General features: G+C 32.0%; 1 protein-coding gene across 1 annotated transcript; it reads left to right on the top strand.

Annotated features, from left to right (window-relative positions):
• Window positions 1-29,488: 29,488 nt before the first annotated feature.
• LOC143046938 (uncharacterized) lies at window positions 29,489-48,830 on the top strand. Its single transcript, XM_076219978.1, has 6 exons — window positions 29,489-29,546; window positions 34,027-34,152; window positions 34,728-34,865; window positions 44,510-44,647; window positions 46,824-46,943; window positions 48,109-48,830. Exons 1-6 carry the CDS (start codon window positions 29,510-29,512, stop codon window positions 48,189-48,191), a joined length of 642 nt encoding a protein of 213 aa, XP_076076093.1. The 5' UTR covers window positions 29,489-29,509; the 3' UTR covers window positions 48,192-48,830.
• The last annotated feature ends 23,259 nt before the right edge of the window (window positions 48,831-72,089 follow it).

Here is a 72,089-nt window from a genome sequence, read left to right as displayed (position 1 = left end):
AGTCTGTCTCATATATTGACCAAAAATAAACAAATAGGATCGGTTGAAAACAAAAATTTTCGACAAAAGGGAGGATTCCAGCTTACCAATTGTGACTTTTCTATTTCTATGTAGCAACATTGAAGCAGCGCCTGTATACAGAGGATATCTCTCCCAATTGATACGATATTCCCAGGCTTGTATTTCTTATCATATTCAATTGATAGTAGATTGATGCTCGCCAAGAAAATATAAAACCAAGAGTTCCTAATGGTGAAGTTGAAATTATCCCTTCGTAACTTTTAAGGAAGGCATCACGAGTTGGTTTACCGCTATTGAATAACCAGTTTTCAGATGATATCGGATATGTTCCTTATGTCGTATCTGCCTTCACCTTTCCTGTTCACGAATGTTATCTACCGAATCAGACTATTTACCGGACTTGTTATAACATAAGCAACACGACGATGGCCAAATTTTGAGCAGGATCTGCCCGCCCTATTGAAGCTTCCCAGTTTTTGACGGGGTTTGTTTTGCTTAGTCTTTAGTTTTCTATGGTGTGTAGTGTTTGCTATTATGTGTTTATTTATCTTTTTCTTATTTAGCGATGGAGTAGTCAGTTTCGATCTATGAGTTTGACTATATGTTGGTCCTCTTTTAAAATATTAAACACAAACTGGTTTTAATTGTTTGTTTCCTTTGTTAATAAAGGTTGAAATTGGAATGCAATGTGATTTTAAAGATACAACGATTAATTGATTAACTGGTTACACGCTAACACAAATGTTTACCTTTCCCTAAAATAAATATGTATGTATAAGCAAGATAACAACATTTTAAGTTAGAAGAATACTCGAAAACCCCTCTGTCATTGGAGTGTTTCCACTCTTCATATATATACAAGCCCTCTTACAAAAGTAACACACATACAAGTATAAATATATGTAAGAATAAAACACTAACCTAAGAATTGATGCACTATATACAGTTGAACCATTGTAGGTTAAATTTAGAAATCAAATATGAAATGCTCTAACGAGTGAGGCATCCACACCAAAATCCCAAGCAGAAATAAAATGACAACGTGTCAATCGAACTCATCTGACCACTGTTTAAAAATAGCCAAACTTGTCCGAAGAACTCGATTAACCACGATTTAAAAATAGTCAACAGGTGTGTAATTAGGCCAAGCCTAATCAGTGTGTGTCTAAACACAGGTGAACCAAACTTAGGCCAAACGTAAATATATACATAAAAGCGTATGTCAAAACTATGTATAAAATAAACTGTGAAAAAGAAGCATCCTGCGCAAAGACCGCAAGTGCCATTCTCTGATCATGACGACAATTTCACAAATCATGATCTATATGCAAGTTTGACTGTATAAATATGTGAATAACTCTATAAAATTCATCTGGATCGTGACACATATAACAACATGACCATATTTGGAAGGATATGTCTCATGTTTCCAAACTAAGGGATCAACAAAACATCAATAGAACCAAAACTGTACAATTATAATGGCTTCCTTTTATAATTATACCAGATCTAGAGCAAGAAGTTGTTTGACAAAACAGTCTGTAAGAATTGGTTAAATGAATTTATTCATTGATACAGCGTAAACTTCTTAAGGTGGTATGGGTGTCTTCCTCCATCTTGGATTGTAAAAAACAGAGAATCAAAGGTCCAGATTTTCCATCAAGTTAGCAAAATTTGATGCAAGAATGCAGATGTTTAATGTACATTTTCATTTAAAAGTACAAAGTTATAAGAATATAACTTCTAAATATTGATATTTTTGCAATGTTAATTATTTTTGGTTGTTTTTATATTTTTTTTTTTAATTGGCATTTTAAGGGGAGATAACTCTAAAAAGTGCATTTTCTGAAGCTTTCTGTATGGAATTTTCCTATTTTGTATTTTAGCCGGAAAAAAACGTACGGTGACCATATCTTTTCTTTTGATATTCTCAAAGCAGTTTCTGAAAGCTATCTTTTCCTGAAGTATTTTAAAACAATTCTATCATTTTGTTTAGTTTCTAATAACAAAATGGTGTTTTTTCCTGTATAATCCATACAAAATGTGTCATTTTGTCCCGTCCTGTAGCTTGAGAAAATGCGCGGTGACCTATCATTTTTATTGTATTTTTCAACATGTATCAATAGATACAACGTTTTGGCAAAGTATGAACAAATTCTATCATTTTTATTTTAGACTCCCATACCACCTTAAAGTGAACAACTGTGCAACTTTTCGACTTAAAGGGAAATCACACTATTTATACTACTAATAATAATTCATTGAAATTTTGCATGTAGACAGATCATACGTATTACGACATTTTAGGCGGAAAAAATTTTGGGGTCACCGATGTTGTTTTCGAGATATGACGTCATCAAAACTTAAAGAATCGCGTTATACAAAAATATAGAAATAGCGCTCTAAATTGCTTTAATATGGCAAAATTATTGAAAAACGATTTTAAACTGGAATATCAAATACAGTCAAATGTTATTTGTACCTTAAACACATTTAATTGTCTCTGTTTCCTTATTTTTGGAGGCCTTTGGCCATTTCCCGCCATTTTTAATTGCTATTTATTATAGATTTTTCTTGAAATAAAAAAAATCTACTAATGTTTTTCCCTTCAAACTTATGCAAAAGTTGCAGCTTCAGGGACGATTTTAAAAGCATAAATAAAAAAGGGGGGTCACCGATGTTTTAAATCCGTCAAAACGAAAATAATCTTATCATCGAATTTTGGCGGGAACTATACACTATTCTGTTAACGTTATCTATAGAACGACGTTGCTGGCATAACAGCATTTCTTGCAACGCTTGGGCTGAATTAAAATATAATAACTATATCATGATTGAACATTTTTTTTAGGTATTTTGATTATTCATTAATTGATATTTTTATCAATCTATCGAATCGTTAAATATAGATACAGTTACATTTTATTGTAAAGTAATTGTCAAAGTTGAAGTCATCTTTAGTATTTCTTAATTGCATTTGTTGTATGGGGAAAACGATTCAACTCGAAACGTTAATAAAAACTATTTTCGTAAGGAATTAAAAAATGGTTAACCTAACCGTAATTACACAACGCTTCATAAGTCAGTTATTCGAACTGTGGAAACCAATTTTTTGTCTGAGCTCTATCATCCTGCACCCATTTTTCATACATCGTTTCGTGTTCATTGTACATAATATGTTCAGTGTTCATCGCCATGGTATGAAAGCTTTATGTATTACTTATATATGATATTTCCGTTCGATTAATCGCGCAACCTTGGTACGTTATAAGATATACAATGCATCTGATAATTCAGTGCTAATACAGATTGACAATAAAAGACGCATCGTTATATTGATATCAGGAACATATAATGTTCCCAGTTGATATGTAATAAATAAATTTTTTATCTTATAATAAACGGAACTTGTTTTTTTTATTGTTCTGCTACATCTTTCCGTGTTTCTGTGGAAAAGTTGATATATTTTATCTTACTCTAGTTTTTATCAGATGACGAGTGAAGTGTTGATAACATTTGAAGACATTTTAATAAGATCGAGTATCATTTTGAGTTCGAATATTAACTCGAGGAAGAGTTCTAGATAAAGCTCGAGTTCCGCTTAGAACTTCCAAGTTATAGTATTACTGTGAGATAGTATGAGCAATTTTGGTAAGAGTTAAAATTTTGAGACCCGATATTATTGATGGTGAGATTTTAATAAATTAGTATTGTATTATTGTATATCCGATGAAATTAAGAGAAATATTGCAGTTTCTATTTTCTGTTGGTGCACCTCTTTTTCTTTGAATGTATATTCTTTTATCACATTTATGTTTCTTAACTGTTCTTAACTGTTTAACTGTTTTCAATATGGTATATATGTTACAGTGAATTTGTATAATCAGTGATTATGTAGAATCCCTGAAATTTTCAGGGATTATGTAGAATCACTGTCTAGTTTAGGGATTATGTATAACCACTAATATTTTCAGGGATTATGTATAATCACTAGAAAAAACGTTAGGGATTATGCATAATAACTGAATTGAAGAAATAGTTTTATTTATAAAAAAATGAATAAAAGTCAAATAATTTATTCTACAAAATCATATTAAAACATCATTATAAACATAAAATTGTAAAATGTTAAGCACAAAATATTAAAATGATAACCCTATTTTTAAAAATGTTAGGCACAATATTTTAAAATGTTAAACACAATATATTAAAATAATATGCTTCACATCTGTTTCTATCACAATATTCACATTTTAAAAAACGTTTTCCTTCACATATCGGATCAAATTTTTCGACACACCTAAGAAAAATAAAGTGTTCAGTAAAACCATTCAAGGTATCCCGAAAAAAAGGAAATAAGCAACCTCAAATCTGTTCGAGCAAAATACCATGTTAAGTGGCCAGGAAATATTCTTTTTCAGAATTTTTGTGAACAATTGCCAATGATTATGTTTTTTGGGTTTCCCTTTCCCTTTTTCCTGCGGATTTGTTATGAGAATATTACACCAAATGCCAGCTTCCTTAAACAAAATTATTTATCAATCCTTAGTTCTGCCTGTTTTATCATCATGACATTTAGATGCGTAAGTTCTCTCGGTTTGATTTTTCTTGTTCATTTGACCAAAAAAAAAAAAAAAAAAAGTTCCATTATCTTCTTTGCCACAAATAACAAGCTCTTTAGATTTACAAATAGAACTTGAATATCCATTTAACGCTGGCTTTTAAGCAAAAAGTTATCGCTATAAAGGGAAGGTTGATTATAATTAATTTTGAAGTCTTCAACTTTAATTCGAAATCCTGTGTTGGTTATATCTGTATGATTATCCTCTGTGTTTTAAAGCAAAATTATTTTATCTGGCAAGGAATATGAAAGAAAAAAATTATAATTTGTCTATATTATTTTTTTTTAACAAACAAAGGTTCCTTAAATTATTGATAATCCCTGAAATCATATTAAGGAATATGTAGAATAATTATTAAAATGTTCAGTGATTATGTAAAATAACTGGTCATTTTTAGGGATTATATATAATTACTAATGATTTCAGTGATTCTACATATTCCCTGAAAAATCAGGGATTCTACATAATCCCTGATTATACAAATTCACTCTAACATATATACTTTTGTTTCCCAATACGGATTAATAATAGATAATTTGAAAATAACTGATTAATTGTGTGTGCCATTTTCAGCACTCTGATATATCATTTTGGCCATTATTTTTAAAGAACCAAGGTATCAAGAGAAAATCAGCTGCCTTTGTATTAAAACAAAATCGTAAGGGTTCCGCGGAACCCAGTGTTTCGCCTTCATTTGCTGTTAATCCCTCAACAAAAATGAGGGGGGGGGAATGAATAAGAATATTCCGCTAGATACTATCTTTTCATTGTAAGAAAGAAGCTTCTGTCCAAAATTGGTAAAAATTAAGGATAGTTTATGAATCTAATAAATGTTTTAAAAACTTTAACTGTAGACCGTATGTAATATTAACTAGAAGAAAAACTAAGGTCATTTATAAGTAAAATATGGATAAACAGGTTCAAAATTTTAACAAAATTTCCTTATTACAGGAAATTCAGCACAAAAACATTTTTCTATATGAGTTGAATACTCTTTTATAGTGTTTGATATTCCCATATTGCTATGCCGTATGTTTTAATCTGCTGGTCGTACGGTTATATCTACGCCTTTACAAAGCATTAAATAAAGATTGGGTATGATTTATTTTATAATACGGTGCTAAATTTTCATTGATTTCGAAAGCAGGCAACCGATGTAAAATTTTGAATACTTCTTACAGTGATTTTTATATGGCGTTATTCTTAATAGCTTTTGATATTTCAACAAATATATGATTACTCTACAAATCACTCGTGTTCATGTATTTGTGCTCCACCTCCCCAAAAGATAAAGAAAGAGAGAGAGAGAAAGATAGACGTAAGATACCAAAGGAATGTTTGAGAAAGATGGATGACACTTGGATAATTTCTGTCGTCACATGTGAAATAAATAATATTTAAAACACTTCACACATTAACGGCCAGTGGCAAGTTAAATACATATTCAGAACTAGAACATATGGACTTATGAATTTTGACCCTGCTTTGTATAATCCGACCGGCTGAGCCGGATAAATACAAATGTGAAATTAAGTTTTGATGAATTGTTTAAACATGTAGTATGGAAGACTATACTATAGTCATGACGTTTCATGTGATATGAGAAAACTTACAGTCGACAGAAACTCCTTGTTCTTGTTTACGTCCCTATGCTGGACAGAAAACTACAAGTTCTGGAAGCTGTACGCTTACATGCTGTTTCTCTTGCTAATAATATATTGTAATTTTTTTCCAGAAAATATACGCTGAATCCCACATACCGCATCGCGACGATACGCTGCCAACAGCTGGGTTACACTAATGACAGGACGATTGCCCGGATTGTGACAGGATCTTCACGGAACTTTCTTGTTATTTGATCGATTATTTTAATATTTGACAAGACTATTTTTTATGAAAATCTAACAAAAATAGTTTACAAATTATTTTTGAGCAAAAACAATAACCGGACGGATTTCCCTTTATGTACGCTTTACATCGACAAAAAGTGTTAATGTCTCTTTTGATTTACAATATTGTTTTTCTTACCACTAAGAAATCTGCAAGATAATAGTTATCTTATATGAAAATTTAAACTTTATAGTAAGACCGGACGGATTTGATATTCGCCAATTTACGTGTTGATTATATTGAACTGATCGACAAAAAGTTTTAATATCTCTTTTGTTTTACAATAATTTTTCATACAACTAAGAAATCTGCGAGATCAATAAATATTTTATTTGAAATTATATAAACTTTACAGTAAACCTAAAGGTTTTTTTTATACAAAAATGAGTTGAGCGGACGGTAATTCATATCAAGACCACTATCGGCTATTTTTGTTGCCATACATTGTGATTGTATAAAAAAAAAAGAAGATGTGGTATGATTGCCAATGAGACAACTGTCCACAAGAGACCAAAATGACACAGACATTAACAACTATAGGTCACCGTACGGCCTTCCATTTCAAGTAGCATTTTCATTATTGCACTTAAATCAAAGCGTGGTTTGCTTTCTTCTGCTTTAGTGAAACGTCCCTTCGAGTGGGCCGCCATTTTAGAAATTAGCAACCACTGCGACGGAATCGAAAACGGCGACGTCGTAATACAGCCACGACACTATAGCGGCGCCGAGAGCAATGCGTATAAACAATAGTGTGTATTCAGAGACAAAGAAGATGTTAAATATCTGAATGAACACTCGAGTGAAAACTGTATCGAAACTTCGGTTCTCCAATACTGTTAACCACCATATACCTATTGACAAATTAAAAGCGTTTATAAGGAAATGAACCACAATGCTACTTTATAAATATACGGTTAGATATGCTACAAAAATATTTTTTTGGGATATAATTCTGTTATTTTGTTAACAATGAGCCTGTAAACAACACATGTAACTTCGATGAACAAATGATCACATTGACATTATTTCAATCAGGTTGTGGGAATTCCAAAGGGAACCAATTGTGCACCTTTTATGGCCGACATTGGAAAATTTTCATAAAATTTTGAGTTCCGTCAGACACTTCTTTAGAACAAGAAGATCAAAGAAACTAGATAACCCAGTTCTAAAGTCAGATGTATTGATGATTTTTGTCCGATTAACTGTCCATATTTTAATTGGGTCAAGAACGTCAAATGTCTCTGAGAAAAGGATTGGCGAATCAAGGTCTTAACAAAAACCGCTATACCAGATATATATTTATATAGCATGGGTTCGAATCCCGGCGAGGGAAGAACCAAAAATTTGCGAAAGCAAATTTACAGATCTAACATTGTTGGGTTTATGTTTAGACGAGTTGTATATACATTATGTATTCAGCCATGTATTACCATCATTGATGGCGATCCGATGGATACATCTGTTGTAGAGTTGTCACTGACTCAGACGTACTTATTAATATAATTATTTTCTGTGACTGTATATTACATTAATTTGTAGGATCCTTTACTATAGATAATTTAGCTGATCTGTAACAATAACATCTTCATGCCTTTTATATCATGTACTGCAGTACGCCGCTAGATTAAAACTGACGAGGAAAGGTAACATACGGCCAGCGAAAGCTCTTTTTTTGAGAGCCCAGGTGGTCGTGTGGTCTAGCGGGACGGCTGCAGTGCAGGCGATTTGGTGTCACGATATCACAGTAGCATGGGTTCGAATCCTGGCGAGGGAAGAACCAAAAATTTGCGAAAGCAAATTTACAGATCTAACATTGTTGGGTTGATGTTTAGACGAGTTGTATATATATACAACAATGTTAGATCTGTAAATTTGCGAAACATCAACCCAACAATGTTAGATCTGTAAATTTGCTTTCGCAAATTTTTGGTTCTTCCCTCGCCAGGATTCGAACCCATGCTACTGTGATATCGTGACACCAAATCGCCTGCACTGCAGCCGTCCCGCTAGACCACACGACCACCTGGGCTCTCATGAAGATGTTATTACCTTCATGCCTTATATATATCATGTACTGCAGTACGCCGCTAGATTAAAACTGACGTGGAAAGGTAACACACGGCCAGCGAAAGCTCTTTTTTAAGAGCCCAGGTGGTCGTGTGGTCTAGCGGGACGGCTGCAGTGCAGGCGATTTGGTGTCACGATATCACAGTAGCATGGGTTCGAATCCTGGCGAGGGAAGAACCAAAAATTTGCGAAAGCAAATTTACAGATCTAACATTGTTTGGTTGATGTTTAGACGAGTTGTATATACATTATGTACACAGCCATGTATCACCATCATTGATCGCGATCCGATGGATACATGTACATCTGTTGTAGGGTTGTCACTGACTCAGACGTACTTATAAATATAATTATTTTCTGTGACTGTATCTTACATTAATTTGTAGGATCCTTTACTATAGATAATTTAGCTGATCTGTAAAAATAACATCTTCATGCCTTATATATATCATGTACTGCAGTACGCCGCTAGATTAAAACTGACGAGGAAAGGTAACACACGGCCAGCGAAAGCTCTTTTTCAAGAGCCCAGGTGGTCGTGTGGTCTAGCGGGACGGATGCAGTGCAGGCGATTTGGTGTCACGATATCACAGTAGCATGGGTTCGAATCCCGGCGAGGGAAGAACCAAAAATTTGCGATTTGCGAAAGCAAATTTACAGATCTAACATTGTTGGGTTGATGTTTAGACGAGTTGTATATACATTATGTACACAGCCATGTATCACCATCATTGATGGCGATCCGATGGATACATCTGTTGTAGGGTTGTCACTGACTCAGACGTACTTATGAATATAATTATTTTCTGTGACTGTATCTTACATTAATTTGTAGGATCCTTTACTATAGATAATTTAGCTGATCTGTAACAATAACATCTTCATGCCTTATATATCATGTACTGTAGTACGCCGCTAGATTAAAACTGACGTGGAAAGGTAACACATGCCCACCGAAAGCTCTTTTTTGAGAGCCCAGGTGGTAGTGTGGTCTAGCGGGACGGCTGCAGTGCAGGCGATTTGGTGTCACGATATCACAGTAGCATGGGTTCGAATCCCGGCGAGGGAAGAACCAAAAATTTGCGAAAGCAAATTTACAGATCTAACATTGTTGGGTTGATGTTTAGACGAGTTGTATATATATATATATATATATATATACAAGTCTAAAATGAAAACTACGTTCAAACCTATGATTGCGTTTGATAAAAACCGCAATTTTTATGAGTGTGCAGATAAAACAAATTTCGTTGTAGAAGGGTCTAAATACAGCACAAACAACATTTTCCAAAAGACCAAAAATGTGAAAAAGTATATTTAAACAAAACGCATTTGAATAACAAAGATATGAGCCCTGCTGACTGATATTGGCGATTGCCAAATAAAATTGATCACTAGATGTAACAAAATTGATCTTAATATAAATTTAATACTAAACAGAAAACAATAAACTTGTGGCCCAGATGTTATGCCATATATATATACAACTTGTCTAAACATCAACCCAACATATAAAAAGTCCTTGGTACAGAAAATGAAAAAAAGAAAACAAATCACATTATAAATCAAATATTGTTTCTGATGTTTCACCGCATATTCTACGGTCCATCAGACAAAATAGTTATCGTTCTTTATAGTAACGTCTTGTGTTAGTTTGTATATATTACGGAATCATATTTACGGACCAAATTTCTCTTCCTACTTAGAGTCGGCTTGTACAGTTGAATGAAATAGTATCCCTTGCCTTCATGCTGAATTTTATCGTCTGTTCACGTTTTAAAGAAGGAATGTATTTTAATATATATACATATATTGTTTTGCATTTGGCCTTCCCGGTGTGCAAATGTGTTTTTAAAAATGTTGTTTCGTTTGTTTGCCTCTGTTTTCACATCTTAATCAACATGAACTTTATCGACAAAGTATTTACTATATCATGTATATAGTTTTTGTAAAATTAAATACAACATGTGGTTCGCATCTTGGTTACATTTACTACTAATGTCAAAGAAATATTTGCTCATATCTTTGTTACATGTATTTTCATGTTTGTTGATTTTTATAATCAGTTGTATATCCATGATGTATGCTTGATTCGATTAATTTGTAACATGAACACATAAATTCTGTTTGGGGTATCCCCAAAAATTTGTCAATATAACGGAAAATAGACAAATGGGGAATTTTCTAGTTATATAACCAATCCATCCAACTATTTCGTCTAAACATGCCTGTTCCAAGTCAAAACATGACAGTTATTTTTATATTCGTTCATTAACAGTTGGTTGAAGAAGTCTATTATTTTTGTTTTTCATTTTTTATAGGCTTCTACTTTTTGAATTTACCTGAGAGTTCAGTATTTTTGATTATTTGTTTTTTACAGATATTTCCGTGAGAAGTCATTAGCAATAGTACATAAACTCATCGTTGATACCAGGTTAAAATCCTATACGCTAGACGCACGTAGAGTCTATATAGGACTCATCGGCGACTCTCAAATATGAAAGTATCATTTATCTTTTAATAGTAATTAAAAGCAAGAAAGCAACTAAAAAGAAATATGAATGGATACATCTCTTCCAATCAAAGTGTAAATGCAATGTTTTTTAAATGTTGCTTAATACATGTAAAAATAACGATTTATAAACTTCTATTCTTTTTTCGTAAACATGTTTAACTAATACTTTGAAATTTAAATCTGTTTCCTGTTTTACATTGCTAAGTAATAATAGATCTACTGCGACCATGGCTGTTGTTGAGATTTCAACTACAGATGGGTGCGTTTCTAACCTGAACAAAAGTTAACTTTGAGCAGACTTGTTGACTGAATTATAAGTTAACTTGAGAAGTTTTAAGCAGACAAGCAAGTAAACTTCGTCTTTGTCATACCAGACCTATGGTCTGCTTTTCTAGAACTGCTACAGACCTATTGATATGTCTGCTCCAGGCCAGACCTGTGGACAAGCCTGCTTTTGACCAGTCTTGAGGGCAGGTCTGCACCAGGCCATACCTGTGGACATGTCTGCTCCTGACCGTACCTGTGGACAGGTCTGCCATTGACCTGACCTGATGACAGGTCTGCATATGACAGATTAAGACTTTTCATATCAGAATGAAATTTTCGATATATTTAAACAATAAACTCATTGTTATTTTTTTTCTTCCAGTAGGCCTAAATTGCAAAATTGTAATTTGTTACACCCAATAGATATTATATTAACATTAAAAAAATCTTTTTTTCATATCATATATATATTCTTATATCATACATTAAACAATGGCTATAAAATCACATACAGCTATCATAAAAAAAATGAAAGTTTTTGTTTTGTTTTTTAATTAGAAGGCGGATAGAAAGGTTATCCAACGCATCGGAACAATATTATTATATCATGAGATTTGTCGACTTTGATTCTTTCCCCATTTTTTACAGTCTCTTCTTAATTTTTTTTTATGCATTTCATGGATATTTCATCGTAATTCACCTTATTTGCATTAGATTTACGATTCTGTTTTAACAAAATAGTCTAATGAAAATTGTACAGTGTCCGGGTTCATAAGGTGTTGTATAAATATGAACCATCTCGTTAATTTCGTCAGATTTGTATTTGCCGATTTTAATGACATAAACGATATATGAAACATCCGAAAAATATACTCGTTGTGCGCATGCATGATTTAACTAGTTGCCACTGGAAATGTATCAGCTATAAATAAAACCAATCAACTGACGTAATATATCAACAGAATACTATTCCCAGAAGAAACCTTATATTCTTTTTATTATCAATGAATGCAGACCTGTCAGTGTTTATACTTGGATGATGCAGTCAAAATACACGTAGTTTTGTTATACACACCATCTTGAACTTTCGAGAAGGTTCAATATTATGAATACAGAGTTGATATGCTGACCCTCTAAATTAAGGTGGGTAACATTTTGTCATTCATTGTTTCCAAATATTGCTTTCATTTGAATTATACAAATAAACTCATCAAAGATACCAGGAATACATTTTGTATTTACACCAGACGCACGGTTCGTCTACAAAAGACTCATGAGTGACGCTCGAATCCGAAAATCAATCCTGACATAGAAAAATTGATTATTTGCTATAATGTTATATAGATTTACATAATAAAGTACAAATATGGTCAGTTTGGTTTTATGAAGTAAAACAATTTTGTTATAGGAGTCAGCATAAGGTATTTAAACTACTGAAATTGTGTTACGTATCAATAATTTGAATAAAAGGAAGACATGCTGGCACCTTTAATCTATGCAGACAAAATGTTGTAGTGATTGTGTGTTCTAATATTGCTGCCATTTGTATCATATCTTTAATTGTGTTATATGTGCCAATATTGGTGTCATTTGTATTGTGTTCCAAGATTGCTTTCATTTGTACGTGTATTATACATTAATCCTGACCTAAAAATATTGCTGATTTGCTATACGGCTATATAGAATTAAAAAATAGTGCAAATTGATGTATGGTCAGTTCTCAAATTTTCAAATTTTAGTGTTATAGAAGTCAGCCTGAGGTTTCACAACTACTGAAATTTTGTTACTTATCAATATATGGAATAAAAGGAGGACATGCTGGCACCCTAAATTTATGCGGACAAAACTATGTAGTTATTGTGTGCCAATTTTACTGTCATTTGTATTATACATTAAATAATGACATACAAATATTGCCGACTTACTATGGGCCTATATAGGTTTACAATATCAAGTGCAAACAGGGTCACTTTTGATTAATGCGGTCAAACTTTTTTGTTATAGGAGTCAGCCTTATGTATCAAAACTTCAATATTTTGTAGTGATTGTGTTCCAATATTGCTGTGAATTGTAAGATACCATTACTTTTGTTATACAAGAATTGCTCAGTTTTGTTTGATAGATCAAAACATTTTGTTATATTAGTCAGTCAGAGGTATCAAAAGTACTGAAATTTTGTTGCGAGACATTATATTGAATAAAAGGAAGACATGCTGGTACTCTGAATTTATGCCGACAAGTTGTTGTAGTTATTATGTTCCAATATTGCTATCATTTGTATTAATCATCAATCCTGACATTAAAATACTGCTTATTTGCTATACGGCTATATAGATTTACAAAATAAAGTGCAAATATGGTCACTTTTGGTTGATGTAGTCAAATATCCTTGTTATAGGAATCAGCCTGATATATCAAGACTACTGATATCTTGTTACGTATCAATATATTGAAAAAGAAGGACATGCTGGCATTTTTAATTGATGCGGACAAACTTTTTTAATTATTGCGTTCAAATATTGATGTAATTGGTTCATTATAATTTAATTTTGATATAAAAAAAAAACCTCTGATTTACTATGCGGCGATATAGATTTACAAAATAAAGTTCAGACATGGTCAGTTTTGGTTAATGCGTTCAAATAATTTTGCTATACGAGTCAGCCTGAGGTATCAAACTTCTGAAATTTGCGAGACAATATTTTTATAAAAGAGGACATGCTGGCAATATGAAATGATGCACACAAAGTTTTCAAGTCATTGTTTTCTACTATAACTGTCAGTTGATTTATACAATACATCCTGACATAAAATATCACTGAATTATATTGCAGCTATATAGATTTAAATGATAAAGTGTAAATATGGTAAGTTTTGGTTGGTGCAGTCAAATAATTTTGTCGTACAAGTCAGCCTCTGTTATTAAAACTGCTGAGTTTTTTTCATATGTATCAATATATTGAAAAAAAGGGGGACATGCTGGCACTCTAAATTTAGTAGGACAAAATTTTGTAGTTTAAAATTGTGTTTCAATATTGCGGTCATTTTGCTTTAGATATTCTATCCTGACAAAAATATTGCAGATTTACACAATAAAGTGCAAATATGGTTTTTACGATTTAAAGTATTTGATATGTATTTGAATATATATTCAATACCCGTTAGCATTATAACTAGTATCTGTTTTGATTTATAGAAAGGCAGTAACGAAAAAAATAATTTGTTTAACAGGCAAAGTTTTATGCGAACTTTATTCACACATATGTATGTTTTAATCGTGTTTATATCTCGCGGAAGTATTAACTTTACTTAATTTATATATATTCAAACCAAGAAACAAAGACTTTATTTTTCTTAAATCGATGTAGATCGGTCCAGGTTACAAGTTAACTTAGTGTTGAGCTGACCAGTCAAAAGTTAACTTGGGAACAGGTCTGGTTAGATCGGAGTTGTCAAAATCAAAGTTAACGCAGGACTGGTTTCCAAGTTAACTTATGTTAAGTTATGCCAGGACTGGTTCGAAGTTAACTTATATCTGTAGCGAATCTGTTTCCAAGTTAGCTTTTCGGCAGACAGTCATAGGACCAAATCCGCTTTTCAGGTTAACTAGATTGTGGTCCTAGAACTGGTCAGAGCAGTCCTAAATCCTGTCACTGGTTAAAATTTTACCAATCCAAACAACTGTTTATCAGGTTATTTGTTGAACTGGTTACAACTATATCCATCTGCATAGGTTGCACTTTGTAAATACAGCTGTTTCCCAAACCACGCCTCTTTTTGGGAGATTAGGAATATTCATAGAAAATTAATTTTGTTTACATACTGGTTCCCAGTTATGCTCTCCGTGTTCCAGCTCATTGAGACATAACTTGGGAATGTTACCAGTAAATATATATGTGCATATTGTTTACATTGAAAGCTGTGGTAACCATTCATTCGAGGTAGTTAAGAAAATTAGTGTTAGTTTAAACTCTGAAAAGTACAGGGCATTTAAACGTTGAAATATGCCGCACAGCCCTATATTTTTAATTTTTGAAAAAAATTGTAGTGCATATAAACTTTCAATTCTAGGATAAGATTTTTTTTCAAAACTTCATAGTAAAAGTGGTACAGTTTTAGCCGTAAAAGGAGTTTCTATGGGAAATTGCATTGTCAATATTTACAGATATGCAACCTATAATCTTGAGCTTCATTCTGGCATACTTTATTTTTTTTTTTTAAATATTTTCAGTATAACAAGACATTATGTGTGTTGATACATCTGCGATAGTTAACCATAAAAAAAAAACAAATAGGAAAATGCAAAACAAGTGTATTTGAGCAAATGAAAGGACGCATATTTATGTGTAATTGATAAAAGTGATATATACTAATATAAACAGAACAACCTACCTAATCTTATTCTCCTACGTTGGCATTTAAAACAGAACGAACACATACGCATAGTACTTACTCTTTTAGGAATTTTGGATCTCAATGCTCTTCCACTTTGTACTTTATTTGGCTTTTTTAATTTTTTTGGATTCAAGCGTCACTGATGAGTCTTTTGTAGACGAAACGCGCGTCTGGCGTATATACAAATTTTAGTCCTGGTATCTATGATGAGTTTACTTACTATATTTTCTTAGATTATTTAAGATAATTTTCCTACCAAAAAAATGGAGCTCCTTCGAGAGCTTATTTTATATTTATTAATTCAAATTTATATAAACTATAAGTGAGCTTTGACAAATAAAGGTATGCTACTTGAATAAAGCAGTATCTGTATGTCTAATACAAACATTCTAGACTACCTTTAAAATGACATTAAGAATAAATACTGTTATCTTATTTGCAAATATTATTTGTGTTATCTTTATATTGCAATACATTTTAACGAAGATATACTTTTATTTTCAATAGAGATCTATTTTCAATAGAGATCTAAATCTCCAGTTATCGTTACTAATATAGTAATTCTTTAAACATTTATAATTATTATAGTATTCTCTGTCCTTCTTCCTGTTTCATATTTCTAAAATATCAGAAACAAATTGTTATGCAACTAATTATGATAAAAGAACTTTAAAGTATTTGTTGCGGAATTCTATGCCTTTAAATTTGAAAGATGTTGGTTTTTTTTCTATAATGGATGTGATGCTGCTTCTGGTGCATGGTCAATAATCACTAAACATACAGGTTTTGATATGTGACTACATGCAATTTATATTTCATGTTTTTTTTGTCAAACGTATTTCTATTTTTATTTTTATTAGAAATGTAAACATTTTTAAAGCAAACTGTCAAACCCATCAGGATACAAAAAGTTAACTTTTTGTAGTTAAAATGCTACATGTGTACTGTAGTTTTACTTTTGCATTTACGTGGTAATAATCTATCTCTACTATACATGTAATCTTGTACACATGTAGTGTAATAGCATTTAGCTTTGTTTATTTTGTGTATGTATGTAAATATATCATGTACAAGTAGATGTACATTGCAGAAGGCCATGAGGTGAATAGTCCATTTGCAATTCCCGTAATTGACCATGTCATTAGTGATCCCTTTTTAGTTGTCTCCCTTATGAGGGACATTGATTTTTTATTTACAATGGAGAGCTAGCAGAAAGTGCAAATTTACCTGTGCGTAATGAGAGTAATCTTTCAAGTTTTTAAATCTTTTTATCACATTCATTTGTTGTCAAACTAAATACTTGTGATATCAGCAATTTTTTTCATGAAAACATTAGTTAAACCGCCGATATATCACTTTCAATTCATCATGCTATGCATTGGAAAAAGTCAATTTTGTCCGATATAGAACCAGTCTACGATTTACAAAGGGAAGTAATTTGTTTTAAAAGTGTGTAATAACAGAATCAAATCGGTAATTGGCAAATTGACTATTAACTGTATTGTTATCTGTGTTAACTTCTAAAAATAATTTATTTATTATTATTATTATTTATATTATGTACAAGAAAATTTATGACAATTGATAAATTTACGTGCCGCATTTCAATATAGTTTTGCAATTACAATGCAATGTGTTGTACATACGATTACGTAATTTACTGATATTAACTATATTTCTTGTCATTGAATTATTAGCTCTTATGAGTTCTAAACCTTTTTAAAACGATTTATGGTTTAAGAGTACAACACGATCGTTATCTAATCTTTCGGTATGTTCAGTGTTTAATGATACCGAGGGTTTTTTTGTTGTTAAAAGATAAAAAAAAAAAAAAGGATGGCAACGAGTTCTCGAGTACACTTTTAATACTCGGATACTCGTTTGCCTGTTATACATCTTGATATATTTCTCTGCACATTTCCACCATCTTTAGTTCCGTTGAAATATTCCCTTCATAATTCTAAATAAAATCAATAACAAAATAAATTGTAAATATGTTTATCCTAAGGCTACTATTTGTTATAGTAGTACCAGCAATGTCCTTTCCTTCCGAGGGAATATTTTCATTTGCATTACTTGTAACAGAAAATAGAAAATCAAACAGTCTTTCGTCTGAAATTGTTGACCAGATCATATTTCTAAACAAAAACAAAATCACAGTGACCTGCGGTGAACCCTACGGAACTGATTAGAGACATCTTTAACGGTGTTTGTACACGGACCAACACTTTCCTTGATTAATAATCATCTCATCACAAGCCGTTTAATTTACATTTGTGTGTTTATCGTGTTAATCAAGACTTCTTTGTTCACTATGTTCAACTGATTAGTATGAGATGTATAATTAAATTAATTTAATTACTCTGTATTTGAAACTTAACTATAATTGTTTAATTTATAATTTAAAGATAGGCGAAAGTATGAAAGCCAAAAAGTCAAAAACAAACTGACTTCGTTATGGCTAATAGAAAAAAAAAGAAAATCAGACAAACAATAGTGAAAAAAAAACACAGAAAAAGTCAAACCTAGTGACACGAAAAGGCACAAGTAATTTGTATTCCAATATTGTTGTCGTGTTATGAAAAAAACCAACTCGGCAGGAACAAATGATACATATATAGTCTACTTTAATGGACTTTATATGCAAATATTTTTTTTATTCTATTGGAATTTGGTTCACGAACACGTACACAAAAAATAATATCAGTTATATGGTTTGCTACTGACCCCCTATGAATCCATAGAGGTTTATTAATCCCCTATGGATTTTATTCACCCTCTATGGATCAGTAGGGGGTCAGTAGTTAACCGTATAACGAATTTTTCGTACGCTGCACTTTTTCCGATGCGTTTTGTTGAAAAATAAACAAGGAAACACAACAACATTAATAGATAACGTCACCATTAACGCGTCCTGAACCCCCTACGGTCTCATAGGGGGTCACCACGTGACAGCGTTAAACAATTCACAACGTGATATTTTACCAGCGGTGCGATAATTGCTGTTATGATAGGCTATTTGTAGTAACGGCGGTCGGTAATTCGATGTTTAATTGACAGAAAACCAAAGCTATGTTTGTAGTACGTTTGTCTTCATATGTTTATGAAAGGTAATAACAGAAACACTTCATCCCACCTAAAATCTAAAGTTTCCAATAGACTATTACGATTCATTCGAGTACTCGCGAGTACTCAAGTTTTATGACCGAGGATCCGAGTATTGGATTTCAGATCTTGTGACATCCCTAATCAAAAAACCACGACACATGTAATACATTGAATAAATAGTCTGTGACAATAATGTTAAGCTGACATCATACTAATTGTTCAGACATTGTTCTATAAAAAAGAGGAATCAAAATGCATGATCAAAGAGAAATAAACACCAACACAAAAGACAAAAAGAAGACAGCCTCTTGCCCAGATAATAAAAGCACACATTATCAGCATTCACCAACAAAACTGAAATAAAATGAAACTTAAAGATATAATGAAATTTAAAGAAATGAATTCTGACTTGTATCATGTAAGGCGCAATTAAGTTTAGGAATTTAGTGGCAAAGTGGTCTAAGAAGTCGAACTACTGTATCACTAGCGAGATGTCAAGACAGGTTTTGAACTCGAATCCTGCAAGTTGCAGGTGCACTCGCCTCCAATCGTAAATGACTATAATAAAGATTGTCAGTTTGTCTTCCGAAAGTCGTCGGTTCTAGCCTGGCACTTCGTCTTCTACCAGCACTATTAAAAGCTGACCTGCCCGAAATTGCACAATAGTGCTAAAAGTGCCGTTAGTAATACCGGATAGAAATAAACGGAAGCTGAACTGGTTAATTCAAATACAACAACCATAAAAGCAGTTAAAAAAAAAGAGAGCAAAAAACTGCAAAAATCCAAATCCTTTCAAACTAAATCATTCTGCGAAAATTTGACACAGTAAAAAATCCACAAACGTCAGTCAGATTTCAAAGATTTAATTGATTTTGGCAAAACTTTTAAGATTGTTTGATCCTCAATGATTTTCAACTTCGTACTTCACTTGGCCTTTTTTATTCAATGAGTCTTTTGTATGTGAAATGTGCGTCTGGCTCAAATACAAAACATCAATCCGGGTATCTATGATGAGTTTATTGACAGAGTTTATTGGTAGTCTATTAGAATAAGCTTATTAGTTAACTCGGATCATATCTAAATATCCGAACTCGGTAAACAACATCACCTTGAAATTTGGGAAGTGTAGCTGCAGAAAACTTGCAAACCATATATGTGTATCTTTGAATGAATTAAGTTAAAGACTATGAGTAATTTGTGGTAACATAATTCCTGACTTCATGATTTATTAGTTATACATTGATTATGCTCAGACAATGTCAGAAGTACAGAAGTTCTATTGCCGGTCCAATTTGTTTCGGATATCTAGACATAAGAAAGCTCAACGTAATAAAGTGTATTACTTGCGGTATGGGCTTTGCACGAATGCCGAACTGTGACTTATATCTGAGTCATTTTGGTCTTTTGTAGAAATGTATCTAATTGGATTTCATACCACATCGTTTTTATACTTGTGTAAGAGCTACTTTAGTGCTTACTTGAACCGATACGAATATATTTATTTTATATGTAGAACTTACTAAAGCAGTATACTTGAATTACCGTTTAGTTGTCATTCATTACTTTGACTTCAGTAGTTTAAGTTGTGTAAATACTCCAAAAGCATTATTTAGAAAAAAAAATTTGATGCACATTGGCCATATGACAAATAAAGACTGCGTGAGAATAATGTGGCTCATATGTACAACAATTTGTTCTACAATTCATTTATTCAGGCTTTTATAAATTGTCATTTGGATGGAGAGTTATCTCATTGGCACTCACACCACATCTTCCTATATGTTTGACAACCGAAGATGTAAAAAAATTCACAGGGAAAAGTACATTTTTCAAGAAAGGTCCAACAAGAATACCTTTAACCTTTTTTGAAAATGTTTGATTATTTTATATAATTGAAATGAGACCAACGCACCATATTCTTATGAAGATAAATAATGCAAAGGGGAATACAAAACCATAAATTGAATCAAATAGAAACCATGGTCAAATGACGTATACTAAAAGACATAATCACTTTTTTATTGTTATGTTCATTCTAAAAGGTTAGACGGTAATAAATGTGAAAGTGGATTGTTTAGCTGTAATGTTGAAAATTTGTTGTCTTGGTACTTCATTTGAATAATTTATGGGTAAAATATACTACAAAAAAGATAAAAAAAGATATATAGTCAAATGTTTTCATGTAAGGTAAATATCATATGATACTTAGACGATAAATATGTCATTCCTTTGCAGGTGAATTGATATATTAAAAAGTAAGTGGTATTAAAACACTAATCAATTATGACAACAGGCTTCTAGTTTTGTATACTGGAAACCTGATTTGTGTACAAAAAAGGACTCGTTATTGAAAGCATGCGTCTGACGCCATTTTCTTCATACACCTTCACCAGAAACTTTTAATACGGATTGTTTAAATGCCAATGATGCATAAGAACCGATACAATCATATGAAAATCTATACGACTAGACAGGTTCTAAACATAAATGATAGCCTAAAATTTAAACCTTAATTTATCAAATGTTTTTTTAAATTATAAACTGACAATGTTTATAAAGGTGTTTTTTCATTGTCAGTACCGTCGTATTGACTATTCAGCTCGTGATACCCTTGAGTACTGATAGTCCATCGGCAGCGCTAGAGACCCGCTATTGAAAACAAATAAAAACACTTAAATTGCTCGTTCGAAGTGCTTTTCTCGATTTAAATTCACCTGGAACAATAAATTGTTAATGTTTGAAAGTATTAATTAGAACCGAAACTGTAGAAGAGGTCAATGATAATAAAAAAATCTTAACATATGGATCAAATACATCTAAAAATCACCTTTGCATAAGGGAAGTTGTTAATATGTCAAAAACAATCAAATCATGCAGTTTATCTAATTTTATGTTAAAGCTTAAAGATGCCCTAAGTGGATTTTACAACTTGTTTATGTTTCTTTTAGTTACAAAGCTCTTAACGTATTCAGGTATTTATACCCCATTGCGCTGTCTAAACAAAGCTAAATCCAGACGAGTGGGTCGGACGCACGAAATTTATAAAGAATCATTTTCTTTTGATTTTTTATATACAGAAAAACAATATATCAAACATGCAATTTCACCTGTTATTGTTTTATAGCTGGTAACGGTTGAGATCCCGTTATCATATAAAAACTAAATTTGATATACGCATTTCACATTTTGAGTTTGTTGGTCTTTCACAACTATGGTAAGTGCAATTGTAACACATTGGTAAACGTTTAGAAATTATTTATAAACTAAGGTGTCAACTACCTTAGGCAAAATTGGCTTTAAAATGTATTACACTTTTATTTTTAGGTTCTTTTTTGTGAAATAGCTCAACAATTTGTGTGGTTCTTATATGGTATTTGGTTATTGGTTTTTCAAAAATTCAGCACTAAACGTTTCTGGTGGAGGTCAATGTAGAAAACCGGACGAATAAACTTCATAAAGAGCTGTTTTCATTTATTGAAATATTTAAAAAAAAAATAACTAATAAATGAAATATTGTGATTGTTTTCATTAGTTTGAAGTATATAAAAAAATGAGAGACGATTGCTATATGTAATACTCCTCTCATGATAATTCACTACTTGGTTTCGTAACATTTATTTCGTTTTTGGATTGATCAGCTTCGGAAGCTTTTTTTAAAATGTTAATTTGGCCTCTAGTATCTCTGAAGATACACTAATTGTAGAAATGCGGATATGGTGCAGTAAACTTCATGCCTTTTGATGTGATAACTTATCTGCATGTGTATAATTTTAAACAGATTTTATTAGTTCACATACTTTTAAATTTATGCTATCATTTGTGTTTATAAAATACATAAATGTACCTCACTCAGGCAATGGAGGATAATATTTAAAACTGATTTTTCGTTTGCTTGCAATTGTTAATGCGTCACTCTAGTTAGGAATATTATACTATCCAGTCAAAATGTTATGTTGAATCGTACCGTATATTCGATTTCCAGATATTATATACGGACAGTCAAGTCCTATCGGTCAGTACCTTGAACTTATATATAAAAAATAAAATAGTTCACTGTATTTTTCATGCAGTTTCTGTGTCTAAAAATTATTTTCTTTTTGTGTAGAACATTGTTATATTAAGTGCACTATGTAACTGGTTTTATCCCTGTCAATCACTTCATGTTTCGTGGCACATGTTGTTACACCCGATGAGCAAGAAAATTTACCTAAAGTTATTTTTTAGCTTATGTGTCTAGGTATCATTTGTTGTTGGTTATGGAATTTTCTTTTTATTTTGTATTGTACCGTATAAGCAACGTTAACGCAAAATATATATAATGAACAACTCAATATATTGCTTAATTTTTTTTTAAATAATGCAACAAGTTGATGGTATTGTTTTGCTTTTGAGTTAAGATCTGTTGAAATTAATATGTTGGAAGTCCTGTGTTACAAATAATAATTTGGGAAACATCATAAAAACTGTCGATTTTACATTTAACGTGTATTCCAATATTTTCTTCACGGATTTAAAAAAAAAACAACAAAATATATGATTTAAAGCTGAATTACAAATCTGTTGTTGTCAAGTAAGTCCTAAGGAACTGTACACATTTGAATATATATTTACATGTAGTTACATACTGGATTTCATTAGAAAATGAAGTATTTTTGGTAAAGGCATTCGTCACTTCATAAGCGTGTTAAAAGCCTTATAAGAGGGCATGCGTAAATCAACAAAATGTCTCTAATATAAAAGTATTAAAAAAGTGTGCTAGCAATTTAATTATCTGTTGGAAGGTGTTTTGAGTCGTTAATTGTTATACACTTTAAATAAAATTGTCACAGGTTTTATATTTATCAACATCTTAACGCTTATTGTAAGCGGCGATTCTCATACATTTTTATGTATGAATACAATGTAACTGCCCATCAAGCTTGCACTATTTAATTATATCCAATTCTCATGAATATTTTATTCATCCAGATGATTCGTGGACATAAAGGGTTAATTTGTCTGCGATTCCTTTTACTGCTAAAAAATGTTCTTTTACTATGACGTTTAGTAAAAAGATATATCCAAGAATTGGAAACAAAATATCTATGAATAGTAAATATTGTCCGAAAGGAGTGGTATGTAAAACCGCTCCATTACAAAGCGTAACCTATACTAACATTTTTTCAAACAGATAAAAAAACCCACTCTTTCATCACAACACTACAAATAAATTTATCAGAACCAAATCAAAAAGGCAATGACTGGATGTACTATTAATTTTCGCTTACACAGTACATTTTATTTCCCCATCCTGAAAACAAGACGGTTATTATTATCAGCCTATCCTATAATGTACATGTTTTGGCATGAAATTGATAGAAACTCTATAGAACTATTCTTATATCAAATTAAAAAAAGTTCAGAATAATATAAATGTATAATTTGATAGAAGATCATTTCATCATTCATATTATATAAAGTATCCAATCCTGCCTCTGTCCCCAGTTCTGATCTTACTATAACACGTATAATATATGCTCAAGTATCTATAAAAGTTCAAATTTCTGTCTAAATTGTCAGTTTAAAAGTCTTGTAAGCATATTATTAAACGATATTTCTGACTTAATTTGGTTAATATATGAACTAGAAATTTGAAACATAGCCATACATGTGTTTGCAAAAAATTGAAGTTACCAGTTTCATTTATAAATTCAACCAAAGTGTTATAGATTTGACTGCTAACATCTGTTTTTTATGCACCACTTAAAAACCAGGTTATTTTTTATCCATTCGAAAAGTATGAATTTTAAGAAAGAACACACTATTGGTAATTTCGTAGAGGTAATTTTTTATTTCTTGCTGCGTTCTATGCCGCGGTTCGCCAGGTTTAACGGCTTACTTAGTGGTATTCCCGTACCTGGGGTTTTCACATGAGGAAGACACCCAACCATAATGTCGATGAAGGATCGACGAGTTCCCATGACTGCAAAGGGTAAATATTCTTGACAATTTCAATTACATATATGCAAATTTTGAATTAACTTTATAAAAAAAAGTTCATCAGGTACATTTAGCATACTGTGAACTGTGAATTGTTTACCGAGTAATTATATTTAAGGCAAAGGAGCTTTTCATTCTTCATGAAATGTTTATTGAACTGTATATATTAGTAAATTTTATTAAAATCTATAGAGATAAACTAACGTTTTGAGATATTGTATATATACTTTTTTCATCCTGTATAGGTTTTACTTCTACAGATATTGACAATTTACTATTCCATACGACTATGCAACTTTTGCTATAAAGTGTTTTTAAAAGCATATTCTTAACTGGAAAGATCATTTTATTACTATTTTTTCAACCTTCAAAATAGAGGGTTTTGCGGTACATATTTAACATGTATATGCTTCGAACTTATTATAATTAAAATGTATACTTCAATTCGGTACTAACCGTCTCTTTACCTTTATACATTTGTTTAAAATCTCAAGCTGTGTCTCTATGAGATGAAACATAGCTATCGTATATGATAGCTAGCAAGTTGATAAAACAATTTAACTATTATATATAAGATACATTCTCAAATGAGGACCAGTTTGTTTAATTGTGCATTAGAAAAAGTGCAATCTAACGAATCGGATTCGACTCGATACATATAGCTTTTACCACTGCATGTAGCGTGGTAAAAGTAAAATCACAAAAATACTGAACTTAGAGGAATATCTAATCGGAAAGTCCATAATTACATGGCAAAATCAAATAACAAAACAAATCAAATCAAAAACAAATGGACAAGAACTGTCATACTCCTGACTTGGTACAGGCATTTTCAAATGTAGAAAATGGTGGATTAAACCTGGTTTTATAGCGCTAAACCTCTTACTTTGATGTCAGTTTCATCAAATTCCGTTATATTTACAATGATGCGTGAACTAAACAGACATAATAAATAAAATAGTCAAAATATAGGAACAGCAGTCATCATCGTGAAACAATTTTAAAAGGAACAATTTAACAGAACACAAAAAAACATCTACCTACAAACACATTTATTGATTCACGTGTCTGACGTCAGAAAATTTTATACGTCACATATATTTGTGGTTCAATGGATATATGATTTTTATCCGCTCGAGACAGTTATTTTTTTAAATCTAAAACATGAGTCTTGTCGAGCGATTTAATATTTACAACTTAATTGTCGTGAAAAAAGTAAAATCACTGAACTCCAAGAAAATTCAAAATGAATTGAATCTACCAAAACAAATGATCTTTTATGTCATCAGACGTGGTCGCCTTTTATATGACGTCATGTAGGTCGGTGGTTTTCTCCGGACACTCCGACTTCCTCCATCAATCAAAACTGGTCGCCACGATATAGCCCAAAATTGGTACTTAAACGTGGCGTTAAAACACCAGCAATCAATCAATCATGACGTCACAATAAGAAATACAGAAGAGAGAAAGAAAATTTTACATAAGAATTGATTTCTAACAAAAGAAAGATGAGGTTTAACAAAGCGCAAGTTAATAAAAAAAAAAAAGATAATGACAGATGCGAAAATGTGTTGATCGACTAAGACTTTGATAAGTTAGAACAATCAGCAGGTCAGGAATAGTATAAATTGGCTAGGAATACGATAAATGATGATAATCATTAGGTAAGGGAAGGTATGAATAGAGAAAGAATCAAAGAAATAAAAATAATGAACAGGTCAAAAATGTATAAATCGACCAAGAATATGAAAAATAACAATAATCATTGGGAGGTTAAAGGTGTTGCTATGTTATTGTAATTATTATATTTTATTATGCTGGCCTAATTTGTGTTGTATGGCCTGATAGTTGTTTACAAAATAATCTTATAGCTGTGCAGTTTAGTAATTACTAGAACAATCACAGATACTGGTGGAATGTTTGGAACTTTCCATTTGACTTACATAACGATTCCAGAACGATCCTAATAAAAGATGCGTTATTTAAACTTCTACATTTTTCAAGAAACTTCCGTTGCTGTTTACTAGGACATTCTTTTTCCTGAGTGTTCTAGAAGTTTCCGTGACAACTATATATATACAGACACTGACGTTTAACTTTCAGACTTAGACATCGATAGACATAAGTATTCACAGCATTTGGATTGACACTTTATTCTACAAACAACATCATACTAGAATGTGACCTTAGTAGTGGACGTAATATTCAGATTGGATTCCGAGAATATTCATATTTTGACAGTTAAGTTGACAGTAATATTTGTGTAATACTTCTTGTAAACTTTTGTATAATAAATATTATTAAATTGAATTATTGATTCGTGTATTTTGTTGTTTACAATTTAAAGGAGTTTTCTGGCCGTAACAGTGTGAAGCGACTAAGAATTCAAGACATTTGCTGTTAAAAAATATCTCATTTACAATGTACCTGCTTATTCATAGTTTTCCAATAGAAACGCCGAATAAGGTATAACTAAAAAATCTATTTTGTTTTACTTTTGCAAGCTCAAAGACATGTGGTGGGCTTCATAGTTTCAGAAAAAACTACATTTTCATTAGTATCAAACCATAACCTACGAAATGTATCAAAGCATTTATTAAAAACATGTTCAACTCTTTTCAATATCTTCAAATGGAATTGTTAACTGTATTGCTAAAACGATACATTATCTCTACATGGTTATTTTTAATGAATTGGCTCGCGATTTTCAGTAAAAAAAACTCATCATGGATACCAGGGTTGACATTTTGTATTCGCATAAGACGCGCGTCTGGTTTACAAAAGACTCATCAGTGACGCTAGAGTAAAAAACAGTTAAAAAGGCCAACTAAAGTACGAAGTTTATTATTATAAGTATCAAACCCTACCCTAGAAGCGTCGATCTTGGAAATAGCAAAATGTATCAGAGTATATAATAACAATCTTTTAATTCTATAAAATATTTTTATAATGGAAACAAATTTAGAATGTATTGTTTATATTATAAAAAGGACACAATATCATAGCAGCAAATCGATAAGTCAAGTCGAATTTATTTCATAATTCGTTTCTTTAGTTTTAGTTGACATCCCTTCTTTATGTTGTGGAATATGTATCGAAATTTGAAGACGAACAAACTATCTGCAGACAATGTGATAATACATCAAATTATGTATGACGGGTATACTATTGTCAATATGACAGGTCAATATAAAAAAAGAAAATGTGGCATGATTGCAAATGAGACCCCGTTCACACTACAACTTTTTTTCTCGATCTATTTTGAATCGATCTAAATAAAACCAGTTAGCGTTCACATTATCTTTAATCATAACGATCTCTATCGGTCTAATCTGAACCACTGAGTTCACACTACAATTAAAAACGCAATTGATCTAAACTTTTTATTCATAAAACTGTAAACATTGTATAAATAGAACTGATTTATCAAAGTCATTTGATTTGTTAATACACTGATACACACACTTGAAAAAAAAAAAATGGATAAAGTTATTGTTTGTCTTGGATCACAAGTTTAAATTTTGATACTGGTGTCATTTGCAGTTTTCTTTAATTTTGAAAAAAAATAACTGGAGCAACGAAGTAACAACACGACGTCGAAAATACTGCGGTCCTGCAAGCAAAATAAACCAACATAAGAAAAGAAGACACAGATTTCGCAAATCTATGCTACGACAAAGACAACATGTTTTCAGTTTGTTTTAAAGATCTTTTAATAGAGAAATATGTGTTAAACAACGAACCTCTGAGATAGTTTTGCCGCTATACATGCGCATACGTTATTTTCGATTCAATCGTACTAGTTTAAAGCCATCTCTGCGTTCACATTTAAAGTAAGATCGGTTTACGTTAGATCGATTCAAGCTTAACTACCTCTTTTGGTGTTTTAGTTTAGACCGATTGAAGATCGATTCAAAGCGTTCACATTAGCCCTTAAACCGATCTCAAGTGAACCCGTCTAGTTTAAATCGATAAAAATGTCCTAGTGTGTACGGGGTCAGAGACAACTCTCACCAGAGATCAAATGACACAGAAATTAACAACTACAAGTCAGCGTACGGCCTTCAATAATGCAATGCCCATACCACATAGTCAGCTATAAAAGGCCCCTAAATGACAAATGAATACCAATTCAAACAACCTTATAATGATTTCGATGTTAATGTTTTTCGCACATTTAATTACCAATATATAATTTTCATTTGCAAGTGTGTTCAACAAAAAATCTTATTTTTAGATGTGGCATCTCTACGTTTTAAATTGCCAAAAAACATGAAATCATTTTTAATTTAATCATTATACAAATAAGATTAATTGTATTTCAAAACGCCATTTTCAATAATCTTTTTTTAAATTTTCGATCTTCTTGTACTTTGTCAGGTAAGAAAAAGTCATAATCAACGTTATAATCGGAGCAACTTTTGGGAAAATGTAACTGTTTTGCTTTTTTATATGCCACACAAAAATAAAAACAGTTGCTCTTCTCAAAAGGAGTTTGGTTTGAGCATTGTTGATAAAGGTTAATCTAGAAATTTACTAAATTGAAAAAGTTGTTTTTTCATGTCTATTGAATTTAAATACATTTCACGATACTTTATATGTTTTTTTTTTCTTACAGGAGGGTTTAGCTCGGTTCGTTGGCATAATGGTGTTTGTTATTTATATTGCAGCAGGTGTTGAAGGTATGTTTTGATTATCTAAATAAGTTGAATTTGTGTACAACATGTTCTAATGTTAACGACTTTTTACTTGTGAGTACATAAATCGAAATACCCCAATCTTTGTTTCTGTGGTCGTTTTCCTTATCCACAAATTAAATTTACTTTTACTTTACATTTTTAAATATACTTAAGCCTATATTATAACCAAATTTTCATTTGTTGCAATCTTTCTTTTTTATTCAATCTCCTTCTCAAATATTTACCTGTTAGAGACTTTGCTCATAGACTGAAAATCAGATTTTGTTTTTAAAGTTTGAACTATTATAGACTTACAATGTAATTAGTTGTTAATTTCTGTGTTAATTTGGTCTCTTGAAGACAGTTGTCTCATTGGCAATCATACCACATCTTCTTTTTTTAATGTCAATATTCTATACAAGCACAAACATGTTGTCATTCATCTTAACTAAATGATAGAATTGTAAAATAAAATATGATAAAAAATAGTTTTTTGAAAATGCTTTTTGAATATCAAACAAAAAGATGGGGTCACAGTACTTTTTTTCCGGCGAAAATCCAAAATATGAAAATTCCATGTAGAATTTTTCAGAAAATACACAACTGTGGATTCATTAATATTCGTTGGATACCAATTTTCGTGGATTTCGTGGGAAGAGAAGAACCACGATTTTAAATGTTCAATGAATTACAAGTTTTCTTGAGGAATGTAGGCAGACTTTGCCAAAACCACGAAATTAAATATCCACGAATATTCAAGTTTTCCTCAAACCACGAAAATTAGTACCTAAGAAAATAAATGAATCCACAGTATTTTAGAGTTACCTTGCCTTAAAATACATGTTAAAAAACATTAAAAGTCAAGCGAAAAAAATCTAAACATGTAAAAACATCAATAACTCTAAGTTATTATCTTATAAATGTGTTCCTTTAAAAGAAAATCTATATTAGTTTTTCTGCATTTCTCAGTTCAGTTTTGCTTACTTGATGGAAAATCTGGACCTTAGGTTCTCTGTTTTTTACAATCCAAGATGGAGAAAGACACCAATATACCACCTAAATGTCTAGAGGTGGCATGGCAGTAACTGCTCATAATGCTTTGTTTTGTTTCGTTTGTTTCCCTTGTTAGATTCGGACTTGGACTACTCTTAAATTCAGTTTTTCTGTACGTATTGCAGTTTGCCTGTTTATTCTTCTTTGGCTTAATGAATTGGGTTGGGTTAATAACTTTTAAAACATGTCAAGTCTATCCAAATCGGGTTAAATGTTGCACCAAATTTGTACTTCAGCACTTGCAGCTTTCCGAGTTTTGTCATATAGAAGAAATATTTGTTTACATAGAAAATGACCAAAATACGTGTGATTTATTGTTTGATAACGGTTTGTGAATTTTGAATGCAATCGACGCATTTGTATTTACTAACCTGTTTGCCTTATGTACCCTTCTGTGATGAAATGAATGCAATTATAACACATTTGAAGTAACAAATTGAAAGTTCGATACACTGGCAGCACTTGAAATTTTAGTTTGAACGACATTTTATTCATATTAACAATAATTTTAAGAATAATAGCATTACGTATTTAACTTATGTCCGTTTTCTTATGGTCTCTTTTATATTAATTATGACCCGATGATAAGATCGGCTACACCTAGGTAGTTTCAAGTCACGTCAATGTAAAGGTTCCTGATGCATCACAAAACCTCTTTCTAAATCATAAACATCAATATTATCAGCAATTAAAGTGGGTCTTAAATTTATTGCAAAACTTTCTATTCTACAGGTGGCGTAAATGAGATATGGATAATAAAAAATACCAAAGCTCTTTTAGAGTACAAAAAATCTAAGACTCTTTCGGAAGTTTAAAAACATTTGAATGTTCTACCCTTTACACAAGTATCCCCATTTCAAACTAAAAGACAAACTGATAGAGTTGGTATGCTTTGGTTCATAAAAAAATAACGTAGTATCCTGTTTTATGGAGCGATGAATCGTAATATGAAAACAAATTCTCTGATGCAAACAAAAATTCTCAGAAACATAGACGCTTGATTCCACGATTCGCAACATAGTTGTCACTTTTGGGGGACGTGTTTTTCAACAACAAAGCCCTTAGGAAACAACTGTGCGGCTCTCCTGTTGATTGTGGTTTAATCACACGAGGCTGAGGTCAGTCATGCAGGAACCTCTCCAGAAGAAAGTATAGAATTGAGCAGTCTCCTTTTACTTTAATTGTCACTGTTTAGATGATGTGTTCAAACCAAAACGACTCAAAATACCGTCACTCTGTTAACTGCATATATCTCATCAAACTTGAGATAAAGGATATAATAAATACATCTCAGGTTGTCTAATATCTTGATTTACATCTAGAAATTAACATTGAGGGTCGGTTTAAACATAATTTACAACAAAAGAGATAATTTTAGCTTCCACAATGGGAACTGTCCCCGTCTATGCCACGCCCGAATACGGAGTATGTATTTCCAAATTGATACGATATTCCAGAACTTGTATTTACTATAACGATTTTCTTGATAGAGAGTTGCTACTCACAAGGAAGCTATTAAACCAAAAGGTAACTTGGTAAATTTTACGGACGTCATCACCGAGATGGTTGAACGTTAGGGAATATCTGTTTCACAGATGACAACAGATTTCTATGTTTTAATTGTTTTAACTAAATCCCCGGCCGCACGACCTACGAAATCAACTTTATCACTGGGTTTGTACTTAAACAAAGGGTGTCACGCTTTGCTTACCATTCCAGAGCACCCGATATCCGCCGAATCTGCTGGTAGAACTCGTGCTTCTCAACCGTTAGTTTTCTATGTTGTGTTTTGTGTACTGATGTTAGTAAATTGGTCCTTTTCCTTGCCATGGTGTTGGCAGTATATTTTCGACTCATGAGTTTGACTCTCCCTTTCGTATGTGTCTCTCTATATATGGCATAAATTCGTACTTTAGGACTTGTATCTATCTAATTAGTAATTCAGAACTTGCAACAATCAAGTTTGTACCTTAACACTTGCACTAGCTTTGTTGTAACATTTTTCGATATCAGTGTTTATGGCGAATTGACATTTTGGTATACAAAAGAAGATGTGGTATAACTGTCAATGAGACAACTATTTACAAAAGAACAAATTAATGGCTGACCCGTGTTAAGAGAGGGCCATATCTCTTGCACGTTAATGACACCCTTGTAGACTTCGAAAAAGAGTAGGCTAATGCCGCTACAAGGCAGCACTCGCACCCGCAAAGTGGAAAGGGATTAATATAAGTTGCAAAGCTTGTTTCCCTATCCACTATAAATAAATATGCTTAAACTAAAAGATTAAATGACATAGAAATTAATACCTATTAATAATAGGTCACCGTATAGCCTTCAAACATGAGCAAAGCTCATACCGCATAGTCAGCTTTCAAAGGGCCTAAACTCACAATCATAAAACGATTAATACCAGACAACTAACGGCCTAATTATTGAACATAAACATTGGCAAAATGAATTCGATTGATAATTAATAAATTGAATTGCGTCATTCAATAAATGTAATTGGACTTTTATAGATGCTTCTGGCCACACGGTCATAAAACTTTCGAGCATGATTTTTGTACTCAGACTCGAAAATCAATCAATCAAATTGATGGATTTCATGTTTCGAGCATGATTTTTGTGGTCAGAGCACTGATCAAAGTTTTATGCCTTCAATGCCAGGACTAAATTTGAAAAACGAACACACTCAAAATCGCATCATCGTCCTCCTACATTACAACCAATATATGTAGAAAACTGTAGGATAAAATTTGGTAATAAAAGAGATTTCTACCATGTGCTTTGTGTTATGTATATATTTACGTAGGAGTAGGAAACTTCTGTTATACAACATGATCTAAAATAAGCCATAACATTTATCCAGGTGCACTTAGTGGAGAGACTTTTATCCATTCCCTGTACATATAATGTGTGCAAATTTGGTGCTGCGAATACGTTTGTTATCTTTAAAATATGTGCAATACTTTTATTCAGTAAACGGCTTAATTATTAAATATTTGACTATTTGAACTATCTGAACTTGTCTGGAGCGAGACAGTAATGCTGTTCTGGAACGATACGGATTATAGTCAACATATTTGGCATTAAACACAGTGATGATTGTTTTAACAGAAATTATTAGTGTGAACATTAAAAATAAGATAGGATATGGTCATCTATAGAAATGCATTCTTACATTCGTTACCAAGGAACGGTTAAAAATTAAAACGATTTTAACAACTAAAAATAGTAATATGGGTGAGGTGTTATTAAAATTAGAAAAAAATGCAACTTTGGGATAACCATGTACTATGACCTGCCCGACTCTTAGCTGTAACAGTACTTAATCCACCAATGCACATGTAACTAATTATTATATACATTTATTTTTCAAAACTACAATTTAAAATAAAACTTAACCATCTTACTATATTTTTTTAAGGTGCAGCTTTTGGTGAATCTTGTACGACTGATGTCGACTGCCCAGAGGCAAATAATGTATGTACTTCAATGGCATGTGCATGTAATGCTGATTCATTCCGAAAAAATGGGATGGAATGTGCAACAAGTAAATATAACTCTTTACTAATTGATGTTTTTTGCTAGCTGAGTCTGGTCCTCGCCCTTTTCCCATTTAAACCAATTAACTTTCAATATTAACACATTACATTCAGATTTTACGATGAAACAAAAAACAAAATGTTAAAAGATCATAATGTTAACGTAATTACATTTAAAAGCTTTTCAGGATCAGACGACAATGTTTACTCTTATTTACATTATACATAACCAATAATAGTACTACATGTAGCGTATCATGCGTATTGACGCGACATATGCAATATCTTTTAAGGATAATGCTACATCTATGTAACTGGTGAAAATAATTACAAATGATATCACCCCTAGTTTTTGGTGGGGTTCGTGTTGTTTATTGTTTAGTTTTCTATGCTGTGTCATCTGAACTATTGTTTGTCTGTTTGTCCTTTTCATTTTTAGCCATGGCGTTGTCAGTTTGTTCTCGATTTATGAGTTTGACTGTCCCTCTGGTATCTCTTGCCCCTCTTTTAAGTTAAAAGTGCAATTAATTGTTGACATTTTCTTTAATTTGAAATTGTATTCAAAACAAAATATTTATTTTAGAAATTGCTTTAGCTGGAGCCTGTACAGCTACACCCCCCGATCAGTGTGCAGCCACTAATGCAGTATGCCAAATCACAGATTTAATATGCGTATGCATGGCAAATTTTTTTGCAGACAAGAACGCAGGTTGTTCATCACGTAAGTGTTTTTGAAAGCATCGTTCACATGAAATTATAGATGGATAGTCATTGTTTATGTATATTTTCTAATTCGTACTTTATTTTTACTTTTCCCGACCTGTTTATTATTTCTATCTAACATGTTTAATCAACGAGTGGTTTGTTTGATATCAGTTCTTCATTGGTCAAAACTCGATTATGACGTCAAACTTTCTTGCTTTATTCTGAGTTTCCTATTGTGACGGCATGAAATAAAGCCGACCATGTTTGATGGATTTTGTATTGAATAAATAATACCAGATATTGTTGACAACAAAGAAATTTAGTTTGGATACAGTAACGGACCAATTCAATTATCTTCATTAGCAGTGTAATGTTTACATTTCAAAATTAAGTAATAACAAACTTAAAGCTACATCCATGTCATATGATTTTTAAATGAAGAACACTTATTAAACCGCTACCTCTTGCTCTTTTTTTATGCTCTTATTAATGATTGCATGTTTTGAATAAATACCCCATATCATTACATTAATTTGTAGGATCCTTTACTATAGATAATTTAGCTGATCTGTATAAAAATAACATCTCCGTGCCTTCTTTATCAAGTACGACGCTAGATTAAAACTGACATGGAAAGATAACACCCGGCCACCGTAAGCCTCTTTTTTATGAAGCCCAGGTGGTCGTGTGGACTAGCGCGCAGGATATAGTGCAGCAATTTGGTGTCACGAAACATCAGTAGCAAGGGTTTGAATCCCGGCGAGGGAAGAACAAAAATTTGCGAAAGCAAATTTACAGATCTAACAATGTTGGGATGATGTTTAAACGAGTTGTATATATATATATACACAATCTTTCAGACTCATATATATATATATATATATATATACACACAAGCCTAATTTGAAAACAATATATGAATTATGGGCTTACGGCTGATAAAAGTAACAATAGAAGCATATTTATACATAAGGGATACGAATAAATAAACTCCTCAATTTTATGCGCAAGTAGTAAGATTGTTTAAGTCAGTTTAACATAACAAGTACATAACCCTACTAGGTATATATGACAGACTGAGAATAGAATCATCCGTGTATTTATATATCACTGTTTTTATTCTTTTGGTTTATTACATTTTTGAATACGCCGTTTCGGAATCTAAAACGTTCTGGGTAATATTTGCAAAAGCGACAATCAAAACGTTGTTAATGACTTAAACTGTAATAAACAATTGAAATTAAACCAATGACATAACGTTATTGTCATTTGGATGTACGAAAATTGAAAATGCCCACAGTCCATCAGAGTATTAAGGGCATACGGAACAAATTTGATTCAATAATGAAACTGTGCATGCAGGCTATTCTTGACCTGATTTAATAAAATAATTATGTAAATAAAAAATATACATAAAATTGAGAATGGAAATGGGGAATGTGTCAAAGAGACAACAACCCGACCAAATAAAAAACAACAGCAGAGGGTCAACAACAGGTCTTCAGTGTAGCGAGAAATTCCCGCACCCGGAGGCGTCCTTCAGCTGGCCCCTAAACAAATATATACTAGTCCAGTGATAATGAACGCCATACTAATTTCCAAATTGTACACAAGAAACTAAAATTAAAATAATACAAGACTAACAAAGGCCAGAGGCTCCTGACTTGGGACAGGCGCAAAAATGTGGCGGGGTTAAACATGTTTGTGAGATCTCAACCCTCCCCCTATACCTCTAACCAATGTAGAAAAGTAAACGCATAACAATACGCACATTAAAATTCAGTTCAAGAGAAGTCCGAGTCTGATGTCAGAAGATGTAACCAAAGAAAATAAACAAAATGACAATAATACATAAATAACAACAGACTACTAGCAGTTAACTGACATGCCAGCTCCAAACTTCAATTAAACTGACTAAGAGATTATGATTTCATCATATGAACATCAGGCACAATCCTTCCCGTTAGGGGTTTAGAATCATACCATCATTACATATATGAGAAGAACATAACCCGTGTCATGCCAACAACTGTTTTTAGAATAAATGTGTTTAGTTCCGATGCAAAGACCTTATCAGTGACTCAATATTAACGCCAACATATGCAATCTTTAATGACTTGACAACAGTATCGTAATTACAAATGGGTGCAGTCCTAACCTGTACAGCAAGTTAACTTGATAACCAGTCATTTGGACTGGTCAAAGTTAACCTGTGACCGGATTTAGGACTGCTCTGACCAGTCCTAGGACCAAAATCTAGTTAACTTGAAAAGCGGACTTGGTCCTAGGACTGTTTTTTATGTCTGCCAAAAAGTTAACTTCGAAACAGGTCCGCTATTGATATAAGTTAACTTCGAACCAGTCCTGCCGTAATGTTAACATAAGTTAACTTCGAAACCAGTCCTGCCATAAAGTTAACATAAGTTAACTTCGAGACCAGTACTGCCACAAAGTTAACATAAGTTAACTTTTGCTTTGACAAATCCGATCGAAACCAGACCTGTTCCCAAGTTAACTTTTGACTGGTCTGCTCAACACTAAGTTAACTTGTAACCAGGACCGCTCTACATCGATATTTAAAAAATATTTTTTATATCTTTGTTTCGTAGTATAAACATCGAAAATAAAGTAAAACTAATACTTCCGTTATATAAACCGGATTTAATACAACTATTTGAAAATAAAGTACGCATAAAACGTTGCTTGTAACACAAATTTATTTGTGATCTGCCAATCTATAATTTAAAAAGCGATCTTGGTTACAATGATAACGGGCACTGAATATATATTCCAATACCTATCAAATTCAACCATATTTGAACTTTATTTATATTTATATCTATGGAAGGACGTATTTTAGAGGAAAGCATCATTTTAACACATGATTACAAATTTTTGTTCGCATAAATTTTGGGTGCCAGCATGTCCTCCTTTTATTCAAAATATTGATGCGTAAAAAAATTAAGTTACGTTGTGATACCTCATGCTGACTTGTACAACAAAATTATTTGACCGCATTGACCAAAACTGTGCACTTTTATTTATAAATCTATATATCTGCATAGTAAGTCAGCCATATTTTTCAAATTTTTGTTCGCATAAATTTAGGGTACCAGCATGTTCTCCTTTTATTCAAAATTTTGATACGTAACAAAATTTCAGTAGTTTTGATACCTCATATTGACTTGTACAACAAAATTATTTGACTGCATCAACTAAAACTGACCATATGTGCACTTCAATTTGTAAATCTATATACCAGCATAGTAAATCAGCCATATTTGTTTTGTCAGGATTCAATGTATATTACAATGGACAGCAATATTGCTATTCAATAACAACAATTTTTTGTTTGCATAAATTTAGGGTGCCAGCATATGTCCTCCTTTTCTTCAAAATATTGATAGGTAACAAAATTTCAGTAGTTTTGATACCTCTTGCTGACTTGTGCAACAAAATTATTTGACCGTGTTGACCAAAACTGTCCATGTGTGCACTTCTTTTTATAAATCTATATACCCGCATAGTAAATCAGCCATATTTTTTCAAATTTTTGTTCGCATAAATTTAAGCTGCCAGCATGTCCTCCTTTTATTCAAAATTTTGATACGTAACAAAATTTCAGTAGTTTTGATACCTCATATTGACTTGTACAACAAAATTATTTGACTGCATCAATTAAAACTGACCATATATGCACTTCAATTTGTAAATCTATATACCAGCATAGTAAATCAGCCATATTTGTTCTGTCAGGATTCAATGTATATTACAATGGACAGCAATATTGCTATACAATAACTACAATTTTTTGTTTGCATAAATTTAAGGTCCAGCATATGTCCTCCTTTTATTAAAAATATTGATACGTGACAAAATGTCAGTAGTTTAGATACCTCTTGCTGACTTGTGCAACAAAATTATTTGACCGTGTTGACCAAAACTGACCATGTGAGCACTTTTATTCATAAATCTATATACCAGAATACTAAATCAGCAATTTTTTTATAAATTTTTGTTTGCATACATTTAGGATGCCTTCATGTCCTCCTTTTATTCAAAATTTTGATACGTAACAAAATTTCAGTAGTTTTGATACCTCATGCTGACTTGTACAACAAAATTATTTGACTGCATCAAATTAAACTGACAATTTGTGCACTTTTAATTTCTTAATCTATATACCAGCATAGTTATTCAGCCAGATTTTTTATGTCAGGATTCAATGTATAATACAATGGACAGCAATATTGTAATACAATAACAACAAATTTTTGTTTTCGCATGAATTAAGGGTGACAGCATGTCATCCTTTTATTCAAAATATTAATACGTAACAAAATTACAGTAGTTTTGATACCTCATGCTGACTTGTCCAACAAAATTATTAGACCGCATCAACTTAAACTGACCATATGTGCACTTTAATTTGTAAATCTATATACCCGCATAGTAAATCAGCCATATTTTTTATGTCAGGATTCAATGTATAATACAGTGGACAGCAATATTGCAATACAATAACAACAAATTTTTGTTCGCATAAATTTAGGGTGCCAGCATGTCTTCCTTTAATTCAAAATATTGATACGTAACAAAATTTCAGTAGTTTTGATACCTTATGCTGACCATGTTGACATGTACAACAAAATTATTTGACCGCATCAACTAAAACTGACCATATGTGTACTTTAATTTGTAAATCTATATACCTGTATAGTAAATCAGCCATATTTTTTATGTCAGGATTCAATGTATAATACAATGGACAGCAATATTGCAATACAATAACAACAAATTTTTGTTCGCATAAATTTAGGGTGCCAGCATGTCCTCCTTTAATTCAAAATATTGATACGTAACAAAATTTCAGTAGTTTTGATACCTCATATTGACTTGTACAACAAAATTATTTGACTGCATCAATTAAAACTGACCATATATGCACTTCAATTTGTAAATCTATATACCAGCATAGTAAATCAGCCATATTTGTTCTGTCAGGATTCAATGTATATTACAATGGACAGCAATATTGCTATACAATAACTACAATTTTTTGTTTGCATAAATTTAAGGTCCAGCATATGTCCTCCTTTTATTAAAAATATTGATACGTGACAAAATGTCAGTAGTTTAGATACCTCTTGCTGACTTGTGCAACAAAATTATTTGACCGTGTTGACCAAAACTGACCATGTGAGCACTTTTATTCATAAATCTATATACCAGCATACTAAATCAGCAATTTTTTTATAAATTTTTGTTTGCATACATTTAGGATGCCTTCATGTCCTCCTTTTATTCAAAATTTTGATACGTAACAAAATTTCAGTAGTTTTGATACCTCATGCTGACTTGTACAACAAAATTATTTGACTGCATCAAATTAAACTGACAATTTGTGCACTTTTAATTTCTTAATCTATATACCAGCATAGTTATTCAGCCAGATTTTTTATGTCAGGATTCAATGTATAATACAATGGACAGCAATATTGTAATACAATAACAACAAATTTTTGTTTTCGCATGAATTAAGGGTGACAGCATGTCATCCTTTTATTCAAAATATTAATACGTAACAAAATTACAGTAGTTTTGATACCTCATGCTGACTTGTCCAACAAAATTATTAGACCGCATCAACTTAAACTGACCATATGTGCACTTTAATTTGTAAATCTATATACCCGCATAGTAAATCAGCCATATTTTTTATGTCAGGATTCAATGTATAATACAGTGGACAGCAATATTGCAATACAATAACAACAAATTTTTGTTCGCATAAATTTAGGGTGCCAGCATGTCTTCCTTTAATTCAAAATATTGATACGTAACAAAATTTCAGTAGTTTTGATACCTTATGCTGACCATGTTGACATGTACAACAAAATTATTTGACCGCATCAACTAAAACTGACCATATGTGTACTTTAATTTGTAAATCTATATACCTGTATAGTAAATCAGCCATATTTTTTATGTCAGGATTCAATGTATAATACAATGGACAGCAATATTGCAATACAATAACAACAAATTTTTGTTCGCATAAATTTAGGGTGCCAGCATGTCCTCCTTTAATTCAAAATATTGATACGTAACAAAATTTCAGTAGTTTTGATACCTTATGCTGACCATGTTGACATGTGCAACAAAATTATTTGACCACATCAACAAAAACTGACCATATGTAAACTTTAATTTGTAAAGTTATATACCTGTATAGTAAATCAGCCATATTTTTTGTGTTAGGATTCAATGTACAATACAATGGACAGCAATATTGCAATACAATAACAACAAATTTGTGTTCACATACATTTAGGGTGCTAGAATGTTCTCCTTTTATTCAAAATATTGATACGTATCAAAATTACAGTGTTATGATACCTCATGATGACTTGTACAACAAAATATTTTGAGCGCTTCCACCAAAACTGACCATATGTGCACTTAAATTTGTAAATCTATATACCATATATACCCGCATAGTAATTCAGCCATATTTTTTATGTCAGGATTCAATGTATAATACAATGGATTGCAATATTGCAATACAATAACAACAAATTTTTGTTACGCATAAATTTAGGGTGTCAGCATGTTCTCCTTATGTTATATTCAAAATATTGATACGTATCAAAATTTCAATAGTTTTGATACCTCATGCTGACTTGTACAATGAAATAATTTGACCGCATTGACAAAGACCAAAACTGACTATATGTGGACTCTAATTTGTAAATCTATATACCAGCATAGTAATTCAGCATATTTTTTATGTCAGGATTCAATGTATAATACAATGGATTGCAATATTGCAATACAGTAACAACAAATTTTTGTTTTGCATAAATTTAGGGTGCCAGCATGTCCTCCTTATATTCAAAATATTGATACGTAACAAAATTTCAATAGTTTTAATACATCATGCTAACTTGTACAATAAAATAATTTGACCGCATTGACCAAGACCAAAACTGACCATATGTGCACTCTAATTTGTAAATCTATATACCAGCATAGTAAATCAGCCATATTTTTTTATGTCAGGATTCAATGTATAATACAATGGACAGCTATATTCCAATACAATAACAACACGAACAACAAATTTTTGTTCGCATAAATTTAGGGTGCCAGCATTCTCTCCTTTTATCATGTTTATCAAAATATTGATACGTAACAAAATTTCAGTAGTTTTGATACCTCATGCTGACTTGTACAACAAAATGATTTGACCGCATTGACCAAAACTGACCATATGTGCACTTTAATTTGTAAATATAATACCATGTATACCCGCATAGTAAAGAAGCCATATTTTTTATGTCAGGATTCAATGTATAATACAATGGACAGTAATATTGCAATATAATAACAACAAATTTTTGTTCGCATTAATTTTGGATGTCAGCATGTCCTCCTTTTATTCAAAATATTGATACGTAACAAAATTTCAGTAGATTTGATACCTCATGCTGACTTTATACAACAAAATTATTTGACTGCATCGACCAAAAACTGACCTGCATATGTGCACTTTAATTTAAAAATCTATATATATCCGCATAGTAAATCAGCCATATTTTTGATGTCTGGATTCAATGTATAAAATAAATGACCCCTGTTGGGATGGCGACTAATTAAGTCTTCTCCTGGCACTCCTGTGAACATGTTAGTAGGACGGCAAATGTAAGCATGATAAGGAAAACAATTAATGCAATTTTTTCCCGCATACATTGAGAATGTCAGCGTTTCATCTCTGTATTCATAATATTGAACAGTCACTAGGGGGTGTAAAACGAAACTATTAGGCCGCATCATCCAAGTACATGTACAATGTACCAACACTGACATGTCTGAATTCATTTGTGCTTTTTAATAAAAAAAAATGTATTTGAGGTTCTCATCTGGTAATAGTATACTGTTAATCTGTTATGTCGGTTGATTGATTTTGTTTGTGGTTAAACGTCAAGTGACAACTATTTCATTCATGTGCACAAATCTCTCGACAAATCTGACGAATTTGACGAGATTGTTGGTAGTTTTACCACATCGTACATATCCGGACACTGTACAACTGTACAATTTTCGTTAGAATATTCTGCGGAAAAAGAATAGTAAATCCAATCCAAACAAGTAGAATAACAATGAAATATCCATGCATGTATAAATGCGTAAAGTAAAAATTATGAAGGGACAGTTAAAAAACGGGGAACGAAGTAACGTCGACAAAGATGTTGATATCCCATGATATACGAATGTTGTTCCGATGCGTTGGACAACCCTAATTTCTATCCACCTTCTAATTAAAAAAATATGATAACTCTATGTAATTGACTAATGTTTATAAGAATATATTAAAAAAAAAAGAAAGAATTGTGTTGTTATGAATAATGTCTAGTAGAGTAAAGACATTTGCTATCAGAGGCCTTCTTGGGAAGAACAATGCGAATGTTGTTTATACATATTTTAATAAAACTCAAGTCTGATATGGAAAGTCGCAAAGACGATAACATTTCATAAGCAGACATGTCCCCAGGTCTGGTCAATAGCAGACTTGTCCACAGGTCTGGTCAGAAGCAGACCTGTCCACAGGTCTGGTCAGAAGCAGACCTGTCGAAAGGTCTGGTCAGAAGCAGACCTGTCCACAGGTCTGGTCAGGAGCAGACCTGTCCACAGGTCTGGTCTGGATAAGACCTGTCCTCAGGACTGGTCAAAAGCAGACTTGTCCACAGGTCTGGTCTGGAACAGACCCGTCGATAGGTCTGCAGCAGTCATAAAAAAGCGGACCGTAGGTCTGGTCCACCGTAGACGAAGTTAACTTGCTGGTCTGCTTAAAAATTCTCAAGTTAACTTAAAAAGCAGTCAACAAGTTAACTCTAAGTTAACTTCTGTCAAGGTTAGGACCACACCCATCTGTATATCCCTTCTTAATAAGTCTATTCAAAGGTTTTGTAAGTTTCTGAGGTGAATACTGACACCTTTGTGCTTTATAAAGAATATTTCCATAAAAAATTGGATGTGAAATACCTGAACGTATTAGAAGTCTGCATGCATATGCTACTTTTTGTGTAAAATGAAGTCTCAATTTCAGATATTGCTCAAAATTCGGATTAATGGACGTATTTTTCCTTCCGGCAGAAAAACATAACTTTTTTGTTTTAAAAAGTAAACACTAGCTGTTGAATAATTTGTATCTTGTAAGTTCTTTTGGATAACAGTAACCTATAAATTTTTGCATATTGTTTGTTGAAACAATTCATATTTATCAAATGTTCATGAATTTAGAAAAATACCGTCATTATTTGCTGTATATATTTTTAAAATACAAAAACATTGCATTATTAAAATTTTCATGAAAATTAGTACGAATAGTCTTCATACGTAATCAAACCAAATGTAATATCAAAAATGAACTCGTTTTCCAGTTAAATCAGTTTGAATGATAAAAATTAGTCGAAAAATAAATCTTTCCCGATGTGTCACAGTTTGACGTCGCAAACAAATATTTTACATTAGCAACGTCATTATCTCAACTGTAACTGTATCTTATGGCCTTAAAATACCAATAATTTAACTAGCTTTTTCGAAAAAAAATTCAACTGTATAAACATATCTTTTTTTAATATCATTAACACATTACAGAAGTTACTGCCTTGGATGGAGTTTGCGACGCCGCGGATTCTGCTCCAGATCAATGTGTTGTACCCGACTCGGAATGTAGAAGTGATAAATGTCTGTGTAAAGCTACTCACTATACAGCTGGAGGCGCATGCGTGATAAGTAAGATTAAAAAAAACATGTTTTGTTTGTCAATTTGTAATGATAAATCAATATCTATTCTAATTTACATTATGCATATACTGTAAAAAGTAAGATCACAAAAATAGTGAAGTACGAGGAAAATTCAAAATGGAAAGTCCCAAATCTAAACACACATCAAACGAATGGACAACAACTGTCAAATTCCTGACTTGGTACAGACAATTTCTTATGAAGAAAATGGTGGATTGAACGTGATTTTAAAGTGCAAAACCTCTCACTTGTAAGAAAGTCGCATCAAATTCCATTATAGTGACAACGATGCTTAATTACTTTTTGTACTTTATTTATAGCACTACATGTACATTTAGTGTATGGACGCCACCTATAAAAAATCGTATAACGTTAACGAGGAAAATAATTACAAATCTAGTTTAAATTTTAGTCTTCACTTTTGTTGGCTTAACTTTATACTGTAACATTTTGCAAAAGAGGAACGAAAGATACCAAAGGGACAGTCAAACTCATAAATCCAAAACAAACTGACAACGCCATGGCTAAAAATGAAAAAGACAAACAGAAAAACAATAGTACACATGACAAAGCATAGAAAACTAAAGCATAAACAACACGAACCCCACCAAAAACTAGGGGTGGTATCAGGTGCTCCGGAAGGGTAAGCAGATCCTGCTCCACATGTGGCACCCGTCGTGTTGCTTATGTGATTACAAATCCGGTAAATAGTCTAATTCGGTAGGTCACATTCATGAAAGGGAAGGGGATTGTAGTTACGACGTAAGGAACATATCCGATATCATTTGTGAAATGGTTATTCCATAACGGTCAACCAACTCGTGATGGCGTCCGTAAAATTTACGAAGGGATGATTTCAACTTCACCATTTGGAACTCTTGGTTTAATAGCTTCCTTGTGAGCAGTCACCCTCTATCAAGAAAATCATGATAGGAAATGCAAGCACGGGAATATCGTATCAATTGGGAGATATATACCCCGTATGCAGGTGCTGCTGGAATGTTGCTACTTAGAAATGGAAAGTTCACAATTGGAAAGCTGAAATCATCTCTTTTGTCGTAAAGTTTTGTTTTCAACCGACCCTCATTGTCAATTTCTAGATGTAAGTCAAGATTTGAAGCCGACTTAACTGTATCTGTAGTATCCTTTATCTCCAATTCGATGGGATAGATGCGTTCCACATAGTCACCAAATTTTGAATTGTTTAGTGAAAGAACGTCATCTATATAGCGGAAAGTAGAGTTAAAGGATATTGCTAACTTCTTATCTTTCTTCATAAGAAGTTCCTGCATGAAGTCAGCCTCATAATAACAAAGAAACAAGTCGGCAAGTAGAGTTTGTTCCCATTGGGATGCCGACAGTCTGTTGAAAAACACGTCCTCCGAACGTTACAAATATGTTGTCAATCAAAAAGCAAGCATCTTGCAACTTCGTACCCATTTCGAAAACCAAATGGGCAATCGTTGACAGTTTTTTATAATTTGAAATAAAAAAACAATGTAAAGACTATTGAATTTCAAACACTTTCATCAAAAGAAAGCTAACACAGAATACATTAGGAATTGTCTGTACTTCGATGTACATGTATTTAAAAACTCGATAACTCTCAAATAGTAAAATTTATAAAAATGATAGTAAGTAATGCTTGTATATTATGTATGACCATTTTGCAAAGTTATCTGTATGCTGTTCTGTCACTCGATAATCCACGTTTTAGTCACACTGATTGCACGTCATATATATGTATCACAGTATACTTGTGAATAAGGATACTGCAAAAACTAAAAAGCCTGCTTCATATCTTAATCGTTGCCTAGATCATAATAAGGAATTTAATCCAAATGTATTAGATTATCTTTTCTATTCCAGATAAATAGTCATACATATAACTACCTTTCCCTTAAAACCTTGACAGTATTTGTTTAGTTTAGTTGGTTTGTTTTCTTACAAATTCAGGGAGGATACAACATATCTTTGATAAAGTCAGTACGTATTTGTTTAAATCCGAAATTGTAGGCTCTTCTCTATTAGCAGTTTCACATACTACATTGTACTTTATAGGCACCAGTCTAATGTGTAAAACAAGATGTTGAAGTTAATTTATCTTTGTATTGGATTATTGTCACATAGACAGATACTTTTAAATATGTTTTTGCTATTGCAGGAAAGTCTCCAGATGCCACTTGTGGTGGTGCTGAATGTGTAACACATGCTTCATGTGTATCTACAAAATGTGTGTGTGATGCAGGTTATACACCATCACCAACCGTCAGTCCTACCATGTGTAAGTTTTAGTTCATTGTAAAACTTGGCAAAAAATCAGAACTTAACTGGTCAATGATGTCGTTAAATTTGGCGTTTTACTATGTCACTTCTATTATTTGCAATTCATCAGTTACATCAAGGTAGCCAGATAAAAGTTTAATATATGTTACACTGCTAAAAACGTAGTCTAAAGTACATAGAAACAATCAAGTGCGTACAGTCACAATGTTATGTTGACAAACGCTTATCAACTATTTCATACTGCAACTAGTTGTGTTTATTTCCTTAATATATTAACATACATGTAGCTTTATTTTGAATAATGTCAATTTCATCATTGAACACCTTTTCCACAATCAGGGGTTCATTAAGGAATTTTTTGTTACGATTTAAAAAGTTATCAATGTCATGAATGTATAAAAAGTAAAATCACAAAAATAATGAACTTAGAGGAAAATCAATTCGATCGGAAAGTCCATAATCACATGGCAAAATAAAATAACAAAACGCATCAAAAACGAATGAACAAGAACTGTATAAGTTTAAGTTGCAGAATAAAAACAATATTAGGTCAATGTCATAAAAATATAACCTGTTTGTACTCGGCGCAATACTATGGAAGAGCTCGCAACCTCGCCCTTCCCAAGTTTCTCAGCCTCACACAAAAAAAGTTTAAATTTTTCTTTCATTGACCTAAAATTGTATATGTATTCCCGCACCACTTATGACATGAATGAAACGTGTTTCTTGTGTTTCAAATTCTAAGCCTGGTATATTGGATGAGTTTGTAATGTCTTTTGATTCATTTGTAGTTCTGTGATGTACTATCTTACTTAGTACGTTACGGTAATAATTCTTAATAAATATATATACACAAGTAAATTGTTTCCTTTGGACAAAATGGCAGCAGGGCACTTATACAAATTCCTGGGTAGTATAATGTTCTGGTTTTTGGACATGTATTACTGCTATTAAAACAGACAAATACTATCATGAATGTGTCTCCATTTAATAAACTGTCTTCTCGATTGTGAATATTTATGCACACTTATCAAGTATATTAAAAAGTAACACAGTTATTCTTTGTTTCGCAAATTTAGTCACTTTGAGCATTTCATTGATTAAATTAATAATAAATAAGTTATAAAAAGACTGGTGTAACCTACATTCAATTTTATTTTCAGGCAATGGTGTTGTCAAAATCACAACTCTGACACACATGTACGTGATACCTATCCTTGCATCCGTGATGTTTTTTCTTCGATGAATAGTTTTTCGTGATCATTTTGAAGTTTTGCTGTTTTTGATATTTGAATGTTATTTATAATATTTATATTTTAAATGTAAGATTATATAGATAAAAAAAAGTAGATGCTCATAAACCCTTTTGAATAACTAGTATTAGCTACGCATTGGATTTGACATGCTTTACCTAGTCTATAAATTGGCTCTTTCTGACTTTCATGCTGGCTTTAACTTGAATGTTTGTAATTAGCATTTAATGTATGTACATATATATGTAGATAAATTAAATAATTGTGTTGTATGTGTTGCAGTATATTCGGTTCGGTAGAAAAATTCTCTAGGAAAATAAGTCCAGTGTAGTTATTTTGAAAAGAACCTACAATGTATATTTCAATAAAATGACGAAAGATTGATGTACACCTTTTAAACAAATATTAGCATTCAATTGTTTAAATGTGAATGATTTCTTTCAATTCAAGCAATTTTCCTAATAAATAAAAGAACAAACTTTTTACCTAGGTATAGTAAGGACATGGACATTATATACATTGTAACCTGAGATATTTTTTTAGCAGGGCTAATTGATCTCTTACATCTTCTCGGGTGGTGGTGGGTGGTGACTTACTCTTTCAACCTTAGAGTATATTTTTGGCAATTTGTTCTCCATACCTTCACTATTATTTGTCATTTATTCAATTGATATGACATTGGTTGATGTAAATTCGTATTAGTTATGTATTATAATTTCATATTAATTATGAACTTTTATGTCAAAATGTTATACTTGCAAAATGTATTTTTAGCATTTGTGATTTTGAATAAATGACCTGTTTCGTCAATTTAGTTTTTTTATTTCATAAAGAAAAACTAAGTCTGACTCTGGATTGCTTATACATTATTTTATATGTTTATTGTATATGTCTGCCTGTCGACTATACGATGTAAAAACATTAACGGTACCGTTTTTGTAAGCATCAGATGCACATTCAGACAATTAATTTATCGTTCGTGATGTTAGAAGCCAAAAGAGTTGGAAATCCAAATCCCAATACAAACGTTGATGAGCGAATAAAAAGTAAAATCACAAATATACTGAACTCAGAGGAAAATCAATTCGGAAAGTCCATTATCACATGGCAAAATCAAATAACAAAACACATGAAACACGAATGGACAAGAACTGTCATATTCCTGACTTGGTACAACATTTTCATTTTGATCCGAATAATATATTGAAGAATCTTAAAGGGACGTTTGTAGAAGTCATTGTCAAAAGAATACACACCGTATCGATAGTAATTGGAAACATTCAGACCTTGACTTTTAACGCACTGCAGTTGTCGTTTGAACTAGATACTCTGGAGAACATATACAAATAAGGCGATGTGGTATGATTGCCAATGCGACATCTATCTCTCAGAAACCGAATGGCTTCTAACTTTAAACTATTGAGTATTCTAGTTGTTAAGTTTCCAAAGATTTATTATGAGCTGATTGGCCATTATGACAAAAGTGTGTCAGAAATCATATCTGATATTCTTCCTCAGTCATAATAACCTTCCATCATTACCGAACTGAACAAAGAAATAACACGACGGGTACCGTCTACGGTGCAGGAAATGCTTACCCTTCCGGAGCACCTGATTTCACTTCCGGTTTTTAGTTGAGTTTGTGTTGTTTCTTATTTATTATTTATAACTGTTGATGCAAATGTCCTTTGGTTGTATGAGTCGTTGTTTACTCCCTGGTTTTGATTGTTATTGTATTATTAAAGTGGGGAAACTTAAAACTCCAATTCCTATCACTATTTGTCTTTTTACAGCAACATAACTCCAGAACATTGACAGCGAAACATGTAGTAATAAGCAGTGCGTATAATTTTCATATCAATTTGGTTGATGGAAAAAAAGTCAGAAAACGGTAACCAATTTCGATACATACGAACGGGTTAATATTTTTTTATTTTCTCCAAACCATCAGAGATCAATAAACGCTGCGAGAATCATTATTAAGGAAGTACAATTGTCTTTTAGCCTGAACAGTGATTTATTTAAAAAAAGAAGACGAACAATGGTACTTTTGCTTTTAAGTTTTAGTTAGTCTCTGCTCCATCCAACCCAGGAAACAATGAAAGTGCTATGATCATTAAAGTCGATTTATATTAATCTTTTGCTCCTAATCAGTTTTGCATTCCTTGTTTTTGCAATGTAAAACTTGGAGGAATACAAACACTACAAGCTCAGTCTTCACAAAATAGAAAATAGAGTTATTTCTCTTTCTATGATTTATTCACTGGTATATACACTGAATATAAAAATAATAAATTCCCAAAAAGCCTACTGTCCATTAAGAATTAAAGACAATTAGACAGATGCTAATAATAGTAGGGCACTGTACGACCTCATTTGTACCACGTGAGTTCATATATTTTGAATCTCCGATAATCTGAGGAATACAAAATAGCAATCCAGTATAAGATCAAAACTTCGTTTAGTTGTAAACAATGTATGGTTTTATCCAATTATGTGTCATAGATAAATATCTCTTTCTTCAGCATATCTCTTCAGTAACATGCTATTAACCGCGTTTGCCTTTACAATTTGGAAAATAAAGACGTGTTCGGGGTATTTATTTCCAATATATTATATTTGTTATATGTGTAATTAGTGATATACGAGTGTAATTATATAAAAAGCAAAGTTTAGTATATCAACAAAGTCCAATATTTTATCTGCTATTGCATAAAACTATCTATCAATTTGTAATATGCTGACCTTATATACGGATAAGTCCCATTGTGGTTCTGTGTTTGGTTTTTATAACGCATAGTTAAAGACCGTATATGTTGCAAAGAAAGCACTTTACGTCAAAAAAGATAACATGTTTTTCTTGTGAAAAGGTTTGAGATGCTATCATGTTCGCATTTGCAAACTTTATATGATTTCTTAGTTATGTCAGTATGTGTTATAATCATGAGTAGATAGGAAGGTGTTAGTCCTTTATATAATAACTAGAACACACCTGCGAAATCGCGGGCATTTAGAGCAGCTTAGTTAAAAGTATGTAAACTGTTGCAGGGAGAATTTTTGTAAAAGAATTTCAGAAAAGGTATCAAAATTCATAGGTATTTGGAGACAGGAAATATTTTTAAAGCCCTCTCCCTTTTTTCCAAAACCAGTTTTGTTTTTGTTTTCTGTTAAATTCAATTATTTTTGCGTTTCTGTATTACTATGAATATAGTACGTATACTATAAATAAAAGGTATTTGCTATCAACTATCAATTTCAAGTTTTTTTTTCCAAGGTGATCACTGTATATTATATAGAGAGTCTGTATCAACGCGATAAGTATTGACCTGTCCCCAAGTACTCTTCAATTATGTGCAAGTTTAAACCGGAAATCTTCTATGACTTAAAAGCTAGTCTGATGACGGAATCAATATCCGGACACCTTTATTTTTGTTTTACTCCCAAAATAATCCAAACTGAATAGTCATAAGAATAGATGATAAATGCGACTATGCATGGTACCTATAGATCACAGAGGCATTCTGATTACTTTGTTGTGGAAGGAAGAGAAGCGACACACAAAATGAGGTCTTCTCGTTTAATAGTATAGATAGTAATAAGGAGAAGACAACTCGGGCGCACGATCATACATCATTGTCCTTATCAGTGTTGATATCTCTATATTAGTCCTCATGGTTGGCTATACGAAAACTCATATCCTTTAAAATAAAATAAAAATACTGTTAACTATATTCTTTAAGCACAATATGAAGTTTTTTGCTGAGTGAACGCATCGAAGAAGTTCATAAAGATTTTATCTATTTGTAGGATTGGTAAAACTTCAAATTTGGTTAAAAAAACATATATTACGTATTTGACTTTGCAGAGAGAAAGAGATTACATGAAATATTTGATTAGTTACGTGTATGCTTGTTTTTTTTCTCTCCATTTACAACACTTTTGTTACTTTACAAAACAAATGGAAAATGTATAAATATTTTCTTTCTTTCAATGGCAAACACTTTTATAGCCTTTGAATCATTCACAAATGATGCAAGTTAACAACAAAATTCAGTCTTTTTCAAGTTGGAGTCAAAATACAATTATCAAATCAATACGTAAATACCACTGTCCTTGCCCTATGAATCAGTCTTAATGCATGTCTTATTTCCTTAAGGAAACACTACATCATAAATGCGTTTTACTTCCATTAAGATAAAAGACCTGTAAATACACATTTCCGATAGAATAAGTCAAAATGAAGTTTATCAGATGGTTAGCCTTATTCTCATCAAGGTTAGAAACATCAAAATGTTGACCGAATTACAATTAAGTAAAAATTAAGATATGTTTTTATTTTTAGATTCAAATTAATATAGTTGTAATTTTGATTTTAAACGATCAAACAGCGGTTTTTAACAGTTCTATAAAATATCTGTTATAAAAAATGTATAAAATACATTTATTCTTGTGATGTTTTAAAGAAATTATTATCTGTAAAAAAGGGTCTCGTCGGAAAACCATGGTCTATTTCTGCCGTTTGATATCAAACATGGATAGCTAAACATAAAACATAAATTGATTTCTAGACTCATCAAACAGATTCGTTTGTTTGATATGTATTCAGAGAAACTCGTAAAAACTATTGCACATAGAGTACGTGTATCATAATGTAATGGCATGCTTGACAGACAAACATTTTACAGCAGCTGTATAACGATACAATATTATTAACTTAGATATTGTGATCGTGTCCATTTCACATCTTTTTGTACTTTTCTTTGTTCGCATTTGCCACTTTGATTACTGATGTATGCTATATAATTTCAGTTCTTCCGGTTAACAGTAAATGAACAGATTATTATATTTGATTTTTTCACTAGTAATCACTAAAGGTACACGTATACATATATGTTAAAATCGTAGTATGTACTGTTTAGAAATATTTCAGGCCATCTGTTTGAATACCAAAACGCTGGTTTATTTCTATAACTAAATATTAAGAAATAAACTGAAGTAATTTCTACTATAAAGGTCCAAGTAAAATCAGAAACACAGTACATGAAACATAAATCAATGAGACTCACGCTAATTTTAACTATGAAAAACATAGAATAGAATAGAATAGAATAGAATAGAATAGAATAAAAGAGAAGAGAAGAGAAGAGGAGAGAAGAGAAGAGAAGAGAAGATAATAGAAAGAGATCATAAAAAGAACAGTGCATCGACTGTCACCATATTTCTATGTCTGCAATGTTAACCATGTTAGACCCAATGATTTAATGCAATTAAAACACATCATACGAACTTAAATAGACGAATACATAAGGGTTTAATATATAACAGGATAAATATTTGTTCAAAGTAAGTTGAGACACAAAACATTAGAGCGATCAACATGTTTCGTGTGAAGAGTTAATTATAATTTAATATTTTGTACCGTCGTACGTCGTTTTTGAGTTTAGATACAAGCTTGATTATTATGTTTTTTGGCCGTGTTCATTGTCAGTCTATATATTTATTGTATACTGCGTCATCTGCATAGATACGTTTCCATTATTTCATCAAACATCGGATTGCCTTTCAGCTTAATTGACAAAAGTTTATGCAACTTAAGAAAACTTATTTTTAATCTTTCTCCACTCGACCTTACTTTTTGCCAACATTTTGGTACTTTGAAAGGCTGTTATTTTTGCAAACACTTTTGTAAAGTTTATGAACTGTGCAAGGTTACTCGTTCCATTTCCCACAAACATCGTAGTCCGTTAGACACTACTAAGTAAACGTTAATGTGTTGTACACTTACAAATAATGCAAAATCAATACTCAGTCTGTATCATGTTAATGTTCGCTAAAACGTTGAATGATAACGTCATCATAAAATAAAACAGTTTATATATATACTCAATCTATTTTCAGATCATTTTATGAACACTTCTTTAATTTAGTTTTATTTTCCTGAGAATTATATTTCATTTTTGAAATGAAGTAGATATAGGAAGGAAAACAATACCTGCGTTGCGGTTCATCATAGACCTTATACAAGTAAACTGGCATGACATATATTAATAACGTGAATTTCTTTTTTTCTTAGAGAAAAAAAACGCTGTTTGTACTATAATGAAAAAAGACATATATTATGTCATTTGCTATTATAAAATATGTCGATATAATGTTATATGTCTCTTCTACAGACAATGACGGACTGATCAGGCAATAGAGATATGGCTAAATCTGGCATTTACCCACGCGGCAGTACTACATATGCTAAGAAGGGGGTCAGTTTGATTGTGCGGGCTGTATAAATATGAAAACAGGTCCAGTGTGAAAATGTATTTTGTTCGACAATTGTTCCATCTTCTGTATATATTTAAGCTATAAAACATTTCTAAAGGTTTATAATTGTCCATTTTTAAAATTTTACCAAACAATAGATATAATTTTTAAAGTTCATTTACTGCATCGCCTGTGATATTGACACATATTTTATGATCTCCAGTTACATGACTGTTTTTCTATTCTTAGTTTGATAATAGGGTCTCTATAAAAAAAAACCAAATACTATGCAAAAGGGATACTCTATCTATAATTGAATTTAGACTTAAATCAAAAATCATCTCAATTAAACATTTCGATTTAGTTGAACAATCTGTTTAAATAGCAAATACGGTGATAACAGCCATATGTTATTTTGTATTTGCTATTTCACTGATGGAATTTTCAAGTATTAGTAGCCATGAGAAAATAAATTTGTATAATATTTATAACTTTTAATCAAATACTAAAGCCCAAACCCAATCCATCAGTTACTTCAAAAGTCAGCAGAAATTAAATATCATTCATATTGGCAATTTGCACTGACCGAGAATCTTACATCCTGAAGAAACTAGTAAATTGGGTATATTACGTTTTAAATTATCTTAATAATCGTGGCTAATAAATCAAATGAAAATTCAATATCTATATATAATTCTTGTTCTCCACATAATGCTAAGTTTTGAATGGTTTAAAAAATAAGTTCGCGTAGGGATTTTGTGTCCATATTTACCACATTGTAAATGTGTCCTTCCTATTTAATTTGTTTATTAATCATGTGTTAATATAAATTGAAGACGTGGTATTGTTGTAATGAGACATCTTACAACAATAGTCCAAATGTCAAAGAAATGAATATCTTTAGGTCACCGTACGACCTTCAACAATGTTGAAAGCCCATCCCACATATAGTCAGCTATAAAAGGTCCCAAAATGGTAAAATTTTGACGTCATAAAACAAAATATCTGATGCCACAATGGAAAAGTGATTGTTGTATGCGTCAAAAGTTCAAGCGGCCGTGTAAACCGGGATTAAAGATAATGTTTATTGCATTTCAACCAAATTCGATTTTGCAAACTTAATATGATTTTTGACTATGTTAGTCTGTGTTATACTCATGTCGAGTAAATAGGAAGTTGTTAGTCACTTATATAATACTAGTAATAACCAAGGCTTTTAAAAACTCATCAGCAGGATACAAGTAGAAATACATCTAAAAAACACAAAGTGGACGTTGACGGGTACTTATACATCCCAACAACAAAAAGACACTTAGTAAAGATATGAGAGTACAGCTTGTTCAAATCCAATAATAATGGCAGAAACATAATTTATGCATTTTAATAGAAATCTAACTTATATCAAAAATGAGATTGTAAGAATGTTTGCCCTTAATTGAATTCCATGTAAAGGTAAGCATCTGGTTAAGCTAGTGGCTACCGTTTTATGCCTATAGTAGGTAAAATAAGTATGAAGTAGTATACACTGATTTAACAACTGAGGAACTATTTGTTAAGCTAGTAGCACCCATCATGTTGCCTATGGTAAATAAAAATAAGTATAAATTCACTTCCTATCAGATTAATTTACATGTACATGTGTAATTACTTAAAATGCACCTATATTTATAGCATCAGTAAATTAGATATTGAAAAGGCAGATATAAACAAAGTATCACAAGAAGGTCTGCAACACTCAGAAAGGGATTACACATGTGCTGTTAAAGTTATACCGGATCCCAATCTGATATTGGCGTTTATTCATATTTTTATTCAGGTTCAATAAACCTTGTTTTGTTTTTAAAATCAACATAGGAAGTAATTGTACTATACAAACATAAAGTGATTGTATTATGCAATTATAACTGTGCACTTTGAAAGGAATTTAGTTAAATTATCTTAAATATTTATAGAAAGATGCTTTCGTTTATAAGGATAACGCGTTCATCGTATGATATCCGATTACTTCAAAGTTATTGTTGCAGAATGCTAATAATAAAACGTGTAAATTTTATCCATGCTCTATACTGTTATCATTTTGACCGAGGGAATATTAAGTCTGACGCTTGTCCGGGAAAATTCTTAATCTTTAAATTGTTTGTTTTTGTTTTGAACTTTGTAAGTGTTTGCAATATCTGTTGCACAGGCTTTATAATAATTGACAAAGATAAGCCGTCAAAAGGAGTTATCACCGTTTACATGATTGCTATCACATGCCGCTGATGACGTCATTTACATGCTGAACGATTTTTGAATTTTGTCATTACTTGAACTTCAATACAAACAAAACCAGCAATTCCAGGTATTAAAATGTGATTATTTAAAATTGTTTATTAACATGAATTGTTACAAGACAGTAGCACCAAGTGCAAGTAATAATTTAGAAATGCATAAATAAAAAGAAGAAGGTTGATCGCGTGATTATTGGGATATTACAAATAAATATATATATATATATATATATATATATATATATATATATATATATATGACTTCCTTGTTGGCTGTAAATAGTTTTATAGTTTTATTGTTTATGTCAAGTGCGGAAAAAACACGTAACCCATTATGCTTGTTGTGTCTGTTTAACGAAGAGTACATTTGAATTTATGATGTCATCTAATTCTATCCGGTCGTTCTTATTTTCACTTCGTTGTAAAAGAGAATATGGTTAGCTTTAGTTCAAGTCTTTGTAAGATCAGGCAGTTTAGGAAAATGAAAAAAGCTAAAAAAAAAAAAATGCCGACCTATCTCGAAGTTATTACCCTCAATGGTTGGTCTCTTATTTCTGCTTGTCTGGTAATTCGAGATATGGCCTAGATAAGTAAACGTTTGGTTAAAATTGAAGCAAATTACGCGGTTAGATTCCCTTAATTCTTGAGTCAATACATCTTATCGCTATTTGTCCGCCATTACTGGATATCACACAGGTTCCGGTAAAATTTTGACGTCATAAAACAAAATATCTGATGCCACAATGGAAAAGTGATTGTTGTATGCGTCAAAAGTTCAAGCGGCCGTGTCAGCCGGGATTAACGATAATGGGTATTGCATTTCAACCAAATTCGATTTTGCAAACTTAATATGATTTCTTGACTATGTTAGTCTGTGTTATACTCATGAGTAAATAGGAAGATGTTAGTCCCTTATATAATACTAGTAATAAATAGCAGAAGAAAACACGTGCGCATGGCTGAAAACCTCACCCCTACATCATTGCCCTTATCATTGTGAATATCTCTATATTAGCTCTCATGTTTGGCTATTAGAAAACTCAAATTCTTTCAAATACAAAAATAATACTGTTCATTATGTTCTTTTCGCACAATATTAAGTTGTTGTTAAGTGAGCGAATCGAATAAGCTCATAAAGACTTTATTTATTTGTTGGAAGCCTAATTAATAAAATAAGTAAAACTTCAAATTTGGTTAAAAAATTGCGTATTTGATTTTGCAGAGAGAAAGATAAAATGCATAAAATATTTTATTAGTAACGCTTATTCGTGTCCATTTTTTCCATTTACAAAACAAATGCAAAATATATAAAACTTTTCTAGCCTTTCAATCATTCACAAATGATGAAAATGAACAACAACATTCATTTGATAGTTAAAAATTACTGAATGACATGCATGACCTCAGTCTTTTTCAAATTCGTATTAAAAAAAACATAAAATCAATACGTAGATACTACTGTCCTTGTCCTATGAATCGGTCTGAATGCATGTCTTATTTCCTTAAGGAAACAATAAATCATAAATGCGTTTTACTTCTATTAAGATAACAGACCTGTAAATACCCATTTTCGATATATTAAGTCAAAATGACGTTTATCAGATGGTTAGCCTTATTCTCATCAAGGTTAGAAACGGCAAATTGTTGACCGAATTGCAATTAAGTAAACATTAAGACATGGGTTTATAAATTCGGGTAACCACTGAATATAGTTGTAACTTTGATTTTTAAAAGTGCAAACAGCATTTCTTAAGGCTGCTTAAAATATCTGTCATATAAAAGGCATTTTTTCTTTGATGTATTCAAGCAACAATTGACATTAAAAAACATGGTCTCGTTGGAAAACCATGGTGTATTTTTGCCGTTTAATATTAAACTTGGAAAACTAAAACAAAACTGGAATTCCACACTCATCCAACCGATTCGTTTGTTTGATATGCACTCGGAGAAATTCATAAACACTATTGCATATATTGTGACGGTCTGGCTTAGAGGTTATTTTTAACTACATTTTAAGTCTGTATTTACAGTAACGTTCGTTTGACTTGAAAATACAGTAATCAATTTGAAACTAGTTAACCAAAGAAGATGGGCAAGACTAAAGGAAGTTTTCATACTCTATTGATGCTTCAAGAATACATGTTAACAATTAGATAAAGGAGAGACTATGAGTTATACTTCTTACTATACATTTATATTATAATGGCTACTGCATATAGAGAAATATGGGAGAAACCTCCACTAGACTCGACTGGCTTTCTTACTGTCTATATACTAGTATAATATTATTTCTGACAGTTTCTTTATCATAGTACACATACATGTAGTCAGCCATAGTAATTTCAAAGAACGACATATATTATAGCATATATTTTATATAGCATTAACGCTCCTCTTGAATTGTTTTTAGAGGTATTTCTCCAATCTACAGAGCCATTAGCAGTAATTATTTATATGTTATATATTACAAATTTTAACACTAACTAAAATTATTTACAACTATTTACACTGAACATGACAAAAAGTAGATTTTTCAAAGTCTGACCCCCCTTTTTCTTATGTAAATAAAAATATCATTCTAGTAAAGAGCTCAAACATAGCACAGGCGACATATTCTCCCAGCTAAATTCACCTTTGTAACACTAGCAATAGGATAACTCCATATCCCCAAGTTATACGCTAAAAATTACGGATATAAATTTAAAATTTATTCCCCTCAACCTTCATATCATTTGCAAGATCTCTGCAACTTTATTAACATACATGGCCCAATATTCTGTAACTTCTAGAGAAAAGCCCCAAGCTCACAACAAAATAAACTTTAATTTTCTCCTTTTTCTCATGTTCATAAATTTACTCAGCTATTGACCATTGTCAAACATACTTTTTCTGTTGATACTGTTAATTACAGCACAGGTATAACTGAAGGGAAGCAGCTTCTCTTTATTACTAGCTTAACCAAATTCGAACTTTGACGCTTCTGAGCTTTTATATGTCAGCGCCAGCAGTATAGGATAATTTAGGCCTTACCATTGGTTCCAACTATACTCTCCTTACTCTAATAATCACGTGACCATTACTGTTTATGTTATTGTATCTTTCTAGACTTGTATTTATGTAACATTGAATCAAATAATAACAAATTTTATTTATAAAGTTATATAGTTTGTCAGATTCTTGGTTTGAAGTGTATATGGCTCCAAACCGATCTTTCTTACCGATAAGCCTGAAGCTATCGGGTTGCCTAGTAACTTAAACAATGAGAAGTAGTATAAGAAGCGAGTACTTGACTTGCATGGGTACGTTTCCAGTTTGTATTATCGAACAACGGATTGCCTCTCAGCTAAAATGAGTTTATGCAACTTAAGAAAACTGATTTTTCATCTATGATTGTTCATCCAACGCCAATCGATCTTACTTTTTGCTATTAATTTGGTACTTTGAAAAGCTGTTGTTTTAGCAAACACCTTTGTAAAGTTTATGAACTGTGAAAGGTTACTCGTTCAATTCCCGCAAACATCGTCCTGTGTTATACACTACTACGTAAATGCCAATAGAGATATGTCTATTCCTGGCATTTTCCCACGCGGCAGTAGAAGGGTGTAAGTTTGAATGTGCGGGCTGTATAAATATTTTAAAAAGTCCAGTGTTAAAATGTATTTTGTACAAGTGTTCCATTTTCTGTAATGTTTATGTTATAAAACATTTTTAGGTTTATAATTGTCCATGTATTAAATTTTTACAAAAAACAGATATATAATTTTTATAATAAAGTTCATATACTGAATCCCCTGTGATATTGACACATATTTTATGATATTCTGTTACACGTTTTTCTATTCTTAGTTTATTTATAGGGTTTCTATAAAAATACTATGCAAAGGTGATGCTCTATCTATAATTGAATTTAGACTTAAATCAAATTTAAACATTTCAATTAAACATTTCGATTTAGTTGAATCTTCTGGTTGAATATCAAATATGGTGATAACAGCCATATGCTATTTTATATTTGCTATATCACGATGGAATTGTTGAACTGGACGATTATAATGTTTTTTTTCACAAGATACAAGAGAATTTTCAAGTATTAGTAGCCATGCGAAAATAAATTTGTACACGATTTATAACTTATAATCAAATACTTAAGCCAAAACTCAATCCATCAGTTACTTTAAAATTCGTCAGAAATTAAATATCATTTATATATTGCCAATTAAGCACTGACCGATAATCTTACATCCAGAAGGAACTAGTGAAGTGGGTATACTACGTTTTAAATTATCTTAATAATCGTGGCTAATAAATGAATTGAAACTCCAATAGCTATATAGTTCTTGTTCTCCACATATTTTTAAATTTTAAGGGTTTAGAAAATAAGTTCGTGAAGGGTTTTGTGTCCATATTTACCACACTGTAAATGTTTCCTTCCTTTTTGTTTTCGTTTATTAATAGCAAATGGCGACGTGGTATGATTGCAAATGAGACCTCTTCCAAAAATAGTTCAAATGTCACAAAAATTAACGACTTTACGTCACCGTACGACTTTTATTAATGGTGAAAGCCCAGCCCACATAGTCATCTATAAAAGGCTCCGAAATAACAATTGTAAAAGAATTCAAACGAGAAAACTAACGGCCTAATTTATGTAAAAAAGCACTGAACGAAAAACAAATATGTAACACAGCAACAGACGACAACCACTAAAATATATATAAGACCCTGACTGGGGAACGAATGAGGCGGGGTTTTGCTAGTTTGTTGGCGCAAACACCTCGACCTAACCTGGCAGAGTGGTGTTACAGTACAACACATGAACAAACTAAATATATTAGGCGAAAAAGGCTTTTAAAAACTCATCAGATTGATACTAGTGATAAAACATCTAACAAAAATACAAAGTGGACGTTGACGAAACACATGACTTAAAATAGAAAACTAAGTTATTTCAAAAATGAGATACTGAGAATGTTTTACCCTTAATTGAATGCCATGGAAAGGTAAGCATCTTGTTACGCTAGTGACTTCCGTTTTATGTCTATGGTTATTAAAAATAGTGACACTTACCATATTGTCTGTGGTAAGATAAACTAAGTATATAGTAGTATACACTTATTTAACAACCGAGGAACTATTTGTTAAGTATTGTTAAGCTAGTGGCACCCGTCATGTTGCCTATGGTAAATAAAACTAAGTATAAAGTCACATACACGAATGTCCCAATCGAGGAACAGTTGACGCAATTGTGGTTAAAGCATATCCGTGGTCATTCGATACAAATTTAAATTTCAACTGCATCATAAGATGTCACCCGTAATTGGATTTGATCAGCTGACGCATTTTGAAAATAGTATGAACCGGGAGGGAAACACTCTATATGCCAATGCTACTGGAATTTTGCTACCAGGAAATGGAAATTTCACAATAAAGGGATAGTTGAAATCTTAAATCTTTTCGTAATTTTAGTTTTTAGCGACTTCTTTGGCAATGTTTGAATGTATGTAATGGTGTAAAGAAAACTGACTGATTGAGGTAATAAGACTGACCCCAAATAAAGATTTAAAAAAGACATATCGCTAGACGTCCATATGTGTCTATGTAATGTGTCAGGCTCAAAATCGCCTGAACTCATATTTCAAGACAATTAACCCAACTTTTGAGATATAAACACTTTTCTTTTTTTTACATGTACATGTGTTATCACTTAAATTACACCTTTGATAATAACAAGTAATTGTACTATACAAACAGGAAGTGATTGTATTATGACTGTGTACTTTGAAAGGAATTTAGTTAAATTATCTTAATTATTTATAGAATGATGTTTTCGTTTATAATGATGATGCGTTCATCGTATGATCTACGATTACTTCAAAGTTATTGGTGCAGAATGCTAATTATAAAACGTTTAAATTTTATCCATGTCCTATACTGTTATCATTTCGACCGAGGGAATATTAAGTCTGACGCTTGTCCGGGAAAGTTAACAAACATTCTAAATATTTAAATTGTTTCTTTGTTGTTTTGCTCTTCAAGATTCTTGTTAGCGTTTGAAATAACTGTTGGTCAGGTTTTTATCATAATTGACAAAGATAAGCCGTCAAAAGGAGTTCTCACCTTTTAAATGATTGCTATCACATGACGCTGATGACGTCATTTATGCGCTGAACAATTTTAAATTTTGTCATTACTTGAACTTCAAGACAAACAAAACAAGCAATTCCAGATACTGAAATGTGATAATTTTAAATTGTTTATTCACACGACGTGTTACATGACAGTAGCATTCAGTGCAAGTTATTATTCAGCTATGCATATTTAAAAAGAAAACCCTTTGTCGCGTGATTTTTTGGATATTACAAATAATAATAATATACATGACTTCCTTGTTGGCTGTGAAAAGTTTTTTAAGTTTATGTCAAGTGCGGAAAAAATCGTAGCACATTATGAGTGCTGTATCTGTTTAAATAGGAGTACATTTGAATGTATGGTGTCGTCTGATTCTATCCGGTAGCTTTTAGTTACACTTCGTTGTAGAAGAGAATATGGTGAGCTTAAGTGAAGTCGTTGAAATGATCAGGTAGTTTAGGAAAATTAAAAAAGGCAAAAACAAACTGCCGAACTATATTGAAGTTAGTGACCTCATTTACTCCCTGTAAAATGGGTTCTATAAATATAGGGTAAAAGTTGAGGCGTGAACATGATTTTTATGATAATGAAATTCAATACTATTAGATGATTATTTTTAAGTATTAGGTATATGAAAATAACGAGTTGTGGTATGATAACAAGAGAAATGAGTATTTATACATAAGTTTTATAAATGAAAACTTTCCATTTAGTTATAAAAAAAATATGTTATTTTCACCGGATTAAAAGGATCTTGCCTACCTATCTGCTTTATTTGATATATTAACTACAATTAAAGTTTGTCTATAAACTACAAAGTAGTCAAAGACACATTGTGGTGAAATAAATCACGCAAAGGAATTCTTCATAAGAAGGTAATAAAACCAGTAAAAAGAACATGTTCTTAAATTCACCATCTTAAATATAATAGAACCATCAGTGTTCGAAGATAGCACTGATCTGCGTTACTCTGGTCAAGTGATAAAAGACATTATCAAATATGTCTTAACAAGGAACATTTTTTAGTTTGCATAGCATTTTTGACTGCTGAGTAAGCTTTGTCAGTTAATGCTAGCTATATATATTAGAAGATTCTATGACACACTTCTCGGGTAAAAAATGGTTTTTGTAAAGGTAAAGTACATGTATTATATTTTGAAAGAAAGTCTGTACTACTGAGAGAGTGGTAAAACTGGTTATGTAAAAGTTATACCGTATTCCACTCTCATATTAGCGGTTTTTCTTAGATTTGAAAAACATAATTATAGTTTTAAAAAACCTGAGGTTTTGTTTTAAACAAGAACATAGAAATTATTCGAACTATGCAATTATAACTGAATACTAAGAAAAGAGTTGAGATGCATGATGTATAGATTAATATTTTCAATTATAGTGATAATACGTTCATCGCATAAACTCCAATAAGTCATCAATTCTTGTTCCTTAATATCAGTAATGTTTTTGTTTAAATAATAACAATGTCCTTTGATGTAATTAAATTCCAACCAAAGGAATATATAGTCTGAGACATTGCACATTACTCTCTTTGTGTTTTTGTGTTGCTCTCTGATGGTGTTTGCAATAGTTGTTGCTTATGCTTTAATCCTTATTGACAACAATAAGCCGTCAATGGCAGTTTTCACCATGTGTATGATTGCTATCACTTGCCGCCGATGACGTCATTTATATGCTGTACTATTTTAAATATGGTTATTACTTGAACTTCAAGATAAACGAAAATGGCAGTTTCAAATATTGGTTATTCTAAATTGGTTTTTTTCACATGAGTTATTACAAGTCAGAAGCAACCAGTGCAAACAATTATTTACCAATGCATATATAAGTAGAAACAAATTTAACATGTGATAGTTTGGAAATATACAAGTTATTGTGATACATACGACTTCCTTGTTGGCGGTGAATAGTTTTATTGTGTATGTCGAGTGCTGAAAAACACGTTAAAACATTATGATTGTTATATAATAGGCTTCAAGTAGAGTTCACTTGATTTGATGGTGTCCTCTTATTATAATCAGTTATCAAAGGTATCAGGATCATTACTTAATACGCCAGACGCGTGTTTCGTCTACATAAGACTCGTCAGTGACGCTCAGATCAAAATGGTTATGAAGCCAAACAAGTACAAATTTGAAGAGCATTTAGGACCCAGATTTCTAAAAAAAAGTGTGCCAAATATGGCTAAGGTAATTTATACCTAGGATAAGAAAGTCCTTAGTTTTTCAAAAAAAAAAAATTGTCAACAGAAAATTTATAAAAATGACCGTATAATTGATATTCATGTTAACACTGAAGTGCTGACTACTGGGCTGGTGAAACCCTCGGGGACTGAACGTCCACCAGCAGTGTCATTGACCCATGGTGTAAATATTTTTATTTGTCATGTTTTGACCACTGCCTAAGTTTTAAGCAGGTTGATACTTAATATGTTAGATATTATATGCATACTGACCTCGTTCTGTAAAATAGTTTGTATAAATATAGGGTATAAGGTGAGGCGTATTGATTATAGTAAACGATTTTTTAAGATAATGATATTCAATGTATGATTATATTTTAAATGCCTTACCATTATGTTGAATATAAAAATAACAAACTGAGGTATGATAATAAATAAATGAACTATCCATCTGAGACCGAATGACTAGAAAACCAAACTACTAAAGGTCACGTCTAACCTTCGACAACGATCAAACATGGTAATACCATAACCCCGTTTAATCTATTCCTATTTCTATTTTGTCGATCTTACGTTCACGATCTTACGTAGTTTATGAAATGTCTCCGAATTATCTCTGAAATTAAAACACAAACTTATCGACTGATGTAGAAATCCCGTACGAAGTTAAATGACAAATACAGAAACACATTACAGAAAAAGATTTTTTTTTACAATTATCAAATAATTCGAAGATTTGTTTTGCAAGATACTTTCGCTATAATCTCTGGAATACTCGTAAAAGTCATATGATTTGCATGTATAAAGGACATTGACATATAATCATTGTTTAAAGATAACGAGGACTTTTACAAGTTAAACCCATTTACGCTTGATAGTACAAAATGTAGCCTGTTCAATAAAACCGTTGGCACATAAATACTTAGAAGTTCTTATTGCAATTTTATATTTATTTGAAAAAAGAGAACAAAAAATATAAAAAAAAGTTTATATCCGGTTGATTCTGTTTCACAAATAATATATGTGACTTTTGTAGTTGTACAGAAAACAATATTAGAGATGTGGTATGTTTCCCCATGATACGAGTCCATTGTGTGTACTAAAAATTACGAAAAAAAATCTCCCCCAAACAAAACAACAACGAAGCAAAGCGAAAGACAGACAGACTTCGACAAAATGACATATAAAAGTCATACAATACAACAAAAATTAAACTTAGGACATAATGTTTTCCTATCAAAACAGAGTTATATAGCATAGTGTTCTTAACACACCTTGAATGACATATGATACTAACTCTAATTCCAATTGATTAAAGTAAATTATTAGTCGACTCGTTGACATTAATGTAAGAAAATTTGACGCTTTATTTTTATCAAAATGTTACAACTATGACATATTTGTTGATGGCGACCGTGACACATTTACCATATTAATTCTATAGATTAAAGATGGATTTAACCAGTGGAAGACAAGTTTATGTATTAGTGTTTGTGTCTGAACAATTTTTTTCATAGATGTAAAGAAAACATTATCAATAAAAAAGTCAACATTCTAAAAGTGTTTCGTTTAAGTTGTTTTTGCCTTGTTAGTTATGAATATTTGAAAAATAATTCTTTTGTATAGATAATTATAAAGATTTTTAAATATCTATGACTAACTCACAAAGTAAAGATTTTATTACTATACTCACAATAGACGTTTCAACCTTATTACACCAGAATCTTACTGCACCTGATGCAAGAGATACCAGAGGAACATTCAAACTCATAGATCGAAAATAAACGGATAACGCCATGGCTAAAAAAGAAAAATACGAACAGACAAATAATAGTACACACGACACAATATAGAAAAATAAATGCAAATTTTGACATTTACTGTTTTTATTTTCATGTTTGGCCGATGTCAAAACATTTGAAAACAAAAAAAAAATTCTGAACACATATGTATTTATATCCTGCGTTAAATTTATAAATAGTACGGCAAGCACCAAAAACAAACTACATAGAAGTTTCAAAACTAAAGGACCATAATGGAGGTTTTTTTAACTAAAAATTATCTCATCACTAATTCTAAAAAATGATGACACCGAGGCTTGCACATATACGAATCATCACCGCAACTTCGTAGATACGAGACAAAGTTTCGGAATTATTCTATAATCATCACGGAAAAAAATATTATCTTTATTTTACTGTAAAGGCGTCTATATGGATTGAAATATCAGCCTACACAGTTCACAAAAAAGAACAAGGTTGTCAATTCACTGATAATTATTTTACCATGTTTATAGATTTGTCTTTCTACTGCTGTCATCATGAATCCATAAAATATTGTGTCCATCGTGTTGTGTTTCATGTGATATCTTAGACAATTCAACCAATATCAGAATGCAACAAGTAGACTAATTTCATTATATTTCGATAGCTTTTAAGCGCTTTTATACCACGTAAATATCGTTCAGATTGTGTAAACGTGACTCGTATTTAAGATAATTTACATAACATCAAAGTCAGTTTAATCCTTTCATTTGAAACTATAAAGTTTAAATACAATCAGGTTATGTCAGCGATTGCTCTTGAAGCCAAAAATAAAATGAATTTACCATGACAAAACCTTTATATATAAGTTACTGTGCTATATATATGACAAGCTGTGAAAGATATTCATAAGTTGTGCGAAACATAATACTCCCACTCTTAACATGCTTAATTCAAAGTTTTGTACAAATAAAAGATAAACTGACAAATTACAAAAGAACAGACAAATTAAAACGGATCACTTTACGGATGCTGTCCAAATATGAAGTCATGCTATTCAGTAGTATTGGATTCATTTTATTACGAAACATTTTAAGTTCAATCGAAATTCATGTATTCGAAAATTAAAATATTGGCATACGAAAAAGGATATCTAATAGTTCCAGAAAAGCTCATGCATTGCAGCTTTTAAATGTCAAGCTGATAATTAAAAGTTGAGTTATGACTCTGTTTTGTGGTTTTTGAGAACAGTGTGACAAAAATATTTATTGGAGCAACGAACAGACGGACGGAAGGTCAACATGTATTCTTTAGTGGGGCGGCTTAGTACCGAAATTTTACAAAATCATGCAAATTGTGATACAAGCAAGGGGTTTGGCATAGACGTTCATTAGGAAGTACTTTATCATATAAGAGGGGTAGCCAAAATGTTTTCGATTTTTTTCACGGCGGCCATCTTGAATTCAAAATTGACATTATTTTGCTCAATCTTTGACATTGAAAAACTGTCCTAACCATTTCCACGCTATATATGTCATGAAAACTATTTGAAATACAATAAAAGGATATGAAAATATGTCAAACAGACAACAATTGTAAAAAAAAATCACCACTTCCGGTTTGGGTCGAAAAAGTTCGTACACTCGAGTGAAACAATAGTGGTATAGATATATGATAAAAATGTCCGTTTGGTATATCGATTATTATATTAGACATGCTGGAGGATTGATCAGTGTAATAATCTACGATATTTTCCGATGTATTCCGTTTTAACAGCTACATGAACACAATGTTGTACAGGTCAATCCAGCTTTGTAACACTTACATCTACCAGAACAAGTTTTTTTGCAGCCGCATTTGTGTAACTCCTGACAAGATGCAGCAATTGCTGCTAATTGTGTCCAATGAGGAATCCACATTCCATCTTCGTTCTCCTTAACCCATCCCCGATCACCAGACACTAGGTAGATGTTGATCATGTATGACTGCCTTTCCCCATACATGGCCACCTTGGTATGTAGCTCGTTTGTTATGCTAAAGCAGTGCAGCTCTAGTTGGTGGAATGGTGTCATACTGTCTTTGTTTGCGTGCAAACAGTTCAGGTCTGGATACGTTGATGTCAAATGTTGTTGTAATTCTGTCGTACATAACTACAACAAATACCTCTATCAACTCCATATCAGCGTCACTGACCAATTCAGGTTTCTTACTTAATCGTTCAAAAACCTCGGTTACATCATCAAATATTTCCCACGTCTGCCATGCCGATTTCTTCCCCTTTCCATGAAAAGCGGAGACCGTGTTACATCCAGTAAAAGCATGAAAAAATAGTAAAGCCTCTGATTTAAGACCAAGAGCATGATTAATTTCGTGAATCGGAAGCCATCTCAGGTCTTTTCCTTTTCCAAAGGCAACCCAAAGTTTTTCTATTTTAAGTGTTTTGAAAAGAGACACCGCCAAAACCACTACATCAGTGTCTGAGCTGATTATCAGTGAAGACTTATACCCTTTTTCAGCTGCACTTTTGATATGAACAAATATTCTTGTGTCTGCTTCCTCGAAGATTACACGGACTGAGATCATCATGTCATAACAATTTCGCCTTTTGTCACAAAGATAATTTTGTCAGATTGAATCGAGCAAATTTGGTCGGCAAGGAAATAAAACAATTCCGTTTTGTTTTCGTCCACTCGAAGGAAGCTTGACCAAGCTTTCGGAGTCTTACTGGTGCCGACAACTTTCCTCCTGGATCAAACACCCCTAGCTTTACGTGTTTGTGCTTTAAGACTGTTTTCTATGTAAATATCATAGATAACATCTACTCTAGCATGTTTTGAAGCAAGGTGGATAATGTACGGCAACATCACATCTTTTGCGTATTCATCAAAAGTGTATGTTCCACGCGGTGGTCTTGAATTGACCATATCTGCACCATCAACAACTACCATGTCTGTCTCAGGTTCCTCTCTTGGTAAATTTCACTTAGCTTCTAGGATTTCCATTGGCTGTGATTTGACGCCAATATTGATTTTTCCACTTTGAGACAAAGATGGAGGAAATTTCTGATTTTCGTGGCCGAACAACTCTTCCAAGTCGCATTGTCTGCTTTAACAGGATATGAAAAGCCTTGAAAACAAACTGCAGTCTTCTCGGGCGAGGTCAAGCTTGCTTTTTGTTTCACATGAACCTTTCTTCGGTTGGCGACTGAACAACAGAAACTTATTTTTCTTAATAGGCTCATAGATGCTTGCCGTGTTCTGCATTCTGTTTCTAAAGTCAGCATACTGATTGCATCCAATTTGTTTAATTTGTGACAGTTTCCCTGTGCCTGATTGTACAATATCTTTACTGTCTATCTTGTAAATATCTTCAGAATCCTCAAGAAATGGATTTCCATAAGACTTCTCACTTTGTCAATGAAATCTTTTTGCATAGACATAGAATTGTCATGATGTCTATCATCTGTGTTCTTTCTTCTAGACGAATAGCCCTCGAACTGGCTTATCAGTCTACTGATTTCTGGCCCGGCCACCATCCACCGTCGCAAAGCGGCGGGATCCTCGGTCAGCCCTACAGCACCATCATCACCTTTAACAATAGCGTTATTCTGTTCATGAGCCTGGTCTATCGCCATGTTTGAGAAAACACGATTTGATTTTTTAACAGTGAAATGCCCTTTAATAAATTCTCTGTAAATATCTGGGTTTTTTTGTTTCTAATGAAGCCATATCGCGAAGATGAATAGGAAGCCATCTAGCATAGTTGATATGATCAAGTCCAAAAAAGTATGGGATCAAGGAAGACAGGTTTGTTTATAAAGCTCAAAATTCGCTTCTCGTAATGATCGAATGTACGAAAAAACCAACAGCTGAATTTCAAGAACCGAATACCAAAACTCAAAATGAGGTCTACCTACTTTTCTTTCTTCACACCATTGTATGAAATTGTCAAATTCTATTGATTCATTAGGATCTTCGTTATTAGAAGATTCATAAGCAGACATCAGTAAATCAAACAATACACATGCGGTTACTTGATGTGCTAGTCTAGTTTTAGGAGTATTAGAACTTGACAAGAACGATTCTGCAGTCCCAGAGGATGCAACATCTGCCTCTGATAAAGCCTCTATCCAACCGCTATCCCGCAATAGATCACCCAAAACCTTAAAACATGCCATCTCAATATGTAATTCACCGAACATAACAACGAATTTGTTTTCACCGTATTCATTTGGCCATTCCCATTGAATTTACTTTGCCAAAACAAATAGCGGTTGGTCTGCTGTAATCACTGGAGTTTGGCCAGGATTAAAAAACGACACAACATCCCTGACCTTATCCATCGAACGTTTTATGGTAGCAACTGACTGAACTTGTTCTTGAAATAATGGCATTGAGCAGCTTAGACTCACTTCAACAGTTGGTCCACGTCTCTCTGAGGAATGAAATGATGACCATGAAATATTTTCGGACGTAATATCTTCACTTGTTAATCTCACCGTATTTAACCACTCATACTCATTTTGCAAACTCATGAACAGATAATCGGGGTTAAGTATATTAGTAATATCGTCAGGTAGAATGAGAGGTTATGGTTTTGTTTTAAGATATGCCGGTTTCATATTCATATAAGCAGCAGGAAGTTCAGGTACCTTTTAGATTTTGGTTTATGTGTAGGTAATATTAACTCATCCCTTCTAATGCCGATATTACTTTCATTGGATGTTGAAAAATAGAGATTCCGGTCCCATGAAAAGATGATTTTGATGTTGTTGAGCTTGGGTTGTGATCTATGTTGTCGACTGCAGCTGTGGTAAACACTTTGCCCTTTTACAAAGACTAAGTTGTGCAAAACTGATTTTAAGTGCTTGAACCGTAAAGTTACATATGCTAAAAAATACTACTTGAAAAAACGTTCGAAACTTGTTTTATGAATACGGTGAAAAAGATTAAAGGGTTTTAATACGTTGTATGATAACATATAAAGGACACAGTAACCATAGAATTTTACATAATTCTTCACAATTAATTACGATTTTATTGAAAACCAATGAATCTTATTTTTGATACAATAACTAATGCGCATTACTAGGAGAGAGGTGTGATCATTTGATCACTGACGATTCCAAATTAGATTTAAAGTTGTTTTAATAATCCAAAAGTAAACACGAAAAGTCGTTACTTAGAACTTAAACAAATCAATACAAAAATGATAGTTTGCTCAATTTATTGAACATTACATTGATATATTTATGCTACTGAGAAAAAAATTACCTTC

The sequence above is a fragment of the Mytilus galloprovincialis genome, chromosome 9 (genome assembly GCF_965363235.1).
Source record: "Mytilus galloprovincialis chromosome 9, xbMytGall1.hap1.1, whole genome shotgun sequence".
NCBI lineage: Eukaryota > Metazoa > Mollusca > Bivalvia > Mytilida > Mytilidae > Mytilus > Mytilus galloprovincialis.
This window is presented reverse-complemented; position numbering and strand designations above follow the sequence as displayed.

Excerpts from the sequence above, each read along its gene's own strand:
- LOC143046938 (XM_076219978.1), top strand. The coding sequence starts at position 29,510 with ATGGTGTTTGTTATTTATATTGCAGCAGGTGTTGAAG. Across the intron at positions 29,547-34,026 it reads TATTGCAGCAGGTGTTGAAG|GTGCAGCTTTTGGTGAATCT; the intron begins GTATGTTTTGAT and ends TATTTTTTTAAG. Across the intron at positions 34,153-34,727 it reads TGGGATGGAATGTGCAACAA|AAATTGCTTTAGCTGGAGCC; the intron begins GTAAATATAACT and ends TATTTATTTTAG.